This window comes from Pollicipes pollicipes, unplaced genomic scaffold, assembly GCF_011947565.3.
Source record: "Pollicipes pollicipes isolate AB1234 unplaced genomic scaffold, Ppol_2.1 Scaffold_5441;HRSCAF=6435_pilon_pilon_pilon, whole genome shotgun sequence".
NCBI lineage: Eukaryota > Metazoa > Arthropoda > Thecostraca > Pollicipedomorpha > Pollicipedidae > Pollicipes > Pollicipes pollicipes.
In genome coordinates this window covers 1-51,133 of record NW_023596684.1, presented here as the reverse complement: position 1 = coordinate 51,133, position 51,133 = coordinate 1, and the positions used below count along the sequence as shown (strand labels likewise).

General features: G+C 50.7%; 1 protein-coding gene across 1 annotated transcript; it reads right to left on the bottom strand.

Moving 5' to 3' along the window:
* Nucleotides 1-9,489: 9,489 nt before the first annotated feature.
* Nucleotides 9,490-50,560, bottom strand: LOC119102055 (zinc finger protein 541; the record flags this gene model as incomplete). Its single annotated transcript, XM_037225429.1, is given in 5 exon segments — nt 9,490-9,627; nt 10,550-10,645; nt 20,326-20,449; nt 30,509-30,627; nt 50,466-50,560. Coding segments are annotated over 5 exon segments (572 nt in total), but the record flags the coding sequence as incomplete, so codon positions are not given.
* Between the last annotated feature and the right edge of the window lie 573 nt (nt 50,561-51,133).

The following is a 51,133-nucleotide window of genomic DNA, read 5'->3' as shown; positions in this document are numbered from 1 at the left end:
ACGATTTTTCGCTGTTGCTCTGACCAATTTCGATAATGTTCGTCTGCGACGCTCTGTGACATGTCAGGTCTAATGGTGACCGGGCCCGATGATAATCGAATGGATGGGACGCCGCATACTCTTATCTATTTGAACTGCTGCATATTTAAGGTTTAGTTAGTTTGCAGAAGTTGAGATGCGCGCTTCACTGTCACCGTTTCTTGCAAGGTGACGGAATATAACTTGAATGGAGCCGATAGCATTAAGAAGCGGAACATAACATGACATGTTTCGGATGCTTTTCATGCGCATGCGCGCCTGTGCCTGTGATTATGCATATATTCGAGCATCTATTATGGTTTCTAGCGTGCGTCTAGCTGTACCATCAACTGGTTTCAGTAGTGTTCTGCAACAACTACTGATTTCTTCTACAAAATATGTTGCTCTCGTCCAAACGCGCGATTTTAAAATGCACTTTAACTCATGCGATTTTGTTTGGAGTAGTGCTGAATGCGATCAGCAGTCGTCATTGCGTCAGCACCATGTGATAAACTTCAAGAAGCAGTTGATCATACCCACCGTTGTGACATTCTCATGCGTCGTAACAAGAATGACATTTCGATCTTAAAATGAAATCATTGATCTAATTTAATTGCACGCCAGATGTGTTGTTACTTTTTACTTTGGGGGGGGGACTTCGGCTCGCAACTTGGACGCCAGCCCCACCCCCCAACTTTGAGAGTAATTTAGGCCAAATCCGGGGAGTGACCCATTTGCTGGCATATCTGATGTTTTTCACTGCCCAGCCCCGCCCCCCCCCCCCCGCTCAACAAAGACATAGTTTCGCAAAACTATTCCCTTGTTGCGTGCTCTTCGTCCTGCACCATGCCAACCCTACGAAGAATGTCAGCAGCGGTCTGACAGCTGCTTAACCCTATCTTTTTGGTTTAAAGTAAAACAGTAATTTGGCGGTAATTTGCATGCAGTTTCCATATTAAAATTTACCACATTATCTAGCACGCAGTTTAGGAAGACCCCCTTCAATTGTCAAAACTATTTATAAGTTCAGCATATTAAGTAATGTCAAAGCTGTTCTGAAATCGAATATGACTGATTCAGAAACTCAAAATTACTGGTCATGTAGTGTGGTTCAAACTCTCAGAAAAGTTACACTTAACGTATTTGGTATTTAGACCTGGTATTTAGACAGCGTTTAACTTAACTCACTGACAACTAAGGATCCATTTATAAAGCGGTATATATATATATATATATATATATATATATAAGTAAAATAGTCATCAAGTACACAACTCCTGGGTCTCGTTTCTCACTTTCAGTGCCCGTACCACACAGACATTCAACATGCACACATTTTGTGATATCAAAAAGCATGGGCAGCAAAGACTATCATGGATGGAACCACTGGTTGCTTTTAATTAGAGGTTGGCAAGTCTGGCCCAACCAGCCCAAACCAACAAAAAAAACTTTTATTCACTCATACATTTACCTCATTCTCATCGCACAATAAGTTATGCCTGCACACCACCAATGAACGCTCCACTGCAACGTTAAGCAGCCCCGTTAAAAGGTCACTCCCGACGTGAGGTAAAGCTGTGAAGGTGTCCCGAATGGGAAGCAGTAGGACTACCTACTGGCAATTTCATGTCATTTCCAGCCTTCATTCACCGTAGTACTCTCTTGCTGCGTTCATCGGCACTCTATTCACGTTACAAATACGGCATCGAGCTCATCCCGTGCAATAAATCAATGCAAGGCCTTATTCGTGCTGTCAACAAATTACGTCATTGTTGCGCTAGAGCTGAACAATTATCAAGCCTTCCTTATGCTGGTATTCTCTCTAGTGTTGTCTTTGGAAACTTTACAAATGCTCCTGAGTGCCGAGCAAATGAGAAAGGCTTGAGCGCACCACAGAATCTGCTGAGGGCCGTTGACAGCTGTTAGGTTTAAATATACCAGTTTTGAACTGTTTTAATCCGCACGTTGCGGGCCTGCGGAATTAAAAGCAGCAGCTCTGGTATGAATGACGTCAGCACAAATGGAAGTTTGCGATTGGCGTAGCGGGCAGCAAAGGGGAATGACTGAGCATAGCGCTGGTGGAAATTTGAGCCTGTGCGTCATTTAAGACCATGCTATACTTGGTGCTAAAGCCAAAGCCGAAGTGCGCCTCGAAAAGGGTCACTGTGCTTAACGCCATAGAGGAAAAATCGAAGCAATGTAGCCTAATGTTTGCATACATTTTTTTCCGAATAGTATGGTTTAATCGTTCGTAACGTTTATTACACAAACCTTATGACAACTTAGTGTGTTACAAACAGTAGAGAACACACACGTTAAAAAAGCAATACAAATATAATATATTGCCTTCATAGAAGTGAGCAGGAAGTCCAATGAGATTCCCCTCGGCAGCAGCGGCTACTTCAAATCGAAATTCTGAGCTATCCAGAAGGATTTTGAGAAAACTGATTTGACGTTCCAAATAAGACGCGTCTTATCAAAGAAGTGAAAAGCCAAAAAAGGTGGTATGCTCCCTTTGAGGGTCCTTTGTTGCATCATGCATTTCACGAAAGCACACTTGTGTGTAACAGTACAGCCTCGCTCGTAAATTGCCTGCATTTCAACCATTTCTTCGGACAGGGCAAACAGTTTGCGAGGAACAATAGATACGTAAAGGTAAAGCGACTTTTGATTAACTATCTACAGTGCCTTTGACATTATTTGAAACTCCAGCTTTCGAGATTTGTGCACCACCACGTCTAGAAGCATGCAATGCGAAGAACACTGGTTTACATTGGGAAGGGGAGCATTCAGAATAATTCGGTATTGTTTCAAGCCAACCGATGGAACAAGTCTGTACCAGACCCGACTATTGCAGGTCTGGTAAACACGACAGACCCGGCCATTGCAGGTCTGGTAGACTCGACACACCCGGTTGATGCAGGCCTGAAGCTAATCACAGCAAAGCACAACCGTCACCTTCCTCGGGCAATCAAGCGCCGTCAACGCGATTGCGTGACCGCCAGAGCGAGTGCTATTCCAACGAGCAATTTTCTGGCAAACGTCCGCGCAGAGGAGGCCCTAGAAGCTGCTAACTCACGAATCAAGCAGCACAAAAGTTCTAAAGCCGATGAAAGCTCACAAACGCATTGGGTCTTTAACTTTGCTGAGTCTCTCGACGTTAAGAGTCTGTGGGCGTCATCGTGCTCCCTAACAGCCTGCAGGACAATCCCAGACTGCTGCGGGCCCCTGATCATCCCGACCGGGGCTGCTGGGCTGCGGAAGTTTTGGGGACGTTTGATTGATTTTCTTATGTCTTATGTGTGATGTCATTTGGCTATGTTTATGTTTACTACGCTTGACTTCGACTATGTTTTTGGATTTAAGCCATGTCCTACAACCTCAACATTCACATCATGGCAGGTCCTAGCGAGCTTAGTAAGTCGCCTCCCTAGCATCCCCAGCAGCCTCCGGACGTCTCAGCTGCCCAGCGGTCCGTCTTCGGACGACGGCTAGTGGGATGTTTTACATTGTAAGATGTCGAATTCCATCTGGACTGAGACATCTCATGTTCTGCAGGCGTCAGCTCTGCGTGTAAGCCATGCAGTCGCAGAGGGAACTCAGCTTAGCTCAGTTGGAGAGCTTGCCGAGTCCAATGTGGCGAGTTACGGTTGGGAGCTAACCGAGCTCACTGTCGCGAATCACAGAGGAAGCTCAGTTTAGCTTAGTTGGGGAGTTAGTCGGGTCCGTTGTGGCGAGTCCCAGAGGAAGCTCAGCTCAGCCTGGTTGGAGAGCCATCCGGGTGTACTGCGACGCCTCGCCCCAATGCCAGCGGCGTCGCGTGTTGTCTGCGGCACGCCTCTGCCCGGGCCCTCGCGGCCCTGGCTGCCGCCTGATACCAGATCTGTCAACAGCGCCTCCCAACCAGTCTTCAGCCCCAGCTGGCCAGCTCGCCTGACGTCAGCCCGACAGCCCCGAGCGGGGACCAACACGGATGCGCAGCCGAGCAGGCGGCTGGCTAACATGAGCGGACGAGCCAGGCCAGAAGCGATCAAAATCACAAATATGGGCTTGTACTCAAGTCAATTCTCGTGCAGATCTACGCCAGACCTTACGGAGTGCCGCGCTGCCGCCCCCCGCGACGGCTGTTCTCAGCGCCGGGCGTCGAGCGCCGCCGCCGCCAGATGTGACGGCCGTTACGCCGGCGGCGGCGGGCGGCGGCACCGTCTCGCGCCGGCCGGGGCGGCGCGCGAGCCAGCGGCCGCCGACGCCGGGCCGCTGACCTTGCCGCGCTGCCCCCTCTCGCTCCCTCACTCCTCCCGCCGCCCGCGAGAGGCAGGGGTAATGTCTCAAGTTCCCGAGCCGGCCGCCGCGGGCGGCGCGAACGGCCGGACGGGCGCGGCCGCCGCGGGAACAGCGGGCGGGCGTCGGCAGGGCGGCGGCTAGCTATCCCCTATCCGCTCGCGACGGGAGGAGAGATTCAGCGAGGAGGAGAGCGCTGATGCCCAGCCCCGGCGCCCACCGCCAACTCAGAGCCTTCACGGCGCCCTGTCTTCCACCCCAGCGACGGCCTTCAACCGCGACCGTACCGCCCACCGCCGTTACTGCCGAGCCCGAGCCTCTCTCCCCGCCCCTCCCCTCTGCCACTCTTATCGAACCCGCCTCCCGTCTTTGTCCCACTATCACATTCCTTCTTTATCTCACTCGTTCGCTCTCTCCTCGCGATCTTCCTCCTCACCCGTTCTCTCTCCTCTCTCTCTCCCCTCTCTCTCTCCTTCCCCGCGGCTCTCCCTCGCCGCCGCCGCCGCCGCCGCCGCCGCCGCCGCCACCACCACCCATGCACGCGGCACATCGCCGCCTGCACGCGGCCGACGCCGGCGCCCCTCCATTGCCCGTATAAATATTTATTGCCGCCAGTGACGAAGCGGCCCGGCGGGCGAGTCCCCGCCGTCCGCACTCCTGACCTGACCGACGCTACACCCCAACCAACCGACACTGCCGCTACCGTTCCGTATCTTACCCGTCCGAAGCGACCAATACTTCCGCCAGCCTCCACCTGACGTCGCCACCGCCACGCCCATCACATCCCACCGAAGACGCAGCGCCAATCCACCTTCTCCAGCAGGCTCCAGCGCGACGAAGCGCGATGAATTACGGCGGCGCGGCGTGGCGGCCGTCTGCCGCGCCCCTGGCCTGCGGCTGGCCGGGCCGCCGTCGCCGCCGGAGCGTGCCTCGCAGCGTGCCGGGCCTGATGACGCCAATCAGACGCCCCAGACGGCCATCATTGCCCGCTATTGGTCTAGACAGCAACGCGGAGGCCGGCGCCCAACGTTTCATCGCTCACGTCCTCATCATTCCTTATCCCCTCTAAATTTTTGCTGGGCTATGTTGTCTTTATCGATCTCTCATTCTTCTGGCTCTGTGCTCTCGCTCTCATTCTTCCCATTCTCGTCTCTCTCTCTCTTCTCTCTCTCTCTCTCTCTCTCTCTCTCTCTCTCTCTCTCGCTCTCTCTCTCTCTCTCCTGCTTCTCTCTCTCTCTCTATCTCATCTCTATTTCTATCCCCCTTTCCCTCTCTCTGTCTCTTGTCCCTCTCTCTCGCTCTCTCCCCCTCCCTCTCTCTGTCTCTCTGTCCCTCTCTCTCTCTCTCTCTCTCTCTCTCTCTCTCTCTCTCTCTCTCTCTTTCTCTCTCTCTGCCATCAGTTCTCCTTTATTACCCGCTAGAGGGCTGCGCACAGGGTCAGGGATAATTGTTGCACCCTGCAATAAGTCCGAATTATGCAATGGCGCTTCGGACGGCGGGCCAGGCTGGCGGCGGGTTCGGCCGGGGGCCGGAGGCGCCGCGGTGGCGTCCGCCGACGACACCGCCCGAGACGCCTCCCCACCGACCCCTGACCCGCGCCGCTCCGCTGACGCCGTCTCATTACCGGCGCGGCGGCCACCAACCGGCCTGAACTCAGGCAGGCGCTGGCCAGTGTCGGGCGACGTCAGAGTTGTGTGGTGACGTCAGAGTTGTCAGGTGACGTCAGGGCGACGTCAGAGTTGTGTGGTGACGTGTCCGGACCCAGCACTACTTAGGCCTGACCGTACCAACGTGTGACCCCTGGTGGTGGGGTCAGATGCACGGTTAAACCCCCACCGTGATAGTTAGGACTGTTGTCTTTTTATCAGGCCGGCCCAACACACACACAAACCTGCGCTCCGCCAGCCCAACGCACAGACCTGCGCTCAGCAGGTCCGTCACACAGATCCTACTCGGCAGGGTCGGGTGAGCGGGCGCCTACTGCGTCAGGTCAGCACCGCACCAGCAGAGCGCACTCCTCCCGGCTATGACTAACGGCGCAGCTAGCCTGCTCGAGTCACGGCCGGCACCCGAGACCGCAGAGGGGGTGGGGGTGGGGGTGGGGGCGCAGCCTAACCCCGCGCCGTACACACGCGCGCGGGCAGGGGCGGCGTCAGGGACGGCCGACACGCGTGCTCCTCGATTCCCAAATGGTTGCCGTGACTACATCTGACTGAGGATCGTAGGCACGCGACAGTAGGTGCATATACACCAGTTTGGCCCTGTTCACTGTCCGTGCGCATCTAAATTTGAAACGCACGAACAACGGTGGGGTAAGTTGATGAGCGGCGTTTACTGTTGACTTTGGAGCAATAAGCCGTGGATGTGTAGTAACACGCTGAAGTATGAGGAAAGCAGACGGGTAGACATTTACATCTACAAACCGTATTTTGTGAGGTGGTTTGGGAGACCTTGCAGAATTTTTGTACTCTGGAACCATGTCGCCAATGGCGCTTGTCCGCCATGACGCATGTCAAGTTCATACTGTGACAAACGGCCGAACTACCTAGCGTGTACCACAGAAGAACGTGCGGCAATTTGAGCACGCAGATATGACGGCAGGAATCAAACAAGGCATATTTTTAATGCCACAATGTGACATAATACGTGAGCGACTTGAAGGGAGCCCTATTAATTTGAATACCATCATGAACACAAAACATAATACAAAACACCTTAAAAAGGAAAAGGTGGGCAGCAGTAAACAACAGTGACAGCAAACTGGAAGAACAAAATTTGGCTGGTCGATTGTATCAGGTCTTCGCCTTCCTTTCAAATTTAATGAAACTGGCAATTTGGCAACAGCAGGCCTTAGTAAGCAATGCTCATTTACCGCTTGAAAGTTTGCTACCGGTTTTACGCGATGAGCTGGATAGGTGTTTCCAATGCCGCAGAGTATTTTTGTCGCACGCGGTATTACTGAGCATCGCCGCGCTTTTAAGGTATCTTCGCAAAGTCGTGCTTTAGACTGTGGCCGGAGGTCCGTGTGAAGGAATCCGATCGCGTGCAGGTCACGTGAGCGCCGTTAAAGGGAAAATTACGTGAAAAATATTAAAGCCAGCATCAGATATGATGAAACGGTCTCGCCTATAACTATTGCTAATGTTTTGAAGTGGAAAAGATTGGTCTAGACAGCACAATTCCCTGTTTAGTAAATATGCGCAATGCGTCATGATATGATTACACTATCGTTCCTGGCACGACGTTGATTGAGAGCTAATTGGCGGCCGCCATATCTGGAAATCGCGCCCACGAACGCCACATTTGAACGCCTCGGCAACTATATTTTTCTTGGCCTTGATCACCGCATGGCTTATGGAATGGCAGGTCTTGAATGACGTTAATGTGACTCATGAATGCTAAGGTGACTTTGAAACACTCCCCGATATACCTTCCCACATTTTTACGAACATGTAGCTCAGAAACAAAAGGTCTTAAGTCGAACAATATTGTGAACAGCAGCGCCAGGTCTTCAAGATGGCCTTTTCAATTAAAAACGCCATATAAATGTGGAACTCTCTCTTTAGCGCGAAAGTCTTTTATAATTCTCACATTGCAGGGCGCGCGTGTGTATCGCGCCGCGCTGGATGTCTGATTCTATCATGATTTGGCGACCACAGAAGACTACCATGATTTGGCGACCACAGACAACTTCCGCATTTACTTCCGCATCAACAAATTTTGCGCTGTTAGATCTCTCCAGCCTAAGGATTAAGTTAAGTTACTCCCGATGGACCAGGGGAGGAACTTGGACTGCAATGATATAACCTATCCAATTAGATAAGTCAGCTTGTGTATCAACGGGCGTGACCACCGCAGGCCAGGCATCCTGGCGATGCACACGACAGGGACTAACAGCGTGGGGGGGAGGGGGGGGGGGGGGAGGGCACAGGCAGGTAGCCAATTAGGTAAGCAAGTAGCCAAATAGCTACGGGCAGGTAGCAGACAGCAATTTCGCTGGAGGTCGGCGCAAATTCGCAGAAATTCGGAGAAAATTGGACATTTGCCCCACCCGAATCTTACCACGTGCCAGTACAATAACATCATGACATCCGAAATAAACGAGTTTGAAATACAAAGACATGACAATAATAATGAAGACTGGTGATAAGGAAAGAGAGAGTGGCACATAGTCTTCTTCTCTGATTAACTGCTGGTGTATGTTGGTGGACACGTCAGGACACTACATCGCCGCTCGTTAGAGTCGCACCCATTTCCGGTCATGTTCTCACTGGATTGAAGTTCTCCAACCCCAAACGTTCTCCCTTCGAGGCTGACTTGCCGATTTCTTTTTGGCACTTACGGAGGTCTGAGCGGATCGCGAACGCGATCTGCTGACCGTCATCCGGCGACCGCCGACCGGTGGCCGGCGAACCTGCCGGGCTGCGGGCGCGTGAGCGGGAGTAGGAGTAGGAGTGGGTGTGGGAGTGGGAGTGGGAGTGGGTGTGGGAGTGGGAGTGGGAGTGGGAGTGGGAGTGGGAGTGGGAGTGGGCGCGGGAGCGGATGTGAGAGTGGAAGTGGATGTGGTGGTGGAAGTGAGGGTACGAGCGAGAGTGCGAATGAAAATGGGAGTGGATGTGGGAGTAGGTGTAGAAGGGTGTGAGAAGGTGTAGAATAGTGTAAGTGAATAATAAGTTATAGTAAATAAGTAATAGAATAGCAATATAAGTAGCAAAATAAGTAATAGAATAGTAAACTAATAATAAGTAATAGAATAGAGTGTCTAAGCAGAAGTGGGCGTGGAAGCGTTAGTGGGAGCAGTTGGCTGCTTCGGCGGACACGGGAGTAAGAGTAGGAGAAGGGACGGAAGTGTGGGCGGGAGTTGGAGCGAAAGCGGCGGTGGGAATGGGAGTGGAAGTGGAAGTGGATGCAACAGGGGGAGGGGGGGGGGATGGACCCGTCGGGAGGGCGCGGGAGTGAGCGCGGGAGCGGTTTCGGGTGCGGGGGCGAGCAGGGGGCGGGAGTGGGTGCGGAGCGTGGGCGTGGGTGGGAGTAGGAGCAGGTGCGGGGGCGTGGGCGGGCGCGGGGCCGCGGCCGGCGGCGCGGGGCGCGGCCCGGTCACCGTTAGCCGGCCGGAGACAGCGGAGCGGGTGTGCCGCCGCGCCGGGTCGGCCGGCCGGCCCGGCGCCGCTACATGCAGCGGTAATCTGGTCAGTCACCCCGGGGCCGGCCAGCCCGGGCCGCGTCCCCTGGTGCCGTGCAGACGAGCCACTGCAGGCCGGCGCCGCGGCCGCCAGCTGAACCCAGGTCATCTCCCGGCTCGGCCTCACGGCGGCCGGCCACGGTCGGCTGCCGCATCGGGGCCCGACGGCCAGTGAGTCCGCTGCAGGGGCGACGGCGGCCGACGCGCTGCCACCGTCCGCCGTCCCCGCGACCGGCGGGCTGGAGGACCGGCCCTGCCCAGAGCAGGCCGAGCAGCGCTGGGCGACTGGTCAGTCCAGAGGCCCTGGACCGGGCAGCAGGTTTGCTCGGAGGGCATGTGACTGGTACAAACTTTCGTGAGGGCGTACCATCCAACCGCTGTGTTCGGGATGAGCTGAGCCTCGCGGAGCGGTGCTCGGAACGGGCCGGACCACACGACAATTCCGCCCAGGACCAGCTGGACCTCCGCATCCGCTCAGGACCAGCTGGACCTCCGTACAGCGACTGTCCTCACGACACGGCGGACGGCCGCGCCGCTCTTCCGCGGGATAAGCCACAGATCAGCACGGACGGCCTTGGTGACGTACCGGAGCTTACTGCACTGACGGACCCGGCTCACAACACGATCGAACCAGAACTGCCGAGCCACAGGCGTAGTACGGCTCCGATCATGAGAACCGGGCGGGCTGTGCTGCAGTCCTGGGCGGGAAAGAGCACAGCACACTGGGGCTCATGTCGGCGCAAACCAGACTGGTTGGGAGAACCGGCTCAACGACGGCCCGATGCCTCTGGGAAAACCAGAGCGACGCGGAGAAGGCGCAGTGAAGCGGACCGACCGCATCATCATCATCGCTGTGATCCGGTGCGCCAAAGGGCTAGAGCTTTCCAATGTAAGGTTAAAAGACGACAAACCGAGCTAGGGGAGTAAGGGTCACTTTAAAATGAATGGCCCAGTGGATTTAATAGGGACACAGATGACGCCGCACCAGTCCAAAGACGACACCGACTGGTGCCAGCGTGCGTTTGGCGGCAGGGGAGCGAGTGTGAGTGCGCCGCACGGTCCTCTCACCTTGCTGGGTGTCCGGGCCGCCTCGCCAGCCTGACTCTGCGCCTGGGCGTCCTGCATGATCTGCTGGATCAGCTGCAGCTGCTCCACCTCCGTACTCTAAAGGCGAGCATACCAGCGGTCAGGCAAACCGGCCAACGACTTGCCACTGCTCCGGTGGACCACATTCGTGCGAGCTTGGGGGCAAATCCAACACATTGAATGTTTTGGTAAGCACCCTTTGTGCCGCAATCGATGTTTGTGTTTACAGCTACAAACACAAACACCAATCGTCCACCTAATGCTGGAATGTTTTCACACGGTTGCTGTGAAAACACTAGTATCCAACAGCCTGAATGTCCCTTTCTCAGTTCATGTCTCGTCTTAAAACATCGTTTCTAGTGTAAAGGCCACGACGATTTTCTTAATTCGGATAATGCATAGAGATGTAAGAATACGAGAATGTACTTTTCAGACGGTACTCTATATGGCGTACGCTGAAAATCTGAGCACTAAGACAACTAAGCACCGAATGCAGTCTGCCGTTCCTGCCTCTTCAAACACAAGCCCTCGCCACTGAGTGCTGTCTTTGTCATTGGCTCTGCTGTTCTCGTGCCTGCATTTCTTTAACATCCATGCCCTCTCTTCCTCGCCTCTCGTCTTTTCAATGACACCTGACTTTATTCAGGCGTTGTTGTGGACCAATTAGCAATCCACCATGTTTCAAGGAGTATGAACCCCGGCGGAGTGACGTCACGTCGGGACAAAAACGACGGATGATCTCGTCCCGATATAAATAGCCTTGGGACGGCCAAACTGCCGGCCAGCAAGACAGCCCGCCACGCACTAAGCCAGGCCGAAGCTGCCATCTCTCGGTGAAGTTCACTACCACGATACCGACCTCCTCCACTAGGGGGCAGGTGTGGGAAGTAACAAAGACGCACACGTCGCCGTAAAGGGATGAAAACAACAAGAAGGGGTACCGTGAACCAGCCCACTACAGCATCAAACCACGGCTAGGCTCTGAGTGAAAAATGGCTCGCGAAAAAGCAGCAGACCGTTGATAAAGTTCACAACCATAGCAAGAACTGATCATGGAATCACCAAAATTATTTCCACTCATTTTGTACCTCTGTTCGGCATAGCAACAGCTAATACATGAATAAAATTCGGTGAACGAGATGGAAGCCGGACTCGCACTGGCAAGTTTGAATAAGTTGACGTCGTCATGGTTTCCTGTCAAATCTTTGTCAAAATCTGACCCCCGACATCACAGGGAACCTAATGCCGGCATGCCACAATCTGAACGAAAGCATGTGGCCGTAGAAACGCCCCAAAGTAAAGCCGACTTCCGAGCGTCAAGTCAGGTTGAAAGAGAGAAGACCGCCAAAGCCTCCATTCTGAACACGCGGGACAGACATGTGCATGTAAATAATCCTTTACCTACACATCAACCTCGTACAATATGACGTATAAGTTAACAAAATTGAAGTACTTTTTAACAACAGATATGTTAACGTGACGCGAATGTCTTGAAAAAGCCGGTTACACAAGATCACCGCCTGATAGCGAGCCGACGCTTGACAGCCTCCGTTGTCAGGCGTGGAAGCACTGGTATATGTCCTGGCGAACATCTGGTGATCAAAGGTGAAAGTTAGCATGAAGCCTCTGGGTCGTCGACATGGTGACTTTTGGACAGAGTGGTGAGGGAATGAAGTCCGTTCGGCTGGTAGGTGGTGGGTTAATGAAGCTCATCTCGCGCGTCCGATGGGCGTTGGGTGAACATTGTCGGCCAAACATAATGTTAGCGGTTTGTTGGTACCTTGCTAAAATCATGTAGTGCTAAGAAAGCCGGGTACCATTTGAAAACGGTGCATAGGTCTTTACTTGCTATGCGGGCAGATGGTCCCTACGTCTATACTATGCCGGCAGGTGGCCCATACGTCTATACTATGCGGGCAGATGGCCCACACTGCCAGGCAACAGCGGACGCACAAATCGACCAGCGCGTTTGAAGACTAGTACAAGCTGGGAGGGAGCCAGTGGCGTCACTTAGCACACTTTCTGGGGGAGGGGGAGGGGGATCTGAGTCCCACCAATGTTTGATTGGGCCCCTTTGATGCTCTTGTGAACCCCCAATGCATGTGAGCAGGACAGGGATTGCTGGATTTATGAACTGCATCCAATTTCTCTGAACTGCTGGTACACTGGATACCTCAGCACATCACCATTAGTAGTACGCTCATCTTATACCAAATGGTATCCTGTAGCCACCTAGCGTTTATATCATATGAATCCCCCGTATGTGAAACCGATTTAAAAACATTTGCAGGTTTTTCTTGCGATTACACGAACGGATCAGGACAGGACTCTGGATGGTTGCCTTTCTATGCTCTTCCCTTCTGAGCGACAGAGAACGACTTCGCAGGACCTGCCACAGCCGCGTGGTGTGTCGTATGCATACGACGGTATACCACGCCACATCATCCCGTCCCAAAATATAATATAGCTTGTCCCGATGTCTCAGTTGATAGAGCACCTGCCTCCAATTCAGCGACAAGTGGTGAGCCCGGATCGAGCCAGTTCGCTATTTGTCCCTGACTGAGATGGCCCGCGGCCGGTGGCAGTCGCCGCGCTGACGGTCGGGTGACGTCAGAGAGCAGGATGGGCTGCGTCGAGCATTGCGACGCGCCAAGCTTTTGACGCAGGATTTTGCCGTTGACCCGGAATTTTGTGATCGGATGGTGGAGCCAGGGCTGATGCAACAAGCAGTGCTTATCGTGGGCACTCGTCCCAGAAATGCATCCAATCAAACGGCGATCTCCACCATAACGCATTACAATTCGGCATGCACCAAGCCTTCCAAGAATGCAATCGTTATATCACGAACGCAGCGAGCGGTAAGTGCATCTTATGACCCACGGTCGTGCGAACGTAACGGCGCTTATCCGTACTCCTCTTTTTCCGTGCGAACGATTACCCGGAACCATGGGCGACACCTCCCGATTGAATCTCGGTTTTAACAATACAACAGCATCAGGTTCGCAAAGAAGTGGTATCGGAAACGAAACAGGCTGTCTCTATTGGGGATGGCTGCCACTCTGATGTCCTCCTGGGGGGTTCCGAGGCGACTTCACGGGATTGATCGGGACGGCGAGCGGCCCCAGCAGGACTGGCATACACCGCACACGGCACGGGCTTCACTGGATTGGTTGGAGGAGCATTTCTCTGGAATGCCCATCAGCTTAAGACTGCTGTGGAGTAGGCTTCGCGCTCCCCGACCTGTCGCCACTGGACTTCATGCTGTGAGGCAACCTAAAGAACCGCGTCCACGTGGGCAAGCCAGAGAGCTGCCAAAAGCTCAAAGCCGCCTTTAGATTTATGATGAGACGCATCACCGTCGACAAGATCGACAGACTAACCAGCCACCAGCAGCTGGTTCAGCTGTTGGTCATCCTGGACCGCCAGGGAGGATCTGGAGAGACTTTTGTAGTCCTTTTTTGTGCAATGTGGAATATCTGTCTACCGATGTCGCTGCTCGTGTTTTGCTACGTAATTGGTAGTCAAATGCGACCAGAGTCACGATTTTATGACAAGTATACTTACCGTTGGTAAGGAAAATGTCGATAAAGTTTTATCGCGGGTGCCCTATGTTTAAAACAGTTGCCGCATATTGCACTCATTTTTTGGTCTGAAGCCTGGCGTGGCAGAACGTTTGTGGTCAGACGGCGATCCCCGACCAGCACGCGATGAGGTAGCCATCATCAACAGAGAGCAAAATTGGAAAGTCAGGAGGACCAAAGGGGCAGCACACATGACATTGGCTAACAACAATATATGTAAACCAAGTATTAACATCCGTCCCAATATGGCACCCAGTCTGTGGAAAATCCCTAAATATCCAGGAGATAAATGACATCAGGTTCTAACGACGGAAGATTACCGTTCCGGTAAGCCCCGTTGGTAGAACACTGGACTAATCTCGAAATCAGTTGGCCCTGATTCGAATCTGAGCAAGTCCAAGGAGAGAACTCGAGATATGACGCATGCATGGCTGGAGGGCAAACATCATCCAGCCCTTCCCAGGACTCCATGACACCTGAAGGCGGCCGGAGAGACAGCTGGCCGAAACGCTGTGTGCATGCTTACACGCCACACGAGTGCGACAGTCCGAACAATCATTCCGTCCCTGATAAAAACACTACCCAAAATTGTGTACACGCCCAGACCAAGTCATTTGCAGAATTACCTGAACGCACCGCAAACGCATTGGACGTAAGTCAATCGACCTGTCCGTCCCACGTACTCTGTCGCCTGCGTCGGTGGTTAGTTGAAGCGTTGACAACACGTTACACGCGGAGCCACGCAGATCTGATGTTTACCCCCAGCGCAGCAAGTATGCAAAATTTAGTTTCGATGACCTATTTATTTCGGCCTGTAAAATTGTGATATCCTTCAAGGTGCATACGGTGTGGTGCCCTGTACCTCATGGACTGTGATAGATATATTGCTGCCCGTGTTGAGACAAGGGATATAAAACTCAGCGGACTTTCGATCAGCACTTCGGCGGATATCATAGTGTCAAATCCATGTGTACAGCACACTGCCTGTGACGTCCCAGCACTTTCTAGATTTTAGTTTCGCGTCATCATGACACAGGCAGGACATTCGCCGATTCTCGTACTCCTAATGAAAGTACTTTTGGTCGTAGTTGGTGGAATTGAGGCGTAAAAATGAGTAAGAGCGTTTAAAGCACCCAAATACGCGTGCGCCAATATCCAGCCTCGGAGTTTCACTGGATAATTTTTTAGAATTACGTAAGTTGTTCAGTGCATTAGTGAGGAACATTATTCACACAGATAAGACAGAATTATTAGCCTCATCCCTCGGAAAAAAACCCGGGAGAATGAAGGTATAGTTTGGTTGATATTTCGGCAACATGTCTTCATCGAAACAAAAGCAGAAGTGAATTTGGAATTGCCTGCCCAATGATCCTACTCGATATCTCAGGCTATTTTCTGAAACAGCAAGCCACCGTTTTTGCAGGACAATAACATTCAGGGAATTAAACAAAGAGCGACTGCCAGCCATTACCATTATGCAGTGCCTATCTAGGAATAAGAAGACACAAACATACGTGTACATGCAAACGAATTCGAGCAAATAGGTACCACGCATCACGCTTCATTCAAACATGCAAACGAGTTAAAGTAAAACAGGCATCACACAACGCGCATCAATTGTACATGCAAACAATTTCAATTGAGCAGGCATCGCATATCACGCGTCAGGCACCACTTACACATGTAAGCGATTTTAAGCCAGCACCCATCACGCATAGAGGCACATATAACATTCCCATAATTGGCCATGATGAGCCCTTTGTGTTAATATTCGGTCGCCGACTTTTTATAACAATAGATTCACTGAATGTAAATCTACTCTTATATATATATATATATATATATATATATATATATCTGAATGTGAATCTATTTTTATATAAATATGAATGTGAATCTATTGCTTTCACTGAACGTGAATTGATTTTATATACTGTGAATATACGCATTCTAATTCTCAGACGGGCACTGTATCTTGATGATGGCTGACAACCGCTTTTTGTTTAATTCCCTGAAAGCAAGTGTCCATGAAAACTGTGGATTGCTGTTTGAAAAAAAAATAACCTGAAAAGTGGAGTAGGATCACCGGCGGTCAATTTTGAATTTACTTCTGCTTTTATTTCGATGAAGACATGTTGCCGATGCATCAGCCAAACTGTATCTCCCTTCTCCTGGTTTTTCGAGGAATAAGGCTAATTCTAATGTCTGATTTATGATAATGTTTTGTCTTCACTGGTTCTGCTGGCACCCCCATTCCGAGAGTGCAATTAACTTTGAGCCAGAGCTATCACTGTCTGGACTTATGGATGACAAGGATGCTTGATGGTAAGGATTGGGTGATGGATGAGGTCCGCTGGTGTCTTATGGCTGACATCCAGTTTGCGAAGGCTTTTCTAGTTATGAAACCGAATGGCTCTGAATCAATCATCTTCGCTGCGCACTGGGCTGCACTGCAGTTACATCAAAGCGCGTTGCAAAACTGCGAAGTGTGGCACAATTCGAGGGCACACCTGTACTTTCCCACGGTTCTTTCACGTGTCTAGGCACTCGCTATTCCAGTAAACCGGCTTCGAAAGATGAAAGCTGTTAAAATATGCGTAATGAGGCCATTCAGGACTTACAAGGCTTATACTGCTGGTTAAGAGAAGTGTGCCAAGCACAGTCGATTACCAGATCTGTCGAGCAAGGCGCAACATTGCTTGAAAAGATGAGACGACAGCATAATGCATTTTGCACATCACCCGTTGATTGCCGACCCTTGACATGTATTTGGGGAGAATCCAGGACCTTTTTGCACGCCATCTCAGCGATTGTCGCCTAGAGGGCTCAAGCGGTCGTGAAACGTAGTGTTGTACTTAGCCCCCTGTTGCACGGTGTTTCGACATTTCAGAACTGCATTACCGTAAACTTCATCCCCAGAAACAAGTTTGGAAGCAAGTTCGACAACCTACACGCACTTGCCTTTGAAAATACATCACTGAGGCATTGCTGCACCGCAACACGAGCCTCCCGACCAGCATTAGCTCAGCTCGCCTGGCCTCGGCCGTCCGCAAGCCCCGTCAGTCGGCCCGTACGGTGCCCCATCAGCAAACCCCGTCAGGCGGCCCGCACGGTGCCCCATCAGCAAACCCCGTCAGGCGGCCCGCACGTTGCCTCGCAGCAAACCCCGTCAGGCGGCCCGCACGTTGCCTCGCAGCAAACCCCGTCAGGCGGCCCGCACGTTGCCTCGCAGCAAACCCCGTCAGGCGGCCCGCACGTTGCCTCGCAGCAAACCCCGTCAGGCGGCCCGTACGGCGCCCCGCAGCAAACCCCGTCAGATGACCCGTACGGTGCCCCGTCAGCACACCTCGTCAGGCGGCCCGCACGGCGCCCCGCAGCAAACCCCGTCAGGCGGCCCGTACGGTGCCCCGTCAGCAAACCCCGTCAGGCGGCCCGCACGGCGCCCCATCAGCATGGGCGCAGCCAGAGCCTTGGCCAGGAGGGGGGGGGGGGGCACAGGGTTGAAAAACGGCCCCCTGACAGTAGAACGACCGCTTTAGAAAATCGCCGAATATGGCCCATTCGTTACTGAGGAGATATTTTCTCACATAACATATGCATATAGCATATTTATACATATGCATGTAGGATATTTATAACACAACCCACACATACACATCCACACCCACACCCACACCCACACCCCCACCCACACCCACCCGCCCACCCACATATATTTTTACCTTCTTCAACTGAAATATAGTCCAAACGGTACCATGGGATCAATTCTGCCTTAGGTTTGTAGAAAATAAACTGACAAAACCATGTGTTAAATGACTGCATGAAAAAGATCGACGGCGCTCTTCATTTTACAATGGTCCAATGGACTCTTTCAACCGATGTAACTCCGAAATTGTGCCATGTTTTTATGTGGGTTGTATAGAGACAGCAAGGATTCCGTAAATGTAGACTGAAGATCAAGACGGATCGACTTGTATTAGCATGGCCAAGCCATGTTTGTCTGGATATGTTCAACATTCAGTCAGAATGGTCAGCGGTACAAATATTGTAACATAGTTTTCAGCATGCGCGCTGGCACATCTAAGCGACAAAAACTCGACGCCAGACGTTGCAGTCGCCCTGGGCCACGCAGCATCGGCCCCGCGGCTAGCACTAAGCCGTGGCCAACATGTGGACGAAAATGGTGAAGCATCTGAAAAAGTACCTTTGAACGCTTTTGGACACCAAATCGTACATTAAGAGATATTCCTGGCGTATATTTCGCATGCTGCCAATCATAAAAAAGAATGCCACTTTATGGAAAAGTAGGACAGCGAAAAAAAAAACACTCCCCGATTGCTGTAAAAAAAGAACGCTCGACGGCCAATCTGGCCCCGTTCAATCTGTCGTCAGCACAACTGTCAGCTGGAATGCGAGACGTCACGCGTGCGTGCTAACTTATTTCAGTTTCGTTCGATGTGTGGGCTGACGGTAAAGTTTTTAGATTTTACTTTCCTTTCTTCTTTTACCTTTTACTTCAGTCCACACACTAACTCTGGCTTACCATCGATCATGACACACTGCGTACAAAGTGGTGTTTGGAAGTGTGGCTTCAGTTCCGGTTTTACCATCATCTATCTTGTCCGTATGTTGAGTGTTTCTTACCATTTTTAACTCATTTCAGTTTCATTCCTCTCACTTTGAATGTTTACTTTTAGCGTTAATTATCTACCGGGCAACCACACACCACACCAGACACTGTCACTCACCTTTTCATGGGTACTCTTAGCATTTCAATTTCCTCCTTATCTACCAAAGGTCGCACTTCCCCCAAAATCAAAGCCAAAGTGCTTCCGCCCCACCTAACGTAATCGCCAACGCAAAAGCTACCAAATCAAAGTCCCCTTTCAGTCAGAGTGATCTTTTAATCTGGTAGCGTTTTCTGCCCAGGCTGACAGACTGAGGTAAAAACACTAAAACGCTAAAAAAACCGTGGAATCATCTGCCAATGCGTGACGTCACAGGTCACGTGACTTTGTGGTCACGTGATGTAACGTAGTGAGTTAATGCACAGACCAACACACCCTGTGAGTTTGGTGTCTGTAGCTTTCTTAGTTCCTGAAATCTCAGCGGGGGGGGGGGGGGGGCAAATCGACCCACCCCCTCACCAAGCAAGGGGTATCCAATCGGCCACCCAGGCACGTGTTAAGCTATTACTTTAAATTGAGCATTAATTTTACAAGAAGCACAGAGTTTCACCTTACAATGAGACCTTCCTATGATGCCATCCAAACCAGGTACATTTATTTTGTTGATCAGCTTGACATTGCACCGATTCGTTTTTGTATTGACGGTTTGTTGTTACAGCTCTAAAACTGGGGCGGGCAAAAAGGTGCACCTTATGGCAGTAAGAATTGGCCTGCATTTCGTTTTCAACTGCTAATTTCCGCACGTGGTCGCAAGGCCCAGTAACGTGCACGGTCAGGCGGTGTCCTACCAATGCTCTCTCCACAACGAAACATACGAAACATGAGGTGCAAGAGACTGCGTTAAAAACATGGCTGGGACAATTTTGGAACATTTTTGGTTTCATTTCTCATTTTACATAGCCGATATCTCACTGGAAATACGCAATTGTCATGCCGCGGTCGACAACAACGCAACACCTGCGACCTGATTCCTTATCCGACCCCTGTGCCACAGCTGCACACACAGCAAGCTCCCTCCTCCATCCCTGAGCCACGACTGCACCTGCAACCTGCTCCCAGACCCCATACCTGAGCCGCGGCTGTACCTGCAACCTGCTCCCAGACCCCATACCTGGGCCGCGGCTGTACCTGCAACCTGCTCCCAGACCCCATACCTGAGCCGCGGCTGTACCTAAAATCTGCTCCCTGATCCCATCCCTGACCCGGCTGCACTAGTGGCCGGCTCCCAGACCCGGCTGCACTAGTGGCCGGCTCCCTGATCCCATCCCTGACCCGGCTGCACTTGTGGCCGGCTCTCTGACCCGGCTGCACTAGTGGCCGGCTCCCTGACTCCTCATCCCTGTCGCGGCTGCATGAGAGGCCCGCTTTCTGACGCCAGTCCGGCCCCGGCCTCACTCACAGCCTGCTCGCGGCTGCTGGTGACCCGCTGGTCGTCGCCGGCGGGCGCGACGGCCGTCCTGGCGGCGGCCGCCGGCCGGCCGCCGCCCGCCGGCTGCCCGTGTATGTTCTCCACGTGGCGACGCAGCGAGCGGGCGTCGCAGTACGACTTGTTGCAGCCGTCCGACGTGCACTCGTACGGCTTCTTGTTGCAGTGGGTCAGCATGTGGCCGTTCCTGGAACGCGTGGTGCGACGTGGTCAGCTGATTGTTTTCAGACGGGAGTGCTTTGTTGGGTGTGCGCAGGCCCGCCTCGTTTGCATCGTTCGTTGGATGTGCGTGAGTTCGATGCTTCAGACAAGGACAATATGAAAAACACTAGAACAGAAATACGTGGCACTGACACTGGTTGGAGACAGTGCGAGCCATCTATGAAGCCAAATGGACAAGCAAACGGGGCTCGTAATAAACTTCAAATACAGTTTCATGTAACAACTTAGGAGCTTTGTTTGCGTCTTTAAATGTAACCGAATGCTGCGGGAGAATTGATGTTTTTCATCGAAACAAAACCAAATGTTGCGAAGTAGAACAGTGACATTGCACAGGGAGTATGTATGCAGATAACCGTGCTGAAGCCCATGGAATGATGCTATTGTTTACATCTCATTCTCCAGGTGCTGGCAGTGAAGCCACGTACTTTGATCCCACTCAAACCACGTGGCTCTTCATTCCTGGTGCTCACTATGGTCGATACTACGGAAGGACGTTTGGAAATGCGAGTGTTCCATACTGTAGCAGCTACTCCGACCAAGGTCAGGGCGGGCAGGCGTGAAGGTCTGCATACCATGAATAGTTTCGTCCCACGCAATATTTATGAGCACGTGACAGCAGATCCGTTCCACGTGGTGAATGCGGAGCAGCGAAGTGAAATCACGGCGGGAAAGGTGTCATATGGATAAAAGGAGGAGGTTACCTAGGCGCCAAGAGCGTTAATTTGGGTGAAAACTCCGTGGCTTATGAGTTATCAACCGTTGTTCCATTTCCGTGGCACGTGAATATATTAAATAACACTTTAGTCTGTTATAAGCCATTTGCAGTCTTGCTGCAAGAGATCAATGGCGACATAAGTTACTCAGTTCAAGAACCTAGATCAGTTCCAACCAAAACACTGCTTATTTCTAACCGCAGTACCTCAACGTGTACTTTTATAATTTGATTTATTCTGGGCCGTGTTCTCACATCATGGAGTCAGTGGGCACCCCAAGCGACCGGCAGTTGTGTGTCAGTCCTCGTCCAGGACATGATGGTGGCACAGGCTGCGAATGTGCGCTGCATGCGTGATGAGCATGCCCTAGCAGCTGGCACGTCTGTTGAGTCCTCTGGGGCACTGGATAGTTTAGTCGCACAGTTACCATTCTCGCACAGTTTGCAATGCATCCGGCTTCCCAGAAATTGCAGTCTTTTGATGGTTTGGGTAACTCGAGTCATGGTATGCTTACCTGATTTGTGCAGAAGCTCTCTCTTTGTCATGAGCTTTTCCTCTTTGTTGCAATAATTTTGTGAATTGCCGTCTAAGCGTTTACACAGATGAAGGCGAGTAAATACCCGTGAGTGACACTTCCATCACGGCATTCTTTTAGTTTATAGTGTTACGGCTGAAGGTAAAGCAGAACGGAACATTGGTCTACAGCATTAGCTTGGGTGGCCAATCCTACTTCGCTTATTTTTAACACTACCGTCACTTTAAAAAAGCGACGCGGTGCAGATTGGGATAAAACTGCTTCGGTTTCTGCGGGAAAGGGGTAGAAATGGCAGCGGTAAACGATAAAAGCTGTCTAAGAGAGCGAGAATGATGACTTGGAACGGTTGATCTTAGTAGCTTTATTAAGAGCATGAAGACAACATGGATAAAAAGACTGCACCAATTCAAACACAGTTGATTTTTTACGATACGGAAAAATTCCCCCTATTCAAGAGTCGCTATCATGTGGAACGACAGCCCTTTCAAAGTGAAAAAGGTAGTAATCCCTTTCTGGAAGCAGGCAATCGCAGCTTGAAGCGAGTTATGTGATTTACCTATTCCAAACGTAAGCAAACGTTGACCGAAAAGCTGCGACCCAAGAATGTTTCAAAATTCGCCAACGGCATCGTTAAAACATGCGACATTACAGGATTGTAAATTGTTTCAGACCTTATAAATACCACAACAGGAATTCTTTACATTAACGGAGATATAGAAACCGTGTTGTGGGGCTGGTATGCCATTTATTTTCTTTGCGTCTCTCATTAGAAACCATTCGAGCACCGCCAAAGAGTCAAATTATAAATCATTTGCCTATTCTTTTATGCATCACGAAAAAACTCAGTCCTTGGAGATGCTAGAATTTCACGCATTACATATAAACATACACCACTTGTCTGAGGAACAAATATGAAAAACACAGAAAAACCTGGGGTAAAGTGGGTTAGACGCAAACCATTTTCACGCTTCATACAGGCTAGACATATGTGCTGCTACTGAAACAAATTTGCTCAAACATTTCACTTTAGTTTAACTTCAAGTATGGTGCATTTAGAAACCTTTAACCAACGAATTTTCGTTAGTGATTGGCAAAGCTAATGACAGTCTATGCACTATTTGCGGCTTCCTAAAGGAAACAGCTTTTCTGGAACCGCAAGGTGGCACAGGTCTTCATTTCTATAATATCGCACACATTTACGCGGCATTGCAGACTCGCATACCAGATAAATCAAAGCAAGGGATTTTTCCCTAATGTAGGCCGTTGTGAAGGTTAACGGAAACCTTTGTGCTCGGGAGCAGGAAATAACAATATGCAGTACTAGACAGCACAGCTGTTAACACTCAACACAAATTTCTAAATAACTTAAATTTGGAAGCTGACAAGGAGTTTCATTCCTCTAGATAACTGAACAAAATAGATGAACACAATGTCACATGGAAACAGCTTGACATCACGTCCAGAATTAAACACGAACGAGACAGTATGATTATTACGCCCGACTGAGGGCGCTATCTTAATCAATATAGTACCCACATTTAAAGCATCATGCCCGCTGTTTTATGCTTCAGACATGACCACGTCTCGGGACCGCCGCCATGGCCGCCATGACCACCGTCTCATGTCTCCTCCATGACCACCGTCTCATGTCTCCTCCATGACCACCGTCTCATGTCTCCTCCATGACCACCGTCTCATGTCTCCTCCATGACCACCGTCTCATGTCTCCGCCATGACCACCGCCTCATGTCTCCTCCATGACCACCGTCTCATGTCTCCTCCATGACCGCCGTCTCATGTCTCCGCCATGACCACCGTCTCATGTCTCCTCCATGACCACCGTCTCATGTCTCCCCCATGACCACCGTCTCATGTCTCCTCCATGACCACCGTCTCATGTCTCCTCCATGACCACCGTCTCATGTCTCCTCCATGACCACCGTCTCATGTCTCCTCCATGACCACCGTCTCATGTCTCCGCCATGACCATCGCCTCATGTCTCCTCCATGACCACCGTCTCATGTCTCCTCCATGACCACCGTCTCATGTCTCCGCCATGACCACCGTCTCATGTCTCCTCCATGACCACCGTCTCATGTCTCCTCCATGACCACTGTCTCATGTCTCCTCCATGACCACCGTCTCATGTCTCCGCCATGACCACCGCCTCATGTCTCCTCCATGACCACCGTCTCATGTCTCCGCCAATGACCACCGTCTCATGTCTCCGCCATGACCACCGCCTTATGTCTCCTCCATGACCACCGTCTCATGTCTCCTCCATGACCAACGTCTCATGTCTCCACCATGACCACCGTCTCATGTCTCCTCCATGACCACCGTCTCATGTATCCTCCATGACCACCGTCTCATGTCTCCTCCATGACCACCGTCTCATGTCTCCTCCATGACCACCGTCTCATGTCTCCGCCATGACCACCGTCTCATGTCTCCTCCATGACCACCGTCTCATGTCTCCGCCATGGCCACCGTCTCATGACCACCGCCGCCATCAAACAGCCGCTCCCTTCTGAACTTTTGAACGGCCTTTCTCTCTTGTCACTCGAAGCATGTCTCGATAGGTACTAAACGAAGAGAACATTATTTCAAGTAAGTTCAATAAAACCTCCCAATATTCAAACACAACGTAAGACTCAAGAAACGACGGATGTGTTTGACGTTCCACTCCGCTGTAGTGCGTTGCCAGTGATGTGATCCATGCGTTTTGTTAATGCCGGTTGTTGTGGTATTCTTTGTATGACGTCATTGTGTGTTATCATGCGTTTTTAATGTGCTGTCCATTAACTGTTCATCGCTAGGCTTTTGTTAGTTTTGGAGTGTTCTTGTGTGCACGCGCGATACAATGTCTTTGTCACTGCATGCACTTGATGAATGTGTCTTGCTCCACGATGGGCATACGTGGCTTTTTGTTTAGGAAAATGTACATTTTGTGATTTGCACACAAAAAACAAACTTTACAGTATCAGCGTGGGTTGCACGTCTACTTTTAAGCACCTGGATGGTCTTGTCGTAACATATACAACACTAGAAAACTCTCACGCGCCCTCCCCGTTGAACGTCTAAGGGTTGGTACATCCCCATCCCTCAGCAAATGCGTCGCACGAACACTGAGCGATGCAACATCCGTGGCTGATGCAGAATGCGCAAAACTTGCGAGCGCTCCACGGTATAAGACATAGTTATGTTGGGCCCGTCTGGGCCATCGCGCGTAGTTCGAGTCAGTGTCGGAAACATCGAACCTTAGGTATCGCGATAATCCCCCGCAGTCCCACGGACCGTCCGAAGTGGTTCGCGGACCCGCGGTGGAACCGGCGCAGTAGCGCCACCTCTCGCGCGCGCAAAGAAACATAGTTCTGACCACACGCCCACGCGTTGTGGAGGCGGCCGACGACAGGCAGTCGCGGTGAGAGGCCATCACCTTCAGGACTCCCCGCAGCTCCAGACCTTGTGTGATATTTTCTCCCACGCGCCCAGGAGGAAGCCAGGCGCGGGCCAGAATACTGACGCCTTATTTTGAGCTCTCTGATCGATCTTGAAGCTCAGGGAGGTCCTGTGTACAGCGGAGTAGTAAACACGACGTAACTATAGTGTCAAAGGCGGAACTTTTCAAAAATGTTCGTGGTGCAAAGATAAGTTTTTGTTTCACTTTCTCCATACAGTACTTAAGACGCGAAATTAGTTTTCTGGGATGCTAGGGATGCAGCCGCGTACATCCATGGAGAGTGCTGGCTTATTCTGCCCCATTTCTAATCGCTGGCATGGGTGGAGTTTTGCAGGCTCGTCATAAATGGGAACCCCTGCCACTTGCTCAATAAAACTCAAGACCCGTCGGCGGTAGACCCCCAAATCTGATGTGATCTGTATCTTTGTGGCGAGAAGAATGATCATATAACAATTTGGTCCAAATCAAACCACTGTGCGTGGTTCGACGCGAGCAAAGCGGGACCCATAGGGTTAGCATCGGGGACGCTCAGCCCTGCGTCATTTGAAACTTATCGGAGTAGCAAAGTGTTTCGGTTGCCGTATGCGAATTGATTGCAAATATACGAGTTTTGGGAAGGTGGATAGGGTGAAACATCAGAACATAACGACCAGTGCGAGCCGCAAGAACAAAGTGAGTGATGGTTCCAAAGGGCGATCCTCCGCGACTGTTTATCGTTACAAAGATTACAACGAGAGGTATATTCAATGAAGGACCGTGCAACATCTGAAAACGGACATCTATTGATGTGATATTTTTTAGATTATATGAGCTTATTGCCCCAACATATTATTTTCGAGCGGCAACTTCATTGGAAGATGTCCCACTATTCAAGACAAACGCAAATACTAAAATCCACAACACCGACCAGACAATTTTTGATCACAACGCTAAATTCAAATACCTTAAATCGCACTCTTGCGATATACCTCTCTTTAGTGCCTGGGCATCGTTGCACATTTCACTTAGCAAAGAGTAGGTGGGAATCTCTGTCGTATGACCTGTAATAGCTCAGAAACCGATAGCGGTGGGCCCCTAAGCCTCATAGTGCTGAACCGGCGGCGAGAGGAGGGGCGCACATTCGGTCCAGATCGCACCAACGCAAATGGTTCGGCGCGAGCACACTTGCCCCATGGGATTAGCATTGGCGGAGGTCAGCTCGTCACCATGTGAAACCGATCAGAGGAGCGAAACAAATCGGTCGATGTTTGCCAATCCATTGCATATCTTCCACGTAGGAAGACGGATTAAGTGAACAACAGAATACGACGGCAGTAGAGCTTACCAGCATACACTGCGTGATGGCTCAAAGAACGTTTCTACGGGACTACTTATCCGCAGCGTTACATAAAAACAGTATGACGAATGTTAAGCGACGGACCGAGCGCCAGTTGGCACCTCGCCAGCAGCGCATGCGCTCTTAAAACGGCGACAAGACGGCAGGCCAGCTCGCCAACTGAGCGCTGCAAACTGGCAACGGCCAAAACCAGAACTTTGGCTGCCAAGTCAGGCTTCCCTGCAGCGAAAACAAAGGATTTGTCGACGGCATCTTGGTCAAGATATTCCCCGACTTGGAGTAAGAGTTGTACAAGACACAACCTGCCTCCGCAAGCAGGTCACCCTGGCACGGAACAACTTCGCCGTGTGATGATCATGAACTCAAAACTTCTGGAGTACCAACGTAGAGAGACAAGGGTTTGCAAGTCGGTGGACACTGTCCCGACCCAGGGGAGCAGAATGCGGCGAACTACCAATTGGAGTTTCTCAGCAGCCTGGAACCGTCAGGACCCTATCACGCAACTTGTATTCAAGCCAGGTGCACCCATCATTTTGTTACGGAGCATGGATCCTCTACAATGCCGACCATCATGACAGGCAGGGCCAAGGCAGCGAACGTTTTCATCCCCAGAATTCCGCTCATCCCGAGTCCAAAACAGATCCCGGCCTGCTGGCAGGCGGAGCTGCCCCACGCCATGGCGATGAACAAGAGCCAGGAGCGGTGCCTGAAGAAACGGACCTCGAACTGCCTGAGCCAGTGTTCTCCCGGAGTCAGCTGTACGTCAGCAGCTCCAGCGGAGCGTCCAACATGCATATCATATCGTACCAGGGCAAGACCAATAATGTGGCGCACAAGAAACCACGCAACCGTAAGATTCCTTGGCGCAGGAATTCAGCTGCAGAAGAACCCTAACGCACGCTGATATCTGGCCTGTACTTTCACATCGCCGTATTCCGCCGTGTATGGCCTCGATTGCTCCGTGCTCGACCCGTCCGCTGCAGGGAGTGCCCGAGCCCGGTAGCGGACCGTCATACTGTACCTCAGAAGAGCACGTGAGTCCGCTGGCTGCTCAGCTGGTCAAACAGTGGTTCAGAAGGACGCGTCGGCCTGTTTCGTGCCAGAGATGTTTTGGGTATAATCTGAAACTGGTGCATATTTTCTGCAATTGTGCGTCTCACTATTTCCTCGTGATTTCTTCGAAGTTTAGCTCTGTGGTGTGACATTCTTTGAAAGTATTAACTGCATTGCTCCAAGGAATGAATGGCGGCCGGCACTTTCGTTGCAGCGTGTCCCACTTGTATACAAGCACCTACAAATACGAAACCCCACCAGACAAGTCAGATCAATTTATAATAAGCCAAACGCAGCGTTTTTCAAATTCTTCCTTTGTGGCATCCTTTTTATAATCGGGGTATCGCTGGGCATCCCAGCTAGCCACATATAATAAAGGCAAATATTTGTCCTTTACCCACCAATAGCTCGATAACTGTCGGTGGTAGACCTCCAACACCTCGCATGGTCTGACTCTGCCGCGCGACAAGAGCACGGTTTATGCAGCACATCTGGTTGAGATCAAAGCAGCGCAGCACGAGCAAACCTGCCCCATAAGCCTAGCATCAGGCTTGGTGCTGGGTAAGCTGGATGTGCGGGCGGCATAGCTGCATTACATCTTCCGTTTCCCAGCCCCGCGAGGGTGCTAGTCCGCAATCTATAGCGTTGAATAAAGCAGGACTCAGGTCATGCATTGTATTCATGGCATATGTGCAGTTTTGCTAATTTGCGCATGGCACTTGCTGCAAAATCAACTATTTCCTGGTCGAGACGGTTATCTTCGTGTGAATATTTCGGGTAACGAAGAACTTCCGACTGCTGCGTGCTAATGAACTTCGAATTTGCCATTTCAGAAAGGACGGTATGTTAAAAGCCTAAAGGAAAATGCCCTTTGATGTGTGCGAAAATGAGCTTCAGCACCAAGCTTTCGTTCCTTATGCTGCACGTAATCGACTTTGAATAGCCCAGGAGGTGCGGGCTAATCGACGTTAGCAACAGACCCTAGTATACAAGACGTTATCAAGCGAGTATTGCCACTTGTGGTCAAGAGCACTAGAAACGTCGACTTTACAGACGAGCTATACCATGCCTGCCTCATAACGTCATGAAATCATAACTTTCTGAAAGGTCGTTGTAAGTTATTCGGGCTCAGGGGCGCTTAGACGGGCAGCGGTCATTATGTACCCGTCCTGAAAGGCCGGTTATTTGCAACACCACTCACGACTTATGATTTATTTATTTGACATTACAAAACCAATGTCGGCAGTATTGCTGGGCATTGCTTCCGCTATCCAGCTTGCACCTGGCCATCGCCATATTGCGTCTCGTGTGGCCTAAACTCTCAGCCGTTCGCTGCCGGGCGTGACCGAGCCCGGTAACGCTAGGCGGTTCGCTGCCGGGGGTGACCGAGCCCGGTAAACGCTAGGCCGTTCGCTGCCGGGGGTGAACGAGCCCGGTAACGCTAGGCCGTTCGCTGCCGGGGGTGACCGAGCCCGGTAACGCTAGGCGGTTCGCTGCCGGGGGTGACCAAGCCCGGTAGCGTTCGGTCGTTCACTGCCGGGGGTGACCGAGCCCGGTAACGCTAGGCCGTTCGCTGCCGGGGTTGACCGAGCTCGGCATCGTACCACAGTGCTGTGCTTGAGCCGCGTGAACCCACTGACTGGTAAACTGTCCAGGCAACAACGCAGTGAGAGGAGGTGACCTATGTCGTGGCACTGACTTTTAATGAGTACCCTGAGGCTGACATGTGACTTCTTCAACTTGCTCCGCTATGTTTGCTCTTGGTGGCCTTGCATTTAAACGTTTAGTGATTTGGCGTTTTTCAGGGATTGCGTTAGCTGTATTGCCTCCTCAAATGATTTGCACTCAATATAGTCCGCCATTTCGTTGGAACGTGTTAAACGATTAAATACAAGAACAAGGATGAACAACTGAAACACAAATCACGTGATAAGGCATGAAATAAAAAAAAATAAAGTCGTTAAGTTGTGATATAGATAAAATCGTTGCGTAGCATAGACAAGTGAATGTCATTTGGACCGACAACCAGTTTCCAGTTTTTTATCGAGATAGGTGCATGACTCGATTTGATAAGTGTAACCTCCGAACCTTTTCCCTCATAACCGTCTTGCCGAAAACGCACAATTTTGTGAAATTGGTGAACGCAACTTCGCACGGCAAAAATCCTCTCCGATGAATCGGAACCCAGCTTTTATGCAATAAGATGTGGCCTGTGAGTAGATGTAGTTCGTTCAAGAAAATCGTTTCAACTACATATGCATTTTGGACCGCATACTGATAAATCAACCTACCATGCCTTGGTTTGATGTTCCAAATTTCCATATTGTATTGTCACAAGCATCTAGCAAATGTGATTGTACGACTAGTATACTACCGCTTCTATCTGATGCTCAAAACTGCAGGTCCACAAGCGGCTGCAAAGAGGTCGGCTCGTAAACAGCATCATGGCCAGACTGGGACGACTGAGGCAGTCAGAGTTGAAATCTCCCGCTAGTTAGAGTAAAACTCGCTCGGCCTACAGACTCACTCCTCACAAAATTCCGCTATCTCCTGCTGATAATTCCATAAATCTTTGATAAGCAGTAACGAAGACCTAAGCTTGTGAAGAGCCAAATGGTCTGGCCGCGCTGGGCCGGGCCTGGCCGGGATTTACGACCATTGTTCGTGTGCGCCCGGCCCCAGAAAAGGACTTAGTCTCAATCTCCCAGCTCCATCAAGGTGATGTGCTCAGAGCTTGTCCCAGATCGCCTCCGGGTGACCACATCCCAACGGATTGTGAGGAGGAGTCACTAGTGGTACGGTGTTCTGGCTAGTGTTGTGGAGAGAGGACAGCTTGCGCCCACGGTTGTCTTTATGGGCCCACTATTAAAACGCCCACAAGCTGACTACTCGGGTCTGGCTCGTACACCCGGGCAGCACTCACAGGTGGTCCTGTCGTTTGAAGGCCTTGCAGCAGATGGTGCAGATGTACTTGCGCTCGTCGCTGTGCGTCAGCCGGTGCTTGGTCAGCGCGGACGCGTTGCTGAAGGACTTGCCGCATACCTGCAGGTGTACTGTATGTCAGCGAGCGATAAAACCTGAGGCCTACGAACATCTCCGGAATCCCGCTAACCACTGTTGGAGCTTTTGAATAAGGCACCTTCTGGCGTTGTTCATTATCTGATATTGATAATCGGGAGCGATGTTAGCCGTCGTCGTTCCATCAGAATATTGAGGGCAGAAAGCAACACAACGGAACATAACGGGGGTAACAACGCCATGCAGATCCGCACCATCTGGCCGAGTCATAGTACCATGGCTAATTACGAGTGGCTCAGTGAAGCCAAAGAGTGCTATGCCATTGCATACCTATGGCTTGGCACTGCGCAGAAAAGATAAAACGGCAGAAAACCAGACGTGAAACGGTGATAACTACATGATGATGTCCATTACTCATTGAACAGTTCTGTATCCTAAGCGGTGTATAGCCCCGTCACTGTAGCGACCCAGGTCCAAATAGTCCATCAAAGGACGCCGCTTCCACGAAGCGACAAGAGATGTCATACAAATGCCCACCATGGCAGTTGTATCTTGATAACATCTAGACATCACTGAATGGCACCTGATTGACGCGCCTCTTGATGGGAAATGCTTGTCTGAAAGAGGAGATGTGGTGCAACTCACAACAAAGGACAGCTGTGGTGAATAGGCAAACAAAATCCCAGTAGGCAGCTCGTGTGAAAAAGACATGTCACTGTCCAAAAAAGCAGCCGTGGTGTCTTGGCGTCATCTGACGGGTGATACCCGATTCCCCCACAACCCATCGTGACTCGACGCTGTGATCCAGCCCGTCGCAGCCCCCGGCAGCAGCGCGCCAACACGACACCCTTCGACAGGTGGCCGACACCTCCGGCCCCGCTCCCGGGTGGCCGCGCACCCGCCGGGCACCCCAGCCTCAATCACCACGGCCATGCTATTGATCGGCCCCCGGGGCGGCGACGGACGGTCCGCGGTCGACGATGGCCCTCTGGCGGTATCAGCCGTCGGCGGTCGAGGGCGGCGGCGCCTCTGATTGACGCCTCCGCCGCCACCGACAGCGTCGTCGGCCGCCGCCGAGCATCGATCGACGCCGCAGTGAGCGGAGCGCAACAACAAATCGTCGAAAGTGGGCCGTGTTTTCGGCGGTGGCCGGCGCGCAGACAGGTCAGAGATGTGCCCGCGCCGGCGGTCGATCTCGACGGGTCGGGCTCGACGGTCGCCGGCGCCGGACGCCCGGGGCGGAGGCGTCAGACGCGGCGACGGAGCGATGGGGTGGGGGGTAGGGCCTGGATGGTCGCGACCGTGTGACGTCATGCTCGGGCAAGGATTGGCCGATGAGGTGTGCTCGTGTGCAGACAGGGCGTAACAGGGAAAGCCGGAGGAGAAGCAGCTTATGCAGATGAGGAAGAATTAGACACAGACGACGAACGATGCTAATATCAAATGGTATGTGGCTCGATGTCTTAAGAACGAGAGGTGGACAGTCTAGCAAATACTATTGATCATCAGCTCAGTCAAGCTTGGTCTTACTGAGTTCGTTGGTGGAAGCGGCCCGTCTATCTTCCCGGTTAGTAAGCGAGCGTAGCTCTTAACTGAAATGGATTGGGGCAACAGCTGCCTTTCAATTCGCATATAAGTACGATGCTACGGCACATCCTCATCATTCTCTGCTGAAGTTTTTTTTTTTGTCGGTCGTCGGACCCTTGTGCGGCAATCGTTCTGCAAAGCCTTGCATTCAAGATGAGCCCAGTTGGAGCCCGTTGCATGGTAGCATGGCACTGCATGCAGGAATCAGCATGGTGCCCATTGCATATTGTTGCATGGTAACATGGTATTGGAGCCCGTTGCACAGCATTGTATTTTTTGAGAGGCACAATATTTGTACCTACATCGCTATGAAGCAGGGCATCGTGACTGCACTGGGAAAAAACGGCCATTTTATTGTTGCTGTTCTTTGGCTATGGTTGTGCGGGGCATTTAAGAGATTATTTCACTGCCTGTCAGTGCAAGACGTGCTTGTTTCAAGGGGTATGCACTTTGAAGCTGTAACGGTATAGCAGTATCCAGTCTTTAGTGATAATTCAGTGAAGACTGCTGATTGTTCAGTCGGGTCAATAACCGAGAGCTGCAATGACGACGTTCTCATGTGAGTGCACTGTATAATGCAGTTTATACCTAACAAAACACCATGGAAAAAAACAACCAGACCGGTTTGGCGCCAGGGATCACATTGGTCAGCCGTTTTCCAGACAGATGATGCTGTTCACTTGGCCGGCACCGGAAATATCAACCACGTCAAGGACTCGAACCCTGGATCATAGTAAGTCATACCCGAATACGTAACCAGCTGGGCTAAAAAAACTGCAATATTTCAGCGTGTCACGGCGGGCGTAAATGGGGCACATCGGAGATAGCATGTTTTCGCGGCAATCGAAGATTTTATTTATTAACGGAAAATTTATAGGATGTGTGCGATTTTGTGCCTCCATGTCAAAGAGCCCGAGCATGAAGAACACAACGGTACACAGTGCACGATGCCGTGAATAACACCATCTGTCCCAGGAACACCATCTATACCTGTAGTATGACACTGAATTACTAAACCGTCATCAGCTAGGTTGGAAGATCGCCCCTTGATATGACCCTCCAAAAGTCCGGGATTCGAGTCTCTGATGAGGCTTATATTTTCAGTGCCTATCGCACGAATAACATCATTTTCCTGAAAACTGCCCGTACAATACAATGTTTTACAGCCAAATAATGCAGGCATAATGTAGGCAAGCATTATGCAAGCAGTCACAAGCATGCAGTTCGAGTTCACCCGTGAGCTGCGGTTCATCACTAATGGATCGCTCAGATGTTTTTGTTCTTAATGGCCCGAGCACAAACTCACATCCTGTCCGGACTGTCCCATTTACTCAATTCAGCTCCCAGTTTGTCAGCTGTTTAGCTGCTCAGAACACTTAGTTGAACACATGTTCAGTTCTCCTAACCTTTTACCGGATGGAGGCGATTTCGCTAGCGTGGCCGTTGCCGCGATGGTAAATGTATAGCAGGCGGTTTATGGCCTTACTTTTCTTGTATTCATCAAGTAATGCTCGCTTCACTTCTTGGTTTAATTAATCTCTCTTGGTTCGGACATGGCTGCGGCTCAACGACGCGATGCTATTGAATAACACAAACTCCACCAAACGTGTGGCTCTCAGCGAGTTCGTTACTTCTATTCAGTTCCATTCAACCTGTAAAGAAATTTCGCTGAGGTGGAAGTTATGATGTTAACAACAAAGGAGATTGCGTGTGAATGCCTTCTCCTTACAAATAGCACTCTTTTCAACACTCCAGGTTAGCTGTACTCATGCCTTCTTTGTAGAAAGGACACATTCATGTTAAAGGTAGCAAAAAAAACAAACAAAAAACAGAATGACAGGATGCCAGCAACAAAGCCTTGAAATTCTGTTCTTACGACATGCTGAGTTCAGAGTTGTTATGATGACAATTATTGATCTTCATTATTCCAGATGGAACTGCTTAAGCGACGATAGGAGCCAAACACTGGCTTTGTTACAATACTCGACGTTTCAAGCACTGATCACGAGTGCTGCCGTTCGCTCATGATGCTAAACACGGATTGAACGTCGAGCATTTACGGTACCTATGCCTGCTTGAGAACGTCGTTGAACGAGCGCCTCTGTTACACCGAAGGGCGATAACTGGCAACATAAGAACTCTGAGCCCGTCACAACTGGACGTCATCAATCAGCATAAGGTAAGTTTAGGTGGTAAGAACTGGAGGGATCATTTTTTTTCACCACTTCAGACCCATGTTAACATTGTCTTGATCCAAGCTTGGGGCACGTGCTCGGAACGCGGCGCCCTCCGGCCTGGATCTTTTTTGTTGTAAATCGCGGCGGCAGGCCGGCAAGCCGGGCCGCTGCACTTCGCAGTTAGTGTTTAGACAACAGGTTTAGCTGAGATGAGCAACGTCCTTTGAAAGAACAATCGTGGAGAACATTCCTTACTTGGTGCATTGTCAAGGTTAAAAACGTCCTGACCAGGATGTGTGTGGTCGTCGTACTTACTTTACGCATGCTCGTTCAAGGATCACCACTGTGGGCGTTCGTTGCTGAACTGAATTTCTCCCGAGCTCCAGCCTGCTTTAAAAAATACAATCAGTGCAATCAAGTAAATATTGGTTTGTCCAAACTGTACGCGGAAGACCAGACAGCTGTACATGTGGCGTGGTAGGAGGGGACTAACGCCAGCAAGACTCGTTTTGCGGCATGGGACTAGCGAGCTGATAAAGGACGTGATTGTTATCTGTACGGGGATGATGCGTGGACATCAGCGCATGGGTCTCATCGCCTTGAGAATCCATACGAAAAGCAAATGTCAATGCGTTGAAATATCTCCTTTCAGGAGTTAGGCAGGCGGAGCTGCACTCGTGCTTGGCACCCGCAAACAAGTTAACAAACGACGTTGCTGGAATATTGGCTGGCTTTGGACCCGCCGAGTCCAGGGGAATCCTAATCGGCGGATGGATGAATTCGGAATAGTTTACGACTTTTGTGACAATGACAAACGCATGGGAAGCGTTAATATCTTTGGCTAGGAAGTCGCTAGAATAAACTCTGCCACGTACCCCAAATCGTCGCCGGGGTCCGGCTAGCCAGGCCATATCTTTGCCTCAGTTCAGGCCTCAGCGCGTGGCATTTGAGGCCGATTTCGGCTAAGATGACACCGGCTGCTTCTCGGCCCAGTACTGACAGTGTGCAGACCGGACAGTGCTGAAGTCGCCAGACGAGTCGCAGATGGTACGCTCGCCTGCACTGTAAATCCGGTTTAACGTCTCCGTCTGCTCTGTTTGCTAAGATCTGGCATAAGTCCTTTAAAGCGTCTGAAGCCGGCCAGACTCATGCTCGGCGCCAGATTTTCCATGACAGTGTGCACACATCGACCCACACCTTTGCCGGCACGACGACCCGCTTCTTTCACCGTCAGCACCAGTTGGTCTCGTGTCACTGCGACGAGGCCGACCAGCGCTCTGCAACTGTTACGTGGCCGGAAGTTCTGCGTTTCCATTTGACGTGACGGTTAGGTGACACATTGCGGTGACCTTGCAATATGGCAGAAATTTTCTACCGGTCCAGACGGCACATTCACACAGGATCCTTGAAACATTTACAGGACATTGTTTTGAAAGGCCTTGTACATATTGCTGAAAAGTTAATGGTGTTACGGTCACTGGTTGCGCAGGCACAAACAAGCCGTGGAATGCGTGGCCGACCAGGCCCGAGCGCTCAACGCAAGGCACTCTCGGTTAATTTACGACAGACGCGCGGGCAACGGCATCGCTCGTAACGAACAATCAATGTTTTTTACCAAAATACATCATCTTTACAAAACGAAGCATACGTGAAGCTGTACTTGAGCGTAACAATGAACGCTAGTTTTAAAAAAGACTCGCCCCCCTTTTTAACGGTAACTACCTCGAGCCTGTGATAGGTCGAGGAAAAAAGAAAAAAATAATAACCGTTCAGCCGTTCTAGAGCGTCGGACGAACTGGGCCGAGTCTCCACTGGAAGTCACTGATACTGAAACTGATCAACTGTGACAGCCAAGAGTGAATGTGAGCTTCTGCTAACGGCGCTATTGAGTAGAAAGCTGGGAGCAATCCGTTTTTATGAACTAAATAGCATAGTTAAACTGAAACTGCAATCCTCGAAGACTCGTGGAATAACTCGGCTTGGCTTCTCAAGATGATAAAAGGCAAGGTCACCAGGGAAGCAATACTTTTTCCAGATGGTAAGTACAGCAGACGGACCTGGCACGTTTCGCAGTCCGCGCAGCGACCTGAGGTCAACAGTCTCGACACGGCGGATGCCATTATGTGTCTTATGACTATTAAGAAAGATTATGAACCACAAATGACTTCAAAAATCGTGATTAACCTCACTGGCCGAAAATGGTTTATTTGGATTTTCATTGATAATACGAAAATGATAAAATTATCACACAGTGCCTTTGTTTGGCAATCTTTACGCCGTATCGGCCTTAACGGTCCATTTAGCTACAGACCAAATACCGTCATCGAACTATTGTTAAGAAACAGACTGGGCTGGTGTATTATTATCTAAAGAAACCTTAAAGTTGGGAATTATTAGCAACCTGTTAGGAATCTTAGGTTTCAAGCCTTGACTATGAGTTTAAGGCTAATTATATAATAAGATAAGCACTTTAATAAACAAATAAGCTACATGGCCGCTGCACCAAAAGTACCTCAGCCCAGTTATCAAGCGACATTTACTTCAGACGTAGTGTCCTGACGTCTTTACAATCGATTCCTGACATTGATATTCCTATTTCCTCGCCTATTCCATTGGCGAAGACAAGACCTAGGACTTTCTACGCGATTGGCAAACACGTGTAACCAATACAACATGCAAATTGATTCCAATGCCATATCTGATGGGACCACTAACATGCAACACAGGACTGCCCCGCGAGTCGGCCACGGCCACACACCGAGTCGGCCACTTGATAAAGACTGTCCGGAGTCTGTCACTCTCAGGCCCTCGGGTCTCAGACTCTCAGGCTCTCGAGCCTCAGACCTCTCAGACTCTGGTGTCTCAGACTCTCTGTCCCTCGTGTCTCAGACTCTCAGTCTCTCGTCTCTCAGACTCTCAGGCTTTCGTGTCTCAGACTCTCAGACTCTCATGTTAGTGCGAGTAACCCGCCGCACCCAAACACGAATCTTGTATTAATACGTAAGCGGTCTGTTCTCAGTACATTCGGTCGGTCGCTGCTCGTTGCCTCAATAATGCTATGGTGCTACCACATCACGCAAACTCGGGCCCAGTTCACGCCCCGCGAACTAGCTGCTGAATCCGCTGCAAGATGCCCAGTCGTTGATCATCCGGCCTGGTCCTGTTTGTAAAGACGGTGTCAAAATTATTGTGGTTGGATTGATAGAAACTATGTACTTATAAACTACATAATTCACAGGCTAGTTTGGTCTTCATCGTCAGCCTTACGTCGGTCTAGCTTCTAAGCTTTTCCAGCTTTTTAAACACCAGTTTCGTCATCATCAGCTTTTTGATTCTCTGCTTTTGGTTTTCCTACAGTGTTACGTTATTTACCGTTCCTGAACGTTTAATGTCTCCAGATTGCCGTTTCGCTTGTTTGAGCGACATCAATGGCGTGAGGAACAGCAGTTTTTCAGATTCAGTTAGATTGGTTTAAACAGTAGCAAGCATGATTATTATTATCACACTATTTTGAAGTGCGGAGGATGTTGCCGCATTGCAATTCCTACTAATCTGCCATCATCTCATGCCACTCGATTTCTTGCAAAGTATTTCAAGCTAGTTTGATATGCAGCGTGAGCAAACATGCATCACGTTTTAGGATCATTTAGGAAAGGGCAATCATAAGTTCGTCCATACTACGCTTTGAAAGCCCTCCCAACGCCCGCAAACTCGAACAACAATACCCGCTTATAGTTTTGCGCGTTTTTACCCGCTTTTTGTGGACGTATGGGCTCTAAGCGACAGTTTCCAGCAGGCACATTTGATCGACCATGATTCGTCCGCAGGGCGTCGTAGCCAACACCTTGATCGGTTTCCCCGGGGACCCGAATTCGCTCTCGGCTTCCAGTGAGATCAATGACCTACAAAGGTGTCCATAGAGTCGATTCGAATTCTGGGAACTACCGGAACCTCACCAGTTCGTGATATTGTTCGACGCTTATGCTGTCAAATTTCGTCATAATTGCAGCGAAGCCCGCAATGCATGCCAGCCGACTTGCTGGGCACTAACTTATCACAGTACAATCCCATCGCCCTAACGTGGTCAGCGTTGCAGGCACAGCGGGATAACTAGCGTCCACAAGTGCAGGAATGTAATCAGCAAGCACATATGATGATCAGCAACCACGGTATAGAAGTATAATCAGCGTCCCCATGTGCGTAAATGTCACGCCAATCCACGTACCAGAGACGGCCTCAGTACGATTGCATGTACCTCGCCGCTTCTGTTTCTGCGCGCTTGCGACAAACGGCGGCCAGTCGCTGGCAACGTCAACTCCGGATCCAACTGCGGAGCCGTCTTATTTGATATCTGTCGCCGGTGATTGGTCAGCGGCTCTGCGCGTTTGCGACAAACGGCGGCCGTCGCTGGCAACGTCAACTCCGGATCCAAAACTGCGGAGCCGTCTTATTTGATATCTGCCGCCGGTGATTGGTCAGCGGCTTCGTCGACGGCGACCGTCAACAGATGTCAACGGGCATGTGCGGACGGAGAGGGAGCCGGGCTCTCGTCATGGTCGTTCTCGGGGAGGGGGGGAGGCGAGGTGGGGTGGGGGAGACCCTCGTCAAAGGCGTCAGCAAGGAGGGGGGGGGGGGGGGGGAGCGGACCCTGTTCACGGGTGTCCGCAGAAGTGACCGGACACGCCCACTGCTGAACTCTCGAACTCCCAACTCCCATCACCCATCCGTTGATTTGGCACGTGGCCACTTTTCGTGGACTGCGTACGGTCAGCTAACAAATATTTCACCAGATGTATACAATTCCCACGTAAAAGCTCCAATCAAGTCCCAATGAAATTCAAGAAGCAAAAACATTGCTTGAGATGCAAGCTAGCAATTGTGAAATCGTGAACAACACACAACAATGTTCATTACAGATGCCAATATATTCCAGGTTTCTGGAAACGATACTAAGATTCGGCTTTACATATCTATTCACGTCAATGCGAAGCCACTCTGTGTGGACTGCCAGAAGTCACATGACTTTTTGTCCCGCGCCACCGTAGTTGGTGAATAACCTTTTGTGCTATGAAAGGATGCTTCCGGGGTGATTAAGCTCCATATTTCCACCTCATTAACAGCACCCCTTCACATGATCTTTTCCGTATGCGAAGAGATCCGCGAGCGACAGATGCGAGGAGTACGATTGGCCCATCACTCGCCACTCTCGGTTCATTCCTGTGATGCGACAGATGCGCGTCATGCGCCTTCCCCAACTACCAAAAAAAGAATTTGTTACGCAGAACGCACGCACGTTTCGACCACTTATTTATGCCTTGTCTGCTCCTCTACAAGGTAGCAAAGACATTGTCACAACGCGCCACATATTTATGTTTCTCAACGACATTCTGCCCCTCGCTATGGCGGTCCTACAGTCACTGGTATCAGGCGGAAAACGCCGCTAGCAATGCCGTTCATGGAGCCACTAAACCTACCCACAAAGACGACCTTACCTCATCCTCGACGATTACCAGCTGAAGAAAAACTCACGATTGTTTCGGTCGCAGCCCCCTCCGGAAGTGCTCAAAAGGAGCGTCCCCTTACTGCTCGCACGGTTGCCCGTATAGCCGCATGCAGATATGGAGCGGTTTTTCCCACGCGTTGGTTGTGACCAACAGGAAAGCGCAGCGCTCAAAAGTCCTATCGTAACAAAAGTCCTGTAAAAGAAAAGCGAGTCCTATCCTCCTACCATACGAGTCCTGTCCTCCTTCCATGCGGGCCCTGTCCTGCTACCATACGGCGCTCTGTCCTATCATTTTTCATAAGCATCCACTCCATACTTTTGCTTACGAACATCTGGCGTCGTCAGGCGATGACATGCCGCCGCCTATCTTCAATCACCCACCCCCCATGTGTCCGCTTCATACCACGTCAGCCCTAGCCTTATCCTCGTCTTCAGTTCATTTTCCACCTCCATCCATCCCCCCCCCCCCATCCATCCTCCAATCGTGAAGAATGCCCATCCCAATGCCCATCCCAGCCACAAAAGCACCTCACTGCTTCAGGTACACGAGCAGAGTAAAGTGACGTGAGTATGCAGCACTGGGCAGCTCCATCTGCTCTCGATGCGCGGTATCGATAAAAGCAGGCGGCAGAACCCGTCATCGACACGCTACAGTTCAGAGCCATAAGCACACGTGACTGTCCATAAGCTTTCTGAGCTCTCAGCTCTTCACAAGCGTGAGGGCCTTCTGCGCCAGACGCCTGGCACAAAGAGCCGCATTTCTCAGAGCAGCTCTCGGGCTGTCGTGGCCGAGGCTCTGCAGCTCAGGAGGCTCTTGACCGCGACGCTGCGACGCACGCCGTACCTCACAGCAGTGACACTGCCGGGTTCCACTGCGCCGTTGCCAGGACAGCGGTAAGACTGCCGGGTCCCACTGCGCCGTCGCCAGGGCAGCGGTAAGACTGCCGGGTCCCACTGCGCCGCCGTCGCCAGGGCAGCGGTAAGACTGCCGGGTCCCACTGCGCCGTCGCCAGGGCAGCGTGACACTGCCGGGTCCCACTGCGCCGCAGCCAGGGCAGCGGTAAGACTGACGGGTCCACTGCACTGCTGCCAGGGCAGCGGTAAGACTGCCGGGTCCCACTGCGTCGTCGCTGGGCACCTACCCCCCTGGAACAGCATTACCATTGCGCGCTGACGGCTAAAAAGGAAAGAACAGAAAGGCCAACTGCCAAGAACAACATACACCCTTATTATCTAGTACGTATGACCTGCACCTATTACCTGGCGTATGACCTGCACCTATAGTTCTGCCAATGGCGACACTTTTTCAGAGATTCTTACCGTGATTCGTACCTCCGTGCCAGTACACCATATTCGAGGTACGGCGGGGCGAAATAATGACGGAGGTGGCCAGCATCATCATCATTTCGGATGTCGAGGACATCAAAACCAGCGGAAGTGGAGTCAGTTGCATTTGCGATCTATACAAATGACGTTTTTATGGGGAGGTGCGTACCACATCCGACAGTTTTCATACTGCAGCTCCAGAACGACACCAATTGTCTGAAATTGTCCGCACCGATAGCCACACTTTCCTGACACCTCATGCCTTGATAATGAAGTTTTGATAATCCCAGCCCAGGCCATAACGAGGCATTAAAAGTGACGCAGAGCACAAGTCGGTTGCAGAGCCTGTTTGCTACAGGGAGTTTTTAACATTTGTAGGGAGTGCAGATTACAGCCCCGCCCTTCATAAGACCTAAAACTCTCGAGTTTCCGAACTATGCGTCCAAAAAGTTGTGCAGACTTTTTTTTGCAAACTATTTCAAGGACGCTCAGGCATGTATGACGCCATTGAAACGCTATTCAAGTACTGTCATCACATCGGTCATGCGACGCTCATTGCCAACCTAAGTAAAATCGACCGTCATTAGTGCCCAGCGTTCGTAAGGACGGTTCCCAGAACACCACGGACCTCATTTGGTTCCTGATCAATGTTATGCACCCAACGCAAGCTTTCAACACCAATCACGTTTTGTTATCGTAGCATTTACAGGGGGTTGGGCAGTGGCACTAGTCATTACGGAAATAGACTTGTAATCAAATAACTTAAGAATAGGGCCGCAGCCGAGCATATGAGTACGATGAAACATTTTAAATTCCCCACCAATATGCAAGAACACCGGGAGAAAGGGCCAAAACACGATCACATACCGATATTTGATACCGATATTTGACATTTCATGTTTCCGCAAACACCGCCTTCACCGCCACGGCCAACTCTCGGGAGATTTAAGCAATAGAAGTGAACCAGCCCACCAACTGCAGTAACAATTCTGACACGGCCAGTCTGGCAGCACCTCTGACGTCATATAAACGTTCCATGACGCAGCCCAATGATGTGGTGTTGATGAGCATATTTACTAAATAGCGAAATTGTGTTGTCTAGAGCAGTCTTTTCCACTTTAAATTATATCAATATTTGAAGGTGAGCATATTTTACCATTTTTGATGCTTGCTTCGATATCTTCAAAGGTGAAACATTTCCTTTAATCTGTAGTTTTCGGGCTAAAACTAGTCAACACAGCTCTATTGAGTGCGTGATGAAGTCATGGTGGTTTGACTGCTTGGGCATAAAGACGCGCAAGTGGTTCGATATGACCTAAATCAAAATGGCACTAGGAGAAACATGCATGTCTGAACGTAAGCGACCCAGCAGCTGTCTTAGCTGACCTATTTCGGATTTATTGGGTCGCCTGTTGCAAACTGATTTAAATGTATAAGTAATTAAGAAGAAAAAAAAACATATTGACGATTGTTGCCTTTGGCCAGGCCCGCAACGTCATCGGTGAACTAAAGATCGACAATCTGTCATGTTCTGTGGCAGATCGATCGATACAGGGGCACTTGCATGTTTTTTGCATAATTGGCTACAGTTAAGTGCATCCGGTAGGTAGGTGTAATGCGCCAAATTGTATGCTATCAAGCGGCAATTAGCTGAACCACTTGGTTAGCCCGGATATGTTCCGGGAGGGGTCAGCAGAAGAACTCACTAATGCCGGATTAACGTTAGTCTTGCCCGCCTTGCAGCGGGGCTTAACGGACAAAATTGCTCACTGTTGCTCGCGTGACAAATCGCAATGAATATCTATGCTTTAAAGATGTCCGATGTCAGCTATTGCAACTCAAGCAGATCTAACCAAAGCAACTCCATTTATGTTTGCATTACATTGATTGTGACCAAACACCCGTTACGGCGTTCATAATTTGTATGAATATTGTCACATTTGATAAGAGCACTTCTAAATCATTAGGAGCTGTATCCGACTTTTTTAGGCACCGTGACTTGTGTTTGGGGCCGTTTTCAAAAGGGCGTCATTAATGGCTCCGACTTGGTGACTGGTGTCTGTATGGATCAAAAAATCTTATATGTACCATTAGAAGACTGTACGCTAGCCTACCTTAGAAACATGCAGCCAGCTGACGGTAGTAAAAACACATGACACACATATCGTTTGCGCTCTAGGGCCACCACTTCACCTGGCACATGGGTTGGCGCACATTTGTACCAATGCAATCGTCGATTTTTACCTCAGTCATGTCGTGTCGTTCCATATTGTTGTGAGCGCAGGCTGCCGAGGCAACTCGGAGAGACACGTGCCTTTATTGGGAGAAGCAAAATCTCTGATGATGCCATTGCTCCTTAGATTCCAGTGTTATTGAAGTTAGAATTAAGTAATTTATTGTGGTACACGTTTGGCGAAGGCGAAGCCAATCTAAACATTGCAAGGTGTCAAAAACAATGAGCTGATAATGTCAAAAACAACTAACTTTCTTTTTTTTCTTTCGAATGATTTTATGATACCCAAATTGGCAAATTCTGTGAAGATGAAATCATTTGATGGAACCGGATGTGTTCTGGTTCCAAGAGATATCTGAGATCGGGAGTACTTATCCTTTTTGCGTTTTGCGTGGAAGCAAATCAAGCGTTTATACATTATGTGTCGTGTAACTATTGCGTGTTGCTGAAAGCCTGCAGAAGCAGACCAATAACCCTCAAAACGTTCATTTGAATGAGGAGGTAAAGGAGAATGAGGAGTTTTCTCACCCTTGGGTGAGAAAAATATTGTATTGTTCATAGCTCGATGCACACGCTTTCGCGTCACCCTATGCCGGCGGTTTCTCTTTTAAAATTCTCAAGGGGTGGAATGCTCTTGCTATTACCTTAACTAGCAGCATATGTAGTTGTCATTTTTATGTCACCGTTGTTTGTAATTCCTTAAAAACACTCTGGGATTTCTGATCCAACATCGGCCAAAAATGCCCTTCTTCACAGCCGGTCGGATTGTGTCAATTTGTCTTTTTTTGTAAGCGTCGGTATATTTTGTGATGTGCGCCATATGAGGCCCTCATGAATTGTATCTGGATGCAAAAAAGGTGTGTACAACCAAAGGAGCTACCTAAGCAGTCACTTTTAGAGTGGAAATCATATCTCACTGAAAGAAGCCTGCTTAATGCGTCGCTGTGTGCGCGTCCGTGCCGTGGATGAATTGTGCTATAGCCACGCACGTACAATTCAGCCACGCAAGTGAGCACGTTGGTGGTTTGTTGATTCGGTCAAAGACCGCGTTCGTTGTGAAGACATGAGCAGAGGCGCAACATGACTCCTCCAGCAGTTTGCGAGACCCCGATGGCTGACGAGTGAAGTCAGGAGACCCCGATGGCTGACGGGTGAAGTCAGGCAAGGGAATACCCAAAACGTTTTGACCCAATTGTCGAATGAATTAAAGGGATGTACTCCAATATGGGGAGTTGGCTGAGGAGTAACTCTGGCAGCTGGTTAAATGTAGAAGAGTCGCTCTGTTTCAGTGAATAATTAAAAAAACAGTTATTGGACGAAACAAAGTCTAAAGGGCTTAAATAATCCCATTTCTGTCCCCCTGTTTGAGCATCAACCTAAAGCGTGATACGAAACAAGCGAAAACTCCACGCTGCGAACACAATGAAATGTAGACTCTTTAGGTAAGAGCAAGTCAAAACAGGGAAGCCAGTAAGAGGATTACTTTCCTGGTAAGAAGAAATCTTTGGAATAACCTGCTCACCTCTCAAACCCAATTTCGGTCTGCTATATCGTTGCGTAAGAGTATTCCTTTACTGCTTATTTTACTCCCGTGAAGGGTGCGGAAGCGTACGATGTAAAGGATATTCTCGCTCCGATATTTTGTTCGTGGGGTGAAAGCAAGGATGTTTTCAAAACAGTAATCGATGCTATTTCATTTTGCAATAATGAACTCCAAGACCTACTTCAGCTGGTGCTATGCAACATCTTCTCCATTTGCCAACTTAACGGTTCCACAGAAATCACGCCAGATCAAATATTTACATGCAAACGCCTCATAACTGTTACGCCATGATTCGTGAATAAGTGTGCTAGTTGTACGTGATGTTGCTTGCCGTCTGCTTGTGGCCGCCCGGTAGAATATACTGCAAACTGTATCGCTCTAACTCAGTTGTTAAAATAATTACATGAAGCTTTAAAATCATGGCTGACATTGCCCGACCAAGCTGGGTCCTTAAGCTACCAAGCTTCTGATTAGTTGTCATGATGTCAAGCTGGAGCTTCAGCCTTGCCGGTATGGCTCCCCGGCCGTGACCGTGAAAACATTCTGGGTCGATCTCGCACTGTCGTTTAGCCAGATCGTTCGTCATAATTTTGTCCAATGGATACTACACCAAACAACATATTTAGTGACCGCATGCATAGTGAAGTTACGTTACGAAGGCGTGGAGACTCCGCGCCATAAGCAGTTCCTCGCCGCGGAATATTCATGAACCTCGAACCGCATAATCGCAGTGCGCTGCACTAAACGTAATTCACCTAAAAGAAATAGCGGTCTTTTGCGAGAAAAAGAAATGCTTGAATGTATCGCACAGAGTCCGCTCCAATAGACGTTCTCTTCCAGGTGTGCAATGACATCCCGGCTACGCGACTCACTCTTGATAAATACTTTGGTGGCAGAGAGGGTACTAATGTGAGGTGACACACCAATTCCGGTAGGTTTCAGAGGTGAGTGTCCTGTCGCACCAATACACGTATCAACACGACGACCGATCGTCCATAATGAGGGCCAATGTAGGGCCAACAGGGCCACACACGAAGGCAATGTCTTTCTCTCAGTCGCAGCAGGGCAATTATTTGTCAATCTTCATTTGCAAATGTCCTGCTCGCATCCAGTTTCATTTTACCGTTCTGCAGCGCCAATGGCATTGCTTCCGTATTTCGGAACCGTCCAATGTTTTTGTGAAATCAGAGCTCGCCCAACCGGTTCCCGAGCCGCGCTTGCATTCATCGATTCTTGAGCCTCCAACGCTTCCCTTAGCAACGGCACTAATTCGCTGCGGCAGTGGGACCCCGCCGCGCCACGGTCCCCCATTATTGATGGGTTTCAAACACTCGTGCCGCTGACACCGGCGGCGCTACTAATTCGCAGCGTCAGTGGGACCCCGCCACGCCACGGTCTCCCATTATTGATGGGTTTCAAACACTCGTGCCACACACCGGGCGCTACTAATTCGCAGCGTCAGTGGGACCCCGCCACGCCACGGTCTCCCATTATTGATGGGTTTCAAACACTCGTGCCACAGACACCGGTGGCGCCCGCCACTGAATCGTTGGACAACAAATCGAGAGTGCGTCAGGTAATGTACAGCGTTTGTGTTTGTTAGATAAGGTATATCCGCAAGTGCACTGTCTTTGCAAAAAGGTAACAGCTGGTGCATGCAAATATAATCCATGTGCCGTGAGAGAAGCTATCCATTTTGGGGAAATATCTGGTCACGTATGCCTCCTTTTTGGAAGGATGTATTATGCCAAAAACGTTACACGCTTTCCTGCATCGATTTTTCCCTTCAGCGTCTAAATAGTGCTGAGCGCGCAACTTAATAATAATGCAACTAGTCAAAAAAGTGTTAAGATAAACATAGCGCAGCTCACTTCAGACCTCAGTTTAGCTAGCCCACGCAGTATGTAATTATGTAATCACCATTTGAGTAGACTTAAGGAAATCGTTTCCTCAACTTTAACATAACATCTTATTTGACACTTGCCTTTTAAAATTTTCCCATTTTATGCATCACAATTTGCCCGGTAATAATCAGCGGCTTCCACCGTAGTGAATGTCACTAATTGCTTGTTGGCTCCATGACCGAAAACTATGCACTGGGGCCATTTTCATTCATATCAAAGGCGTTTGTTACGTTGTGTGGGCATTACGGGTCGATTAGGGTGCCATTGGCGTGCCACTTCATCAGCAGCCTGATCCAGAGGACCGGTGGCGGTCGAGACTGCGAGCTCCCGGGCTGCAGCTTCTGCCAACCACACGATCTTGGGGACCGCGAGGGCACACATCTCTGCGTGGCATGCCCGCACGATGTGCCGGAAGTGGTAGACAAATAACCTCGCCTCAATAATGTGCCTGTGATGATAATTTTACCCTGGAAAAATAATATGCACAATTTTATGTTGCGAGCATGTCATCTAGTACATGCGGGGTGAGTACGAGCTTGTCTCGTACACTTGACTGACACACGCTGGCACACTGGTGCCGCTGATGACGCAGTCGGAGTCTCGAAACGCTGACACACGCTGGCATGCTGGTGCCGCTGATGACTGGGTGGGATTCTCGTAACGCTGACACACGCTGGCACACTGGTGCCACTGATGACGCAGTCGGAGTCTCGAAACGCTGACACACGCTGGCATGCTGGTGCCGCTGATGACTGGGTGGGATTCTCGTAACGCTGACACACGCTCTGGCACACTGGTGCCACTGATGACGCAGTCGGAGTCTCGAAACGCTGACACGCGCTGGCACACTGGTGCCGCTGATGACGCAGTCGAATTCTCGTAACGTGTTGCCTTTAACATAATTAACCATATGTGTGTGGCATGATCTGCCTTGAACTACTCAAGCGTTGTGATGTAAAGTGATCTCTTTTCAAGACAGTAAATTGAGAGAATAATTGTATATGCACCACTTATCTCTTTTGACACGCATAGCGTTCTGAGGTCTCTAACAGGCACTATGCGAAAGGCTCGCACAAATACGATTATGAAGCAAAATATCAGAGCAAATTGGAATACGAAATGTCCAATGCGCAAACACCAACGGAGAGGCTAGCAAATCATTATTGAGCATTTAAGACAATGAGACATATTGGGCGGCACAAGGCTCATTATATTCGTCTCAACCAGGGTGAGCCATTGAACCATTGATGTGCTATAAACAATCTTACAACTGAACGGTATGTCAGTTCCAACTATACATGTAACACCTCTCGCATATCTATTTTATGTATTCTTCACATGTCACGAGCTCGCCACGCTGCACAAAGCTGTCGACAGTCGGTTTTCATCGGGCATCTGTCTTGACGTCGGCACTCAGCTCCCGTCCTGTTGCCGCCAGATGGCGCCTGTCCGGGGCGACGCACGGTAGCGCCAGCGCGGCAGTTGGACTTCTCTCAGGTTATCGTCCCGCGGCGGTGTGCCTCTCTCGGGTCATCATTCCGCGGCGGTCGGATCTCTCTCAGGTCACTGTCCCGCTGCGGTCGGACCTCTCAGGTCACCGTCCCGCTGCGGTCGGACCTCTCTCAGGTCACCGTCCCGCTGCGGTCGGACCTCTCTCAGGTCACCGTCCTGCTGCGGTCGGACCTCTCTCAGGTCACCGTCCCGCTGCGGTCGGACCTCTCTCAGGTCACCGTCCCGCGGCGGTCGGACCTCTCTCAGGTCACCGTCCCGCTGCAGTCGGACCTCTCTCAGGTCACTGTCCCGCGGCGGTCAGACCTCTCTCAGGTCACCGTCCCGCTGCGGTCGGACCTCTCCCAGGTCACCGTCCCGCTACGGTCGGACCTCTCTCAGGTCACCGTCCCGCTGCGGTCGGACCTCTCTCAGGTCACCGTCCCGCTGCGGTCGGACCTCTCTCAGGTCACCGTCCTGCGGCGGTCTGACGTGTCTCAGGTCACCGTCCCGCGGCGGTCAGACCTCTCTCAGGTCACCGTCCCGCTGCGGTCGGACCTCTCTCAGGTCACGTCCCGCTGCGGTCGGACCTCTCTCAGGTCACCGTCCTGCTGCGGTCGGACCTCTCAGGTCACCGTCCTGCGGCGGTCTGACGTGTCTCAGGTCACCGTCCCGCTGCGGTCGGACCTCTCTCAGGTCGCCGTCCCGCGGCGGTCGGACCTCTCTCAGGTCACCGTCCCGCGGCGGTCGGACCACTCTCAGGTCACCGTCCCGCGGCGGCCGGACCTCTCTCAGGTCACCGTCCCGCGGCGGTCGGACCTCTCTCAGGTCACCGTCCCGCGGCGGTCAGACCTCTCTCAGGTCGCCGTGCTGCGGCCATGCCATCCATCACCGCCTCAGCCCTGCTCTACTGCGCCGGATTGCCGCCGAAAATGAGCCGGTCGCTGCCCTAATCTGGGCCATTTGGCGGCGGCGCGCCGCGTGAAATGGCGTCCCGGAGGACGGGGACGCACCGCGGAGAGGTCGTTCACTGCGGCCACCGTGCTCACCACAGTCGCTGCCGTCACTGGGGTCACTGCAGTTAACGTGCTCACAGCGGGCGTCATGGTCATCACAGCTTCAAAGCCTGCCGCGGTCAGTACGCTCACTGTCTTCGCTGAGAGCGCTGCGATGAAAGCACACACCGCGCCAGCAGTAACATGGCCATAGCGCCCACCGCGCTCACCCAGCTCAAAGAGCTCCGGTGGTGTGCTCACTGTTAGTGGGTACCGCTCTCACAGAGCTCACGGTGCTCTGGCACTGCTTACCAGTGTCTACCGCACTCACTAGCCAGACTAACTTTTTGACGCTCGGCTATGGCGAATTGGTAGGCGGCAAGACACGACAAGGACAGTTTCGATGATGCAATTCCCGGATGGAAGCGGGCCAATCATCCAGACAAAGGAGCTAACCTACATCAAACTTAAGCTTTCTCCTGAAGTCGGCTGAGTTATTCTGAGTGTCAGAGAAAACTGCCTGTTTTGATTCAATAATTGCCAGCTTGCTAAGAGATTGGGCTACCAAAAAGCTTCTTGGAGGCAGAATTGTGGAGCAGCAAATCACGATAAAAACAACGTTTTGCGTTTCAGCACGGAGAGAGAGAGAGAGGGAGTGAGGAAGGAAGGAAGAAAGAAAGAAAGAAAGAAAGAGAGAAGGAAGGAAGGAGGGAAGGAGGGGAAGGAAGAGGAAGGAAGGAAGGATGAAAGGAAGGAAGGCAGGAAGGAAGGAAGCAAGGAAGCAAGAGGAGGGGAGGGGAGGAAGGAAAAAAAGAGAAAAAAAGAAAAGGTGAGAGGGAATGGCAAGGGGAGGAAAAAAAGGAGATGGGGGGGGAGAAAGAAGAAAGAAGAGGGAGGAATGGAGGAAGGGGAGGAAGGAAGGAAGGAAAGAGGAAAGGAGGGAAGGAAGGAAAGAGGAAGGAGGGAAGGAAGGAATGGCCGAACGAACAAGAACAACAAACGAACGAAAAAACGAACGAGTGAAGGGGGCGGAGGGAGAGAGGAAGAAGGAAAAAATTGGAATGAAGGGAAGGCAGGGAAAGGGCGAGGTGGCGTGGACAACGTACCTGGCAGTTCTGCGGCCCAGACCGCGGAGGGCTGAGGGATTTGCTGGGCGTCTGTTGCAGCTGGAAGTCAGCCTTCGTGAGCTCCTCCAGGTCCTCTGAAACAGCACAGGGCGCGATGGTCAGCACTCACACAAAGACAAGGGCTCTGGTCGCTGTGTTGGTCATGTCCGGACTGAAGGGAAAAGTGCAACTTGGTCATCCCTGCTCGTCATGAAAGCTTGATACTTTCACTATTGATGCATGCAAATCATTCAAATATCCTGCCCCATACTTCGGCAAGTTTCTCTACCCCTGTCTGACACGAGCAAACAGAGGGAGGTGGAAAGCTACTGCAGCCAAATCACGGACCACGCACGTTCCTCGTGGATCTCGTGAAACATCATTCTGTACTATTAATTTGATGGGGCGGTGGAGAAGCTACATGAGCTGAAAGAAGGAGTGAACCAACGTGACTGCAGGGGAGTCTCGGTCCCGGTGGTGCTGGACGGCACGCCTAAAGGCCCTCCGCATGTCTGGCCCAATACCTGCACAAACAACGTCCTGGAATGCGAGAAATGACCAGCGAGGCCAGAGGAAGCACAATGTAATCGCTGAGCCGAAATTCTCATACTAAAAGCGTCCCATTGCAGATACTCGGAAACCATTTCAAAAAGTTGCCCGAACATGGT